The following is a 53555-nucleotide window of genomic DNA, read 5'->3' as shown; positions in this document are numbered from 1 at the left end:
CGTCCTTGAAGCAGGATTCTTCCGTCGGGAGGGAAGAAGCCTCCCTGGCGAGGTCACCATCGGTAGCGAAGTAGTTCTCGGCTCCCCGGGCCGTGTGAAAACTGGGAGAGGGGCCGGTCGACGACGACGAGGCGCCATCCAGGGCAGCGAGAACCTGTTTAACCGGGCGAGGCTTCCCGAATTCCACGCGGCGCCCCGCCCCGTGCTGGGCCCGGAAAGCATCGCCGTGCGAGCGCGCATGGGCGATGGTATCCTCGAATGAGGATCGCAGTCGATCCTCGCGAGCTTGTAACACCAGCGGCTTGATCGCGGGTGTGAGCCCCTCGATGAAGAGGGTCGTCCTCTCGTATGCCGAGTGCACGTCCCCGCACCTCCCTAGGGCGGTGGACATTCGAGTAGCGTACTCGGTTTCCAGTTCGCCTGTCTTCTGGCGTAGCTCCCTCAATGCCGTGAGGGCCCGCTCGATCTCAAGGTTCGTCGCATATGTGCGCAACAGCCAATTGACGGCGGCGGCCCAGCTCGCGATCCCCTGAGATTTGCCGTACAGTCCCCGCTGGGACTCATACGCTTCCTTCGCTGGCGGAGCCAGCAGATGGGGTAGGGCCATCAGGGCCATCGCCTCGGTCATATTGGCGTTGTCAAAATTTTCCTTGCGGCAAGCCAGGAAGCTGATGACCCTGATAGGATCTACCCCGCTGAATTTGTACTCCCCCATGACCACGAGGAGGTACTGCACACTCTTACGGGTGGTAGCGTAGACCCGGTCGTCCAGGGTGGGGTCGGTATCCACGAGGCGGTAGGCTCGGTAGTTGCACACACCTCTGAACCGGCGGTTCGTCGGCTTCCAGACAGAAACCTTTTTCTGTTTGGGGCCAAACGTCGGCATTGGGGCCGTAAGGGACTCTGACTCGGAATCGGTCTCCGAGTCAGAGGACGATGACGAGGACAGGCTTGAGTACCCGTCCGGAGGGTATCCATCCTTTTGTCATTTGCGACGGTTCGCCTTCCGCTCTTTCCGACTGGGTTTGGACTTTTTTCGTCGTCCACTCCCCTCGTCGTCTGAGCTTCCCCCTTGATCGGGGTCCTCTCCCCGTAAATTCTGGGAAGGTAAATCACCTTCAAGGTGGATAGGTCCGGCGGAGGCTCCCTCGCGGGAGGCTCCTGCCGCCGTTCGCGACGCCTGCAGATTGGCGGAGAATTGGGGTGCGGTCTCCATGGAGGGGACCCGTATCCCCGCGGCTTGCAGCGCCGGCGTTGTCACGTTGGAAAAGAGCAGGCTCTTATTCAACGGGGGCAACCCCTCAGCGGGAGGGAGAGTCGCTACTCCGACTGTAGTCGAAGGGATTCCAGCAGCGGAGGCTGATGTTTGTGTCTTCAAGATGGCAATTTCTCGACGGAGGGCCTTGATTTCCTCCGCCGTGGCGGTCTCCTCTTGCTTACGCAGGATGGCGGCCTCCTTGGCGCTGGCAGCTATGTCCGCCTGCCAGGCCTTGGTGAGCACGCCTTCCAGGGCGGTTAGGCGATTGCGCTCTCGCGCGGCTTGTACCTCGGCTTGGGCCGCGATAGTTTCCTCAATAAAAGTCTTGAGGTTTTCTCGCAGCGCCGACGGTTGCGCTGCGAGCTTCTCCGCTACAGTATTGAGCGTGAATCTTTCCGCTTCTCGGAGGGTCTCGCGACAACTCCGAGTGATCCACGCCGCAACTGGTGGAGGCACGTCTCGAGGACGGGTCTCACGGGACGAATCGGACCCGGATACCATAGCCTTGAGCTTGTCGGAACCTGTTGAAACAGAGATAGAACACCTAGGACCAAAAACGGTAAGGGATAAGGGACACTCCGTAGACATCTAGGTCGGGAGACCAAAATGTCGTGCACTGAGGGGGAAGGGTGGGATCCCCTTCTGGCAGAGCGCGCGCGTTCGGTGGCGCGTGTAGGGGGTTATCGGGAGACCACCCGTAAGGGACCGGTACGGGGCCGGGCGCGAAGCGCAGTAGAGAAAGTAAGGGAAAAAGTGGGAAAACAGAGCCCAGGAGGGGCGGAGCGGTAGGGACAGCTGTCGCGCGGAGGGTCGGGCGTGGCGGGACGACGCGCGCGGTAGAGGCAGGAGGGAATCGGGACGTAGATGGCTCGCAGGGTACCGTCGTGGGACGGGGACCAACGCGAGGCTACGACTCCGTTCCAGAAACCCGAGTTGTAGACCCAAAGCTTCGTGAGGATTTACTTAGGGTCGGACGTCGGCTATATACTAGCCGACGTCGGAGCTATAATTAATTAAACTAAAAGAAACTAAATTAAAACGACGGCGGCGACGACCGGAGAAACTCCCCTTGGGGAGGTATGACAACCACTACACGTGGGGGCGGTGACACCTGGACACAGGAGCCTTGACGCCTGGTTACACGTGGCGCGCGGTACACGTGTGTCCCGGAGAAGGAGTCGTGCTGGCCGGGGACAGGTGTCCCCTGGGAAAAGGAAAAGGTGGGTCAGTGCACTACACATATCACCTCGTGGACACGGACCAGACCTTGGACGACAGGGTATATGCAACCACCCGTAAGAGGGTGCAGTACCTCCTCCTGGTTATGGGGGAGAACAAATTCAGCGGGGTAGACCCGATCAGGGTTATCAGTTTCCTTGCCCGTCGCAAGGAAAATTTTGACAACGCCAATATGACCGAGGCGATGGCCCTGATGGCCCTACCCCACCTGATGGCACCGCCGGCCAAGGAGGCGTACGAATCCCAGCGGGGTCTCCACCGAAAATCTCAAGGGATGGCGAACTGGGCCGCCGCCGTCAATTGGCTGTTACGCACGTATGCGACAAAACTCGAGATCGAGCGGGCGCTCACTACGCTGAGGGAGCTACGCCAGAAGCCGGGCGAGTTAGAAACCGAGTACGCTACTCGAATGTCCACCGCCCTCGGAAGGTGCGGGGACGTACACTCTGCCTACGAGAGAACGACCCCCTTCATCGAGGGACTCACCCCCGCGATCAAGCCGCTGGTACTACAAACTCGCGAGGATCGACCGCGATCCTCGTTCGAGGATACGGTCGCCCATGCCCATTTGCATGGCGACGCCTTCCGGGCCCGGCACGCTCCCGGGCGCCGCGTGGACTTCAGGAAGTCCCGTCCTGTTAAACAGGTTGTCGCCGCCCTAGACGGCGCTCCGTCGACGTCGACCGGCTCCCCAGTTTTCAAACGGCCCGCGGAGCCGAGAACTACTTCGCTACAGAAGGTGACCTCGTCGGGGGGACTCTTTCCCTCCCGACGGAAGAATCCTGCTTCAACGACGGAGACTCGCTGTTTTACGGCGACCGGCGCAAGCCGTATCAACCCGCTCGAGAGCCCGCCGAGGGCTTGCGCGGACTTCCACCCGATAGAACGTCCCATAATTACCAGAAGGATCTGCGAGGAGCTCCGTCCCCGCAGATCATCTGCTTCACCTGTTATCGGATCGGGGACCACATTTCCGCCGACTGCGATGTGAAGGTGAAGGATGTATCCCTCGTACCCCACCAGTACGGGAAGTTGACCGCGGCCCAAAAGAGCCGAGTGCCTCCGGAGGCGTACCTCCGAGCCGTCGCCCTTCTCAGTTACGAGTCGAACCGGGTAATGAACCCTGAAGCCGTCGCCGGCCCGCCGCCGCGTGTGGGTACCGGGACGAGGGCCTTTCCGCCCCCCGGGGGAGCTTCTCCTCCTCCAAAAAACTAGGAGAACCCCAGCCCGCAGCAGCTGAGGTGGACACGGTCACATCCCCGGATCACTGGCCCAGGGTGGCCGAACCGTCCTCACCTCCCGAGACGGAGAAGCGGTACCGGATACTCGGCTGCAAACACACTGGGGTATCCCAGGGAGACCCCGACCCCGAACGGCTCGGTACCTTGCGCCGACCATGGCGAAGAAACACCCCCCCGCTTGCAAGGGGTGTTAGCCATCCCGAGACAGTGCTCGCGCTGTCTCGGCGGAATTACAAGGTCTACGCAGACCTTGGATTATCCCCGTCGATATTGGTGCGCCAGCTCACAATATTAGATACAGGGGCTGGCTCCAATTTCGTACGGGCCGACACGCTTCCCTCCGGATGGGAGGCGCTGATTATTCCGGGTGAAATCCCGACGATCGCGGACGCCAATGGGAGACCATTGCGTATGAGCGGCCAAATCCCCCTCGTGGTGCGGTTACGTGACCGTATCATGAGGTGTACCTTCATCGTCTGTGAACGATTAGCCGCCCCCGTGATACTGGGGTGCAACTTTGACGACAAGTTCGTCGAAGCCATCTACCCCCGGCGGAAGGAGGTGGAACTGGACGATGGTACTAAGATCCGCATCGTCCGGAAGCTGGCGTCTCGGGCCGCGAACGTCCCTCCCCTCCCGACGGAGCAAGAGTATGCCCCCGCCGCTGGGCGGACTTCCCCAAACCTCAAGGTGTCTCGCGCCGTGGAAATCCCGGCGGGCACCCAGACCTGGGTATACGTCACAAGTGGACGGGCAGGACTCTCAGTCCTCGAGGCGAACCCGCATTTATACGCGAAGCATCGGGTCTCCCTCTCCAACGGGGTGGTGCACATCACCCCGTTGAAAGAGTTCAAGGTCCTCGTGGCGAACTTCTCGTCCGCCAACAAGAGGTTGTCGAAGAACCAAGTCGTTGGCTCCATCACTCCCCATCCGCGGGCAATGGTGCCACGGCGATGCCGTTGGACGCCGTCCTAGCCGCGGAATTCTCCGAGTGGAGCGCCCTCTACAGGGCGAGAGGCCCCCTCGCGGAGCCCTCTCCCCAGCAGAGCCATCCACTCCGCAGGAGACGGTTCCCCTCAACCACCTGCCGGCGCACGTGCAAGGGCAGGTTCGCACCATGCTTGCGCCGTACGCCGGAATGTGGGATGGAAACTTGGGCGCAGTTCGAGCGACCGAGCATCGCATCGAACTCACCCCCGGCGCCAAGCCGTTTCGTTGTCAGCCATATCGCGCTGGTTCCCGCGCCCGTGAGGCGGAACAAGCCTCGGTGGAAGAGATGTTAGCCAACGGGGTGGTCTCTCGGTCCAAGTCCGAATGGACGTCCCCCGTTGTGCTCATACCCAATTCAGATGGGAGCCTCCGCTTCTGCGTCGATTATTGACGGCTCAACGCGCTGACCGTGCGGGACACGTATCCAATCCCTCGCATGGACGAGTGCCTTGATTCCCTCGGTGAGGCCAAGCGGTTTTCCACCCTCGATTTTAACTTCGGGTACTGGCAAATACCAGTCGCCGAGGAGAATCGCCCGAAAACCACGTTCACGTGTCACTCCGGTACTTATCAGTTCAACCGTATGCCGTTCGGGTTGATGAACGCCCCGGCCACTTCTCAACGTATGTTGGATATCCTCCTCTCAGGCTATCGCTGGAAGAGCTGTCTCATCTACCGGGATGATATCATAATGTTCTCCAAGGATTATGACACGCACCTCAAGGATGTGGACGTCATATTCCGTGCTCTGCAGCAGGTATTATCACTTAAACTTAACAAGTGCAAGTTTTTTCAGGACTCTGTCGAGTACCTGGGTCATATCATTCGACCGGGCGAACTCGACGTCCACCCGAAGAATGTGAAAGCGCTCCCAGAAGCGACTCAACCACGGACCCAGACCGAGCTGCGCTCGTTCTTGGGAATGTGCAATGTCTCCTGACGTTTCGTCGATCATTTCGCCAAGATAGCGGCGCCCCTTACGGCTATGCTCCGAAAAGGAGGGCCGGATGTCCTTCCCGATCTAGATGAAGAGCAAACCACGGCCTTCAATACAATGAAGGAGTGCTTAATTTCGCCACCAGTCTTAAAACTCCCAAGACTGGGGCGCCCCTACTCACTGGACACGGATGCGTCAGACGCTCAGTTGGGCCGCACACTACTGCAGACGCACGAGGATGGACACCGATACCCTGTCGGGTATTGGTCACGCACGCTCTCGTCAGCGGAATGCAACTACTCGACAACCGAGAAGGAATGCCTCGCTATCGAATGGACAGTACAGACGCTCCGCCCATACCTGCAAATGGAGCGGTTCACGGTCAACTCCGACCACCACTCCCTGCGGTGGCTGATGAACCTCGCCGATGCCAGTGGCCGACTTGTCCGGTGGCGCTTGCGCCTTGCCGAATATGACTTCGACGTAACTTACGCGAAGGGCATCAAGAACTGCCTCGCCGATGCGCTGAGTCGTATCCCATCTACGAGGGGTACGACTGTCCCGATCGACGAAGAAATTCCTTGCTACTCCGTCATGAATTTCGACGATGAGCCTCAGCATCAAGAGGAGACCTACGACCCCACCGACGTCGAAATTTCCGCGGGCTGCTATTAGCTGGACCCCCCGGCCTCGATGGCCGCGATAACCCACGAAGAATTCTCTCGTGAACAGCACTCCGATCCATTTTGTAAGGAGGTGACTTCCCGTCTTGAGAAGGGGGAGGGGTCCGCCGAATTGCGCCGGTCCCGATTTTTCGTGAATCGGGAAGGGCTGGTCTGCCGGAAAGCCCACCTCGACGGTGTGGAACAGATTGTAGTACCAACAACCCTCCGGGAAAGGTTGTTGTACTTGTCGCATTATCCCACCACCTCCGGCCATCCGGGAGGTAGGCGATTGATCTATACGCTAAGACAGCGGTTTTATTGGCCAAGCATGTCGGTGGATGCTTACTCCGCAGTGAGGATGTGCCCCGACCGCGCGAAGGCTCGCATGAAATTGCGGATGCACAACTCGGAGTTGAAGACCTTTCCTCCGTCAGGACCGTTGGAGTACATCGCCATTGATATCTTAGGCGAGCTCCCCCGCACACCGAGAGGGAACCGATACCTCTTGGTGATGACGGATAGATACTACAAGCTGACCAGGACGGTCCCGCTCAAGAGGATTACCGCCGAAACGGTTGCACAGGCGTTCATTACCCACTGGGTGTTCACGTACGGAGCACCCCTGAAACTCCTCTCCGATAATGAAGGGCAATTCACCTCGAGGGTTTTCCTCGCAATGTGCAAGATTCTCTCAATAGAGAGCGTGTTTAAAACGGCATATCACCCCCAAACCAATGGGCAGGTAGAAAAATTCAACGGTACGATGGTATCAACCCTCCGGCACTACCTTGCCAATAATCAACGTGACTGGGACCAGTACACGGATACACTCACGTACGGCTACAATTGTACGGTGAGAAGGGTGATCGGTATGCGACCGTTCGACCTGGTACTATCCCGGACCCCGAGTCCGTTGTCCCTCCAACAAACGCCGCTGTTGAACCCATCCGCCTCAAGGGCGCAGTTCAAGATCCGCTATCTAGCGTGGCTCCGCGGCCTGATGTCGACGGCCAGCCGCAACTTGCTGGCCGGACAGGAGCAGTATAAGAACGATTTCGATAATCGGATACGCCACCCCACCCCAGACTATTGGGTGGGGGATCAAGTACTCGTGAACCACGAGGCCGCGCTACGGTCCGACGAGAAACGGACAAGGACCGGGTTAATAATAAGCTCGCACCGCGGACCGAGGGACCCTTCTCTGTCGTACAGGTGAGCGACCACACCGTAACCATCTTAGGTGGGACGGGACTGAAGGACCGGCCCTCTCGCGACCGGGTCGTCAGGTCTCCTCCGCTGCGTAGCAACGTGGAGGATCCACCGCCGGGACAGGTGGCGTCAGACGGGGAAGATGAAAACCTCACCGACGCGACCCCTTCGGAAGGTACCCGCGCTACACCGGCGCTCGCCATGCCGCGCACGCCGGGGCTGATGGACGCCGTCATCGGCAGGGGAACCGAGGACGCCCTGGCGCGTCGCGCTGGGTTCCGCTCTCAAATCGGGGCGAACCGCACCGAAACAGCGGACCACCCCCCCCTTTCGGACGCAAGGACCCTAACGAAGGATACGCGTCCCGCCACGCGCTGGCGAACGGCGAAGGAGCCCCACGAACCAGCAGTGGACCCTACGGATCCACCCACGCCCCGCCGCGTCATGCCCTCCGCCCCCTGGAGATCGACCTCGCCCACCGCGCTTTCATCTCGTCTGGTGCGGCGCGCCTGGCCGCGAAGTGCACGTTCCGACGCAACGCCTTTCGCGTACCACCACCCGGACCATCGGCGCAGACCCTACCTCCTGCTTCCTCTGCGGGAGTCCCCACCGACGCCTACGTCGTGCAAGCGCTAACCAGGCACGGGCCGGGAGATGACGGACTCCCCCTGTTTCGCGTACGTTGGTATGGGTACAGCGACGCCGAGTCGACCTGGGAGCCCGCCCGTCACATCGACTACAACACGGTCACGCGATACTGCCAAAAAAGCGGATAACCATACCCGACCGCGCGCTATGGGGGCATCCCGACAGCGTGGGACTCAAAAATTAGACGGGCTGTATCCCAGCCCTGTTGCCCCCTCAATGAGATACGCAGTGTACCTACAGCAATGCCCGCTGGAAACACGTGCCACGATCCCTCGAACCGCCCCCGGACGCCTTGGCCCGACAATCTTGCCCATTTGATTGTGTTTCAATTTTTGTGTTTGATTTTTGGGCCATTTGCGGATCTTGGGGTGACAGGTGCGGCTTTTGATGCCCTTGGGGAGGTGAAGTTCTAGCCCTGGGGGTGTTTTGGGGGCGACTACCCCAATTGAGGTGGCATTGAAGGGTGACGTTCCTCATTCATCCAATTCCGAGGCTGACGTCGCCCTAAGAAAACGACATGTTGAAACATGCCAATCTTTGTCTGTGTCTATAGGGCGACATTGGATCGTTTTCTGAGATTGATGTGATTTCAGTTGGAAATATAGGGTGACATCATATGCGAAACACCGGCAACTTCTACCCACTCTATCTACATACAATTACATACAGTATTTTCCGTATTTTCCATACCACGGAAGCATGTTTACTTAGTGTTTTCATCCCCATAAAGCTGTCTCAGTGCACAATCAGTAACAGAATGCGTCTCAGAACGACAAAGAGAGCAAGTATACTTCCTCTTTGATGGCGCAGGTCCGTTCTCATACCAGCTCTTCTTACGTTTTCCCGCGTTTTTCACTGGCCTCCCACGAGGAGGAGGGATAGCTTTGGGAATTCTTAAGTTCTGACCAAAAGCTACTAACCGTTTCGCTTGTTTGATAACTTTGTCGACAGAGTATTGCGCCGGCATTGAGTAACACCAGCTGTAGTAATTCTCTTTCCATGCTTTCGTCAAATGTCGTCGCGCAACGTGCTTATACAAATTATTAGATCCGTACTTCTCACATATGACAGCCGTTCCGAGATAGCAAGGAAAACCGGAACCATCTCGTGAATGCATGCAGCATGAAGGGGGCGTGTTTGGCTCTGAACGCATGACTACATGCCTCAAACGCGTTCCGTCCACCACGCTTCGTACCGTCGCCTCCATTTGCCCCGTTCCCTCTACAAACCTAACAGACTCCTTATAAACTCTTGATCTCTGAATGAGTAGCGCAAGACGTTGTTCAATGTGAGGTGGTACGGGACTCTTGCAGTTCATTGCAGTTGCTTGCCGCTTCAAAAAGGCAGTTCGCTGTGTCGACACAACTTTCTCCAGCATCTTCAGAGGCTCCACTGTCCTGATGTGGTTTAGCAGGGCGGCGGACATACCACTTTCAGCTCCTTGAGATGTCGTGATTAGATCTTGCAACATCGAGCATGCTCTGTACAGCTCACTGTCATCAAACCTATTAAGGTAATCTGACATCTTCATCGGGAATTTTTTTTTGGCTTGAATAACCTCATCCCTGCTTGGGTTTCGAAGCGCTTTATCGTACATGCGCACACCAACAACCTTTCCCGCACCCAGTGCTGTAGCGAGTTTTTTTCGGACATGCAGTGGGTCCAGGAACAACTTCGCGTGCTGCATGCACCGCTTGTACGCTGAGTCGATAGATTTCTCCTGGTCGACAATTGTCGTCTTCGTAGGTACATCAAACCCTGGGATATCCGCGGCGGCAGCAAAAACTTTCTCCCACGTGTCCATTCCCTCAGCTCCCAAGAAATGGGCGAACACCAAGGGGCAGAGTTGATGGTTAGTGTCGTATCCGAACACTTCAAATGTGGTTCCGTAAGAACGGCGGCCCAAACCCTCGCAATGAGCGGCATCCGCTGCGCATGTCATCCTGCCCTTTCTACAGAAAGCTTCTGCAACCATCGGGACAAAGAGGAACCCGCCATAATATTTACCCTCATCCGCAATATCCGAGACGTCCACATCCTCTACATTAAACCCGGATTGTAGGGATCTTAGTTTTTCAGAGTATGAAAGTTTTTGCTGTTGTTTGTATATGAATCGTGCAGCCTTGATGCGCTGCGCCTTCATTTCCGTACCGGACAAGATGAAAATGTCCACCCTGTGTCCTAATTCCCTCAACAGATCAGAGTATCCTTCCAGGGCAGCCATGTCAACGGCTCGAGCAGCTGAGATGTATCTGTTCAGCTCGCGCCTCACAGCGCGAATGTGTGAGTTTGCTGGTTGTCGACGGTAAATTGACTTCGCCCTTAAAATGGACGCTAGGACGCTGGTGGGCATGTCAGGGTTCAAGGCGAACTCATCACGAAGCGCCCGTGCGGTCTGCTCAGCGGTATACGCCGGTCTAATTTGACAGGACTTTCTGTCGACTGACTGCCCATAGCACTGGTTTTCGTGCTCTTGGAACCGATTCAACTTCCACAATCGCGATTTCGGTTGCCGATTAAAAGTGAGAGTTGCGGCACAATGCTTTCGTCGACAGTCCATACGCACCATTTCGAAGTTTTTCACCACATTCACTCCCTACGGCACACCCAAATTCGCAGTATAGGCTCGAACGAGCTGCTCGCAGCGCCATCTTCCAGAAAGCTGAATCCCAACCTCAGGGGTATACGGGACGCATCGCCGGGGAACCCACGTCATCTCTGCTACTCTATCCGCCGCTATTTCCGTCATTGCCTTCCGCTGACTTCTCTTTTTTGAAGCTCTCTTTTGTTCCGCTCGCCGTTTTTTCTGTTCGTCTTCAGACAAAGTTCTGAGGTCAACTGGCAACACCCTTTCAGCCGCAGCTGCTGCATCACAAGCTTCTCCATTGCTGCTGGTGTCTTCAGGCGTGACGGCTATGTACGCTCCGAAATCAAAGTCATCGTCGTCAATACATTCCGGGCGAGGGGAACGAGAGGAATCTGCTTCATCTTCAATCGAACTTTCTTCTTCGGCATCAACATCCTCATCGTCCTCTTCCTCATCCGAGTTCACCCCGTCACCCCCCTCTCTATCCCAATCATCGTCAGGCGCCCCAACGAACTCCGCTTCCTCACCATCTGGGCCGTGACCCATTTTAGATTCAAACTCTCTACCCAGGACATCGGTCATAAAATCGGTTCCGTCAAACGAGGATGTATGGATCCTGGGGGAATTATTTCGAGCCCCTCCTTGGCTCCTTGATTCATGACGATCCCTTCGTTCCCTCCTCTGCCTCTCTTCTCGTTTCCGCGCCTCATTATCCATACGTGCTCGTTCCTGATAAGACATTCTCTTCTCTCTGCGCTCCCTAGCCATCCGTTCCCGCCTTTGCGTAATCGTCTCAGGCTTTTCCACCTGACATATGTCTTCGTCTTCCGTTTCCCATTCTTGTCTCATTTCCTTCTCCCTCCGCTGATGTCCCCATTCACTTTCCGCTGAGCCGTTTCTTTCCCTCTCTTCCTCCAATGCCTGCTCTTTTTCTCTCTCCGCTTCTTCCCTCTTCGCACGTGCTCTCTCCTCCTCTAGCCCCTGCTCCCTTTTACGTCTCCACTCCTGAGCTCTTTCTTCTTGCATCCTTTCTTCACGATTGCGACGCCCCTCCCTTTTTTCCCTTTCTTCACTTTTTTCCGTTTCTTTGCTCCTATCCTCGCCTTTTTCCGCTTGAGAAGACATTTCCTCCTCCTCAGCCATGATCTTTCTTCGAATATTCTCCCTTTCCTCCCTTAACATGAGTTCGAGTAGTTTCTCCTTCGAGGTTGGAATGAGTGTAAAAAGTAGTGTTGCGGGAACTAAATTTGAAGCATTTTCCCGTTTTCCATCTCATCAAAACGAATGTCTCTCTCAGCTTGTTCTTTTGCGCGAGTGAGCTTTTGCATAGCTTTATTCGCGGAGGAACGATCCGACACACATCTGTCCGGATGAACAAGAAAAGAGAGCTTCTTGAAACGCTTTTGTATATTGCGCAAAGTGGGCTCGTCACTTTCGTCCGCCGTATCTCCGGGATGAGCGCAACAAAAGACGTCAATTACGGGCGTTTCGTTGATGATGATGGTCCCAAAGTGATGCAAGGCCTTTCTGGCGTCTGGCGGAAAAGATCGCATTATCCCGCCAAAATATGGCAGAGAAAAAGGGGAAGGAACAGAGGGTGACAGTGAAAAGCGAGCTGCGGTGCGAGGGATACTTCCGGAGGATGGATTTTTGTGGGGTGACTCTCGGAGAAAGTGGTCGAGGTGCAGGCCGAGGCGCAGGATATTTGACAAGAATATCTGCGCTGCGGACGCCCTACAAATGAGACACTCATGCCGGCCAGAAACACTGTTTCTGGAGGACCAGTAGTTTCATACGAATTGCTCAATTTTTGCAGATAATGCGCCATACATGCCATTTGTGCAATGTCCGAGTGTTTACCAGAGCTTTGAGGCCTACATTTACGTCACATATCCGACACGCCCCGTGCCAGCGCCGCCGCCCATCGCCGCGCCCCCGCGCCTCCGCCCATCGCGCCCATCGCTTGCTTGCCGAGGCCCACCGCCACCTCGGCCGTGGCAACGGTTCAAACAGCACCAATCGAGCACGGTCATCGGCCGAAGAGAGAGGGCGTCCCCATATACTGTGATCCGAGGATGAGATCCTACGACCTGGTTCCAGGACGCTACTCCTTGAGTTTCCATCGGACGGAGACCGCCGTTTCGAAGCCTCGATGCTATGACTCGCAATGGCCTCTGTCGTAAAGCCGGCATTTGAGATCAAAATAGATTCAAGATTCCGCTTTTCATTGGCGCGACGTAAAATGTTCTCCTCAACGGTCTGCTCACTCACCAAGCGGTAAATGTTTACCGGCTTGGTCTGACCAATGCCATGTGCACGGTCTTGAGCTTGGTTGTCGACTGCGAGATTGTAGTCTGTGTCGTAAAAGACCACAGCATCTGCTCCTGTTAAGTTCAGACCAACTCCACCTGCACGGGTTGTCAGAATCATGCAAAAAATTCGTGAATCTGTGTTAAACCTCTCCACAACTTTCTGTCGATCGTCTGTTTTCGTTGTGCCGTCCAGCCGAAGATATTTTAGACCATGCAAGTTCAGAAACGACTCCAGAATGTCGAGCACCTTCGTCATCTGCGTAAAAATCAGTGCTCGTGAACCAGCAGCTTGAAGCTTTCGCAACAAACGATCAAGAATTTGCAGCTTGCCACAGTCCCACTGAATCAGACGGGTATCTGGTATTGTAACCTTGCTACGTACTTCAAAAGGTCTGAACAAGCACTGAAGTTGATGCGTCGCCCGGTTCAGCTGTGTAAAAAATTCTGTTGCAGATAGGTGGAAAAGATCGTCGTTTCGATAGCGAAGTTCGACAGTAGGCGCAGATGCTCTTGTTATACAGCAAACGAACCGATCCGCGAACGGTTTGCCGGTTCTGGCCACGCTCTCTAGAGTGCGCAATAGAAGAGAAGCATTGGCAGGGAGAAAGCGGATCGCCTTTGCATGACAAAATCGTAGACCATCTACAAGAGATGAGGGATTCATTGTGCATGCATCACGCAAATCTTGACCGAGCAATGCGTGTTGCCTGATACGCATTGCAGACAGTTTGGCTTGATATCAAAGCTGAGAGCGCCGAAAGGATACCACTCTATCGCTTGCAGCTCGACTGGGATTATATCCGAGCATTCGCCAATCGTCTGGAACGTCACATGATGATTTCTTCGTAAGAAGTTCATTCCGAATGCACGATTCTGCAGAAATCTTCAACGCTTCAGCAGCATGCCATTTACCTGGCCACTTCTGCTCAATGGAACAGAGATCCAAACAGAGAAGGTCGAGATTGATTGTCCTTTCTGGTGGTAAGTGCATGCCGACCGCGTGAAGTTTTACTCGGATTATCAGTTACATGTTTCGCCGTTTTAGGAAGGTACCATTTAGAGTTTTGAAGCTTGTCACTGTCCATTTAAGACTAGCTCCCGAGGTAAACAAGGGGGCAGAGAACTCGCACCTCTCAAGCACAGAAGTTGCAAACATATTGTATTGATATCTTCGAAACCAAAACGCCTCTTCAGAAAGACAACTGATTATTTAAAACCCAGTACATTATTAGTCAATCAGTATAGTTAAAACTGGTACTGCAATGTTCTGCACGATTTTATTACCGAGGACAAGTACGTTAAAGAATGTTTGTCTAAATAGTTGAGGAAAGGATTGATTGTCCTTTCTGGTGGTTTCGAAAGAGCTCTTGCCACTAGTGCGGGAACGGGATAGAAAACCGGACGCATGGAGAGAGGAGACAGAATCTGACGTCCAACGACGATGGCGACGACCCCCCCTACGACAGCGTCACCGGCGACGACGATGATGCCCGCGTCCTGCATGGCCTTCGGTGTCGTCGGAACGTGCGTGCCGACAGGCGAGTGCGCCGCGATGGGCTCGTTCTCCGAGGCAGGGCTGTGCCCTGGACCGGCAGATATCCAGTGCTGCGTGCCAAACTTCGGCGCTTGCTTCTCGGGAGAAACTGGGCGCACGGGGACGTTCACGAAATCGTGCGGTTCGGGGACTGTGGAACTTGGACTTTGCCCTGGCGATGCGTCTATCACATGTTGCCTTTTGTAGTGCTGTAGCTTGTAAAATGGGTTTGTTCCGTCTACGTAAGTGATTTGGTGAGTGCATTGGAGAGGAAGGTTGGCGGATTAAGGGAGGCGACGTCTCCCGGCCTTATTCAGTGGAATGAACCCGGATGACTTGACCAGTGGGCAGAGTGGGAGCCTGGAATGCAGACGAGAGCAACCCAGAGACAGTTCCAGTTCCAGTTCAGCTGGGGGTCTTTATGTATAGTATAGCTCTTCCAACGACCCTCCTCTTCGGTGATACAGCGCAGTGCTGTGCATATTGTACCACAGCGTGTACAATGCAGCTTGATTATGTATATGCATTTATGTATGGCGATCTTGACTTGTTCCAGCAGACAGTGCTTCCGTATAGCTACTCAGAACTGCCTGCTGAACTGTGAGGGCTTCTCATGATCTGAGAGCATTCCTGCCTTTGAAGCAATCAACAAGAAAGGCACTACATAAACGCTCGCCGCATGAAGAGCTGGTTAAATCCTCCACCTAAGGTTCGACGTTGCAATCCGGTCGCAGGACTCGGACCCACCAAAGAAAAGCGAGGCCAGAAAGGGAGACCTAACACGACGGCTGCCGCAGAGGGTACTTTACAGCTCTGGCGGCGTGGGACGGCCGCCTTACATGGCGCTTTGGCCGATGTCTCGCAAGCCGCGACCGCCAATGCCAGGGGCGCGGCGCTCGCTAATGCCAGGGATTAAAATGCAACCTCCCCCGAGTGCGCCACACGCGCCAAGGGTGCGGCGCTCGCTGATGCCAGGGGCGAAGATCAAACCTGCTCCGGGCGCGTCAGACGCGAAAGCAACGTCTCGTCCCAGGTCCACCACTCTCATGTCCCCTTCCATCTCTTCTGCAACTCCTCCTTCTTCGCCGTGAGCAGCTCCCTCCTCGCAACGGTAGCAACCCGTTCGGCAACGCCGTCCTTCCCCGCTTCCTCCGCCTGGTCGACCCTTCTCTCCCTCTCTTCCAACTTGCACACCCACGCATGTAGCCTCCCCTGCTCGACGCCCGAGTACTTCAAGCTGGCGAAGAAGGAGCGGGAGGGGCGGGGGATGAACACGAGCAGCGTGAGGGCTTCTTGGAATTGACAGGGACTTTAACCAGCTCCCTCACTTCAGCCACGCGCAAATTCTTTGCTTCATCTCCGCCAAGGAGACGAAGCACATCTTCGGTTAATGCGAACGGATAACTTGAAGCGCTATCATGGACAATACCACGGTTGCAGTCCAGCGCAACGCAATGATCTACAATTCCGTGTTCTACTATTCGGACTATCCACACGCCTTGATTATGGTGCGCAAGCCACTTGAAAGGATTTGCATCGAACGCCTTCTTCACAGCTTTAGGAACTCGGCGCACTGATAGTTGAGCGGGAATTTGGTGAACCAGAGAAAAGAGTTGCTTGAGTGTTTTGATCTTCATCGGATGCTTCCGAAGGTACTTGTCGACGCTTGTTCCTCCTGTGGTACCATATAGCGCACAAGTGCTGTTGGACAGCGCAGCCGACACGCATGAATCGTCGTTGCTGCGCACGAGGTTCGGGCCATACTGGTGCACCTCAAACCTTCTCGATTCAGTGATTTGTCCGCGTGCCCCAATACCACCGATGAGAATCGGTACACCGCGATGGGCCATCATCCACGCATACAGTCGACGGAACATCTCTTGCAAAAACTTTTTCTTGCGCGGCAAGTCGTTGGTACCATCATCTATCGCGTTTAGTAGAGCTTGCATCGTGTGAAGGGATAGTGTAATCGAATTGGCATCGATAGGCCAGAAACTTTCGTCACCGCCTGTCAATCCGGCGGCAGCGTACAAAACGCCGTCTTGCATTTTGTGGCCGCTTGCCCCTTGTCGGCCATCACCAATTATCACCCTGTCAATCGCCCAGCTCATGGTGTCCAAGAATACTAGGAATGTTGCACCTCCCCGGAGATCTGCACAAACTTCCGTTCTTAATGGACACACGTGAGATGGGCGCCGGGCTCTTTGGTGCGGGTTCCGGGTCACTTGGAGACGCGGCCGCGGTGCACCGTGCTAGAGGCAGGGTGAACAAGGCGATGAAGAAGACGGGTAAGGGCATTGCGACGAGATGTGCGGGGGGGGGAGCTAGGGAACGTAGACGCCGAAAAATGGCGGGTTCAGAAGGCAGAACGTACGCCGCCTGACCGCGTGTCACCGTATGCCACTGTGGTGGGCACTGGGCGGCCTCTATAGCCACACTATATTGTTTCAGTTTTGAGAGCGCTTTATCCAGCGCGAAACCGTGCGTTGGCGTGCTTTTATAGGGGTGACATTAAAACAATCATGCATTTCTAGGGCGACTTTTCTAACATTTAGGTCTCTGCCGAAATGCCACGATGGTATACGTTTTTATGGGGTGACATCCCCGAATATGAGTTTGTCGGAGGTGACTTTACGATCGTTTTTCTGTCACCCTAGAAAACGTGCATTGTCACCCCCTGAAAAGGACACCATGGACCAAAATCACCCTACTAGCAAAGCACTTTTTAGTAGTGTCGCCCTATAAAAACCCCCACCGCATTGAAATCGCCCCACGTAGATTTCACTTTGGCCGGGTGTCGCCCCAAAATCTACACTTTGACCCTTGATTTTTTCGCAGATGTTTAATTTCCGTTTATTTTTCAATTTCAATTTGGGCCATTTGCGGATCTTGGGGTGACAGGTGCGGCTTTTGATGCCCTTGGGGAGGTGAAGTTCTAGCCCTGGGGGTGTTTTGGGGGCGACTACCCCAATTGAGGTGGCATTGAAGGGGGACGTTCCTCATTTATCCAATTCCGAGGCTGACGTCGCCCTAAGAAAACGACATGTTGAAACATGCCAATCTTTGTCTGTGTCTATAGGGCGACATTGGATCGTTTTCTGAGATTGATGTGATTTCAGTTGGAAATATAGGGTGACATCATATGCGAAACACCGGCAACTTCTACCCACTCTATCTACATACAATTACATACAGTATTTTCCGTATTTTCCATACCACGGAAGCATGTTTACTTAGTGTTTTCATCCCCATAAAGCTGTCTCAGTGCACAATCAGTAACAGAATGCGTCTCAGAACGACAAAGAGAGCAAGTATACTTCCTCTTTGATGGCGCAGGTCCGTTCTCATACCAGCTCTTCTTACGTTTTCCCGCGTTTTTCACTGGCCTCCCACGAGGAGGAGGGATAGCTTTGGGAATTCTTAAGTTCTGACCAAAAGCTACTAACCGTTTCGCTTGTTTGATAACTTTGTCGACAGAGTATTGCGCCGGCATTGAGTAACACCAGCTGTAGTAATTCTCTTTCCATGCTTTCGTCAAATGTCGTCGCGCAACGTGCTTATACAAATTATTAGATCCGTACTTTTCACATATGACAGCCGTTCCGAGATAGCAAGGAAAACCGGAACCATCTCGTGAATGCATGCAGCATGAAGGGGGCGTGTTTGGCTCTGAACGCATGACTACATGCCTCAAACGCGTTCCGTCCACCACGCTTCGTACCGTCGCCTCCATTTGCCCCGTTCCCTCTACAAACCTAACAGACTCCTTATAAACTCTTGATCTCTGAATGAGTAGCGCAAGACGTTGTTCAATGTGAGGTGGTACGGGACTCTTGCAGTTCATTGCAGTTGCTTGCCGCTTCAAAAAGGCAGTTCGCTGTGTCGACACAACTTTCTCCAGCATCTTCAGAGGCTCCACTGTCCTGATGTGGTTTAGCAGGGCGGCGGACATACCACTTTCAGCTCCTTGAGATGTCGTGATTAGATCTTGCAACATCGAGCATGCTCTGTACAGCTCACTGTCATCAAACCTATTCAGGTAATCTGACATCTTCATCGGGAATTTTTTTTTGGCTTGAATAACCTCATCCCTGCTTGGGTTTCGAAGCGCTTTATCGTACATGCGCACACCAACAACCTTTCCCGCACCCAGTGCTGTAGCGAGTTTTTTTCGGACATGCAGTGGGTCCAGGAACAACTTCGCGTGCTGCATGCACCGCTTGTACGCTGAGTCGATAGATTTCTCCTGGTCGACAATTGTCGTCCTTGTAGGTACATCAAACCCTGGGATATCCGCGGCGGCAGCAAAAACTTTCTCCCACGTGTCCATTCCCTCAGCTCCCAAGAAATGGGCGAACACCAAGGGGCAGAGTTGATGGTTAGTGTCGTATCCGAACACTTCAAATGTGGTTCCGTAAGAACGGCGGCCCAAACCCTCGCAATGAGCGGCATCCGCTGCGCATGTCATCCTGCCCTTTCTACAGAAAGCTTCTGCAACCATCGGGACGAAGAGGAACCCGCCATAATATTTACCCTCATCCGCAATATCCGAGACGTCCACATCCTCTACATTAAACCCGGGTTGTAGGGATCTTAGTTTTTCAGAGTATGAAAGTTTTTGCTGTTGTTTGTATATGAATCGTGCAGCCTTGATGCGCTGCGCCTTCATTTCCGTACCGGACAAGATGAAAATGTCCACCCTGTGCCCCAATTCCCTCAACAAATCGGAGTATCCTTCCAGGGCGGCCATGTCAACGGCTCGAGCAGCTGAGATGTATCTGTTCAGCTCGCGCCTCACAGCGCGAATGTGTGAGTTTGCTGGTTGTCGACGGTTAATTGACTTCGCCCTTAAAATGGACGCTAGGACGCTGGTGGGCATGTCAGGGTTCAAGGCGAACTCATCACGAAGCGCCCGTGCGGTCTGCTCAGCGGTATACGCCGGTCTAATTTGACAGGACTTTCTGTCGACTGACTGCCCATAGCACTGGTTTTCGTGCTCTTGGAACCGATTCAACTTCCACAATCGCGATTTCGGTTGCCGATTAAAAGTGAGAGTTGCGGCACAATGCTTTCGTCGACAGTCCATACGCACCATTTCGAAGTTTTTCACCACATTCACTCCCTCCGGCACACCCAAATTCGCAGTATATGCTCGAATGAGCTGCTCGCAGCGCCATCTTCCGGAAAGCTGAATCCCAACCTCAGGGGTATACGGGACGCATCGCCGGGGAACCCACGTCATCTCTGCTACTCTATCCGCCGCTATTTCCGTCATTGCCTTCCGCTGACTTCTCTTTTTTGACGCTCTCTTTTGTTCCGCTCGCCGTTTCTTCTCTTCGTCTTCAGACAAAGTTCTGAGGTCAACTGGCAACACCCTTTCAGCCGCAGCTGCTGCATCACAAGCTTCTCCATTGCTGCTGGTGTCTTCAGGCGTGACGGCTATGTACGCTCCGAAATCAAAGTCATCGTCGTCAATACATTCCGGGCGAGGGGAACGAGAGGAATCTGCTTCATCTTCAATCGAACTTTCTTCTTCGGCATCAACATCCTCATCGTCCTCTTCCTCATCCGAGTTCACCCCGTCACCCCCCTCTCTATCCCAATCATCGTCAGGCGCCCCAACGAACTCCGCTTCCTCACCATCTGGGCCGTGACCCATTTTAGATTCAAACTCTCTACCCAGGACATCGGTCATAAAATCGGTTCCGTCAAACGAGGATGTATGGATCCTGGGGGAATTATTTCGAGCCCCTCCTTGGCTCCTTGATTCATGACGATCCCTTCGTTCCCTCCTCTGCCTCTCTTCTCGTTTCCGCGCCTCATTATCCATACGTGCTCGTTCCTGATAAGACATTCTCTTCTCTCTGCGCTCCCTAGCCATCCGTTCCCGCCTTTGCGTAATCGTCTCAGGCTTTTCCACCTGACATATGTCTTCGTCTTCCGTTTCCCATTCTTGTCTCATTTCCTTCTCCATCCGCTGATGTCCCCATTCACTTTCCGCTGAGCCGTTTCTTTCCCTCTCTTCCTCCAATGCCTGCTCTTTTTCTCTCTCCGCTTCTTCCCTCTTCGCACGTGCTCTCTCCTCCTCTAGCCCCTGCTCCCTTTTACGTCCCAACTCCTGAGCTCTTTCTTCTTGCATCCTTTCTTCACGATTGCGACGCCCCTCCCTTTTTTCCCTTTCTTCACTTTTTTCCGTTTCTTTGCTCCTATCCTCGCCTTTTTCCGCTTGAGAAGACATTTCCTCCTCCTCAGCCATGATCTTTCTTCGAATATTCTCCCTTTCCTCCCTTAACATGAGTTCGAGTAGTTTCTCCTTCGAGGTTGGAATGAGTGTAAAAAGTAGTGTTGCGGGAACTAAATTTGAAGCATTTTCCCCGTTTTCCATCTCATCAAAACGAATGTCTCTCTCAGCTTGTTCTTTTGCGCGAGTGAGCTTTTGCATAGCTTTATTCGCGGAGGAACGATCCGACACACATCTGTCCGGATGAACAAGAAAAGAGAGCTTCTTGAAACGCTTTTGTATATTGCGCAAAGTGGGCTCGTCACTTTCGTCCGCCGTATCTCCGGGATGAGCGCAACAAAAGACGTCAATTACGGGCGTTTCGTTGATGATGATGGTCCCAAAGTGATGCAAGGCCTTTCTGGCGTCTGGCGGAAAAGATCGCATTATCCCTCCAAAATATGGCAGAGAAAAAGGGGAAAGAACAGAGGGTGACAGTGAAAAGCGAGCTGCGGTGCGAGGGATACTTCCGGAGGATGGATTTTTGTGGGGTGACTCTCAGAGAAAGTGGTCGAGGCGCAGGCCGAGGCGCAGGGTACTTGACAAGAATATCTGCGCTGCGGACGTCCTACAAATGAGACACTCATGCCGGCCAGAAACACTGTTTCTGGAGGACCAGTAGTTTCATACGAATTGCTCAATTTTTGCAGATAATGCGCCATACATGCCATTTGTGCAATGTCCGAGTGTTTACCAGAGCTTTGAGACCCACATTTACGTCACATATCGTTGTTGTTGTACACTAGTTTTGAGAGCTGCTCCGTAGCACGCTGATTATTGAGAAAACCCAAAGTTTACAGGGATACATGTTTTGTCACCCGTCCTATCTACTCGTACAAGTAGTCTCAATTTCACCGAAGCTCTTTCAAATTTTGTACTGAAGCGGTGAAATGGAGGGTATGAGGGGAAGAAGGGGTAGCGGATGGGTTGTTTGGACCGAGAAGTGAAAGCTCAAAACCTCCAATGATTACTGCAATGTACGCATGAGACAAAAGTCGTTAATGGTTCATCTGCGCACCGGGTCTGCATCTGGTAATAAGTACATTTTCTTTGCTTGCATTTTCCGCACTTGAACATATCAGTACTTGCCTCTTGCTTGCTAAACGGCATCGCATCTCTGGTCATCTTAGCACGAACTTCCTCCCGATTCTTTCGTAGCTCATGATGAGGGCGCAGGCGTCCGTTTCGCCGAGAATTCGTTCAGAGAGGACAGGGGCGTTGGGGTGTTGGTCAATACAAATGCAACAGCGTTTGATCACATGAGCAATGTCCCAGTCGATGGGAGTGGTGGCCTACCAGTAGGTGACAGTACCGGGGTGTCGCCGTCCCAAGTATGTGTGGACAGATAGACTTTCTTCCTTTTCCAAATTGTTCACCATAGATTGTGTAAATGGGAGCCTGTACAAGTCTGATACCATGCAAGTTTAACAGCTCCGATGTCTTGTTAAGCATGTGCATCCAAGCGATGGAGGACGCCGTCTGAGCGGAAGCAAGCGAGGAAAAGTTCCTCAATAATGTAAAGTCTCTTCACAAAACCCGTATATACATGTCATACGGTCGAACCATATGAGCGATATCCACGGCGCATCATCGAACGACGTGGAATTATCAGTTTCGCTGCAAATACAGTACTTCGTAGGGACAGGATAATGACGAGGACAGCTTGCCGAGAGATACAATGGCCACCTTCGACACCTGTTGATTGGCGGAATGCGTTCTGACCATGACACTAGGCCAATATGAGTGATTCCCATATGGTGACCCTGCTGGACAATGAATGAGGATCCGGACTGCAGAGGGCAGGCTGTGATGTCCGCACAAGTATTTGGTTGTTCCAAGAACATTTTAATACGCAAACCAGGCAGCTACATTACTCATGAGTCCTGCACTGTCGTCGGAGTGAGCGCCACATCGCTAGATGAAAAAGGCTATGAAACAGTGAAAGAAAGAATCGCTCCGGCTGCATTTCAGCCGCACCAGAGACAAGAAAGGGAAACCTACACTATCAACAATACAGGTGCACCACCTCTCCCATGACCCGCACGCCCAGCAATACGCCCGCCACCCTGTCGTCTCCGCCCACTCCTTCCCGCCGCAGCCCATGCACCCGACGGACCGCCGCCCGCCGCGGCCCATCAACATCAAGCCGGTCCAGAAGCCCACCGCCACCTACGAGCTGGATGACTCCCCGCCCATCGAGTCGCACATCGTCATGCAGATGGGCGGCATCCCGTACGCAGACCTGTGCAAGGAAAAGGCCCGTGAGGCCTTCAAGGAGATGAAGAAGAACGAGCACATGGCCAAGGGCGAGTTTGACGGCATGAAGCGCCGAAAGAAGGGTGATACCTCGATGACGCCGCTTGAGAAGTACACACGCCGTCTGAAGATGAACCAGGACTCGGCCGCCGCCGCACGCTACGCGCAGAAGGTGTACGTGCACATGTTGGAAAAGCTCGTGAGGATGACTGAGGAGGAGAAGAAGGGCTTCATCCTTCAGGTGCAGCAATTGCAGCAGGAGAACGCAAAGCTCAAAGATAAGATGATGCAAATGTCGCAAATGAGACAAAGAACAAGGACGCTGAAAGCTTTGTCCAGGAACTCTGGTACACAAGTAGCATGACATGTACAGTGAAAATCACTACCGAGAATACGACTGTGCCGAATGCCCACATTCCCAGCATCTGCCCACCGGCCTGCGGAATGTCACCAAAGCCCCAGAAGCAAACAAAGAACACTACAGCTGATTGCCATATTGCTGAGAGAATCCAGCTCAAAAAGACGCGAAAGTTGTACGCCGTGTTGCTCTGCCCCTTTGAATACATTTCAGGGAAAGCAAGCGCATATTCGGCAGTCAATTCCTGATCGAATATACCGAAGACAATGAGAGGAAGCGATGCCAAAAGCAAATTGTAAAGACCCCCCATCCAGGGATCCAAGAGAGGCTGACCTGAAAATGCTGAAAAGAATGCCCAATAGGTCTCACAAAGAGTCAGCGCCGCATTTCGGTATATTGTGAACAAGACCATTTTTGAGAGCCGTTTGTAGCTCCATCTGCCATGGACTAGCATTAGACGCCCCAAGAAACGAAACTGACCAATACAGTAGTCTGAGGCCAGTTTGGCCTCTTGCCCTTCCAAGCTCACAATTCCCATCCCCACATGGGCCGCTTGAATCATACCGACATCATTAGCGCCGTCTCCAATAGCCAAAGTAACTTTGTCCTTGTCAAGCCGGCGGACCAGCTCGACAATCTCAGTCTTTTGCTTCGGACTCACACGGCAAGCGATGACTGATCGAGCCATGTTTGTCACTACCATTAACCGTTTCTGGAGTTCCTCTTCGAGAGCGTAATGCAATGTTTGTCCGTCAATGACCAGGTCAAGCTTTCGTTACATTGCTGGATCTGTACGCATGGTGCTCCACCTGCCAAGGGCCCGGTCAAGCTGCGCAGCTGTATCTTCGAGATTGTCCTCATTGATGATCACGAAATCCATGCCTTCGTCAATGGCGCCGCATGACAACCCAATATTAATGGCTGTCTCTTGTTTGTCCCCGGTTAGTACCTATACCTTGATGCTGGCTTGTTCCAGCTTCTTTAAAGTCTCTGGAACACCATCTTGGAGTTTGTCTTCGATAGCAGTCGCACCCAGCAAGGTAAGATCACGTTCGAATTCGTCAACAACTGCAGCAACTTTTTCTTCACGATCGATTAACTCGGAATTCGCGTGCCGATATCTTCGATGCCAATCTTGAAACCCATCGTCATCAAGATCTGCATAGGCAAGACAAAGAGTGCGCAATCCTTCCACTGCGAACTCATGAAGATGCTGCTCAGTGACATCGGGTGACTGCCCTTCAGACAGTCTCGCAAAAATGATGGCGTCTGCGCCCTTTGTGTAGATCCTTAGCTTGCCATCCAGATCTCGAGTTATCACGCTCATCCTCTTTCTCGTGGAATCAAACTCGATTGTTTCCACTAAATCATGTGTCTCACTTCGTCCGAATACATCAATAACTGTATCACGATTAGACCTTGATAAATAAGTGAAGCCTAGAATACGTGCTGCATTCACTAGTGCCGCCTCGTCAGGATATGACGCTTGATAACTGATCACTCCCGAATTGTTGTTCGACCCATTCAGAGAACTTAAATTTCGCTGATTCTCATCTGCTGCGCTAGCCCTTGCCATCGTTGAAACCGATACAAGAGAGAAGAACTGGCGCGCCCTGTTTCGATTCCCTCCTCGCGACAGTAGCAACTCGTTCGGCAACGCGGTCCTTCCCTGCTTCCTCCGCCTGGCCGACCCTTCTCTCCCTCTCTTCCAACTTGCGCACCCACGCATGTAGCCTCCCCTGCTCGACGCCCGAGTACTTCAAGCTGGCGAAGAAGGAGCGGGAGGGGCGGGGGATGAACAAGAGCAGCTTGAGGGCTTCTTGGAATTGACAGGGACTTTAACTAGCTCCCTCACTTCAGCCACGCGCAAATTCTTTGCTTCATCTCCGCCAAGGAGACGAAGCACATCTTCGCTTAATGCGAACGGATAACTTGAAGCGCTATCATGGACAATACCACGGTTGCAGTCCAGCGCAACGCAATGATCTACAATTCCGTGTTCTACTATTCGGACTATCCACACGCCTTGATTATGGTGCGCAAGCCACTTGAACGGATTTGCATCGAACGCCTTCTTCAAAGCTTTAGGAACTCGGCGCACTGATAGTTGAGCGGGAATTTGGTGAACCAGAGAAAAGAGTTGCTTGAGTGTTTTGATCTTCATCGGATGCTTCCGAAGGTACTTGTCGACGCTTGTTCCTCCTGTGGTACCATAAAGCGCACAAGTGCCGTTGGACAGCGCATCCGACACGCATGAATCGTCGTTGCTGCGCACGAGGTTCGGGCCATACTGGTGCACCTCAAACCTTCTTGATCCAGTGATTTGTCCGCGTGCCCCAATACCACCGATGAGTATCGGTACACCGCGATGGGCCATCATCCACGCATACAGTCGACGGAACATCTCTTGCAAAAACTTTTTCTTGCGCGGCAAGTCGTTGGTATTATCATCTATCGCGTTTCATAGAGCCTGCATCGTGTGAAGGGATAGTGTAATCGAATTGGCATCGATAGGCCAGAAACTTTCGTCACCGCCTGTCAATCCGGCGGCAGCGTACAAAACGCCGTCTTGCATTTTGTGGCCGCTTGCCCCTTGTCGGCCATCACCAATCATCACCCTGTCAATCGCCCAGCTCATGGTGTCCAAGAGTACTAGGAATGTTGCACCTCCCCGGAGATCTGCACAAACTTCCGTTCTTAATGGACACGCGTGAAATGGGCGCCGGGCTCTTTGGTGCGGGTTCCGGGTCACTTGGAGACGCGGCCGCGGTGCACCGTGCTAGAGGCAGGGTGAGCAAGGCGATGAAGAAGACGGGTGAGAGCATTGCGGCGAGATGTGCAGGGGGGGAGCTGGGGAACGTAGACGCCGAAAAATGGCTCGTTCAGAAGGCAGAACGTACGCCGCGTGACCGCGCGTCACCGTATGCCACTGTGGTGGGCACTGGGCGGCCTCTATAGCCACACTATATTGTTTCAGTTTTGAGAGCGCTTTATCCAGCGCGAAACCGTGCGTTGGCGTGCTTTTATAGGGGTGACATTAAAACAATCATGCATTTCTAGGGCGACTTTTCTAACATTTAGGTCTCTGCCGAAATGCCACGATGGTATACGTTTTTATGGGGTGACATCCCCGAATATGAGTTTGTCGGAGATGACTTTACGATTGTTTTTCTGTCACCCTAGAAAACGTGCATGGTCACCCCCTGAAAAGGACACCATGGACCAAAATCACCCTACTAGCAAAGCACTTTTTAGTAGTGTCGCCCTATAAAAAACCCCACCACATTGAAATCGCCCCACGTAGATTTCACTTTGGCCGGGTGTCGCCCCAAAATCTACACTTTGACCCTTTCAATTTTTGGTTTGATTTTTTTGGCGGGAGTTCATTTTGTGTTAATTTTTCAGGCGGGTGCCGCTGCCCCGGCCATACCAAAGGCGGGCGGTACAGTATGAAGGGCGCCCGCGCGTTCTCTTAGCGGCGCTACCGACCGCCAACGTAACCCCGGGAGGCAGACTCCCAAGACGCTATGGCTCGTTCGACGAGGGAGTTTTCGCCCTCGTGGCGGTTTCACGAGGAATACTTTTCCTAGTCGCTCGGCGAGGTAGCCCCTTACCCTCATGGCGTGCTCGTCCCTCCCCTGGAGGAGAACTCTATGTACTCGGTTCGCGTGGTTCTTTTTCGCCGGCTGGCGTGTCCACCCCCCCATCGGGGAGGGAAAAATTATCTCGCTCGTATGTCGAGGTCAGTGTCCGCCTCTTGGCGTGTATCCCCCACCACAAGAGTGGGATAATTTATTTCACTCGGTTATCGAGGTCATTCTCCGCCTCGCAGCGGATTCGTCCCCCTCGCGGGGGTAGGAGAAATTCTATACTCTGTAAAGGAGGGTACTCCCGCTCAAGAAACGTGTCGTTCCCTCAACTCGAGGGACAAATTATATACTCGGTTAACGAGGGTAATCTCGCTCAAGAAGCGTGTCGGTCTCTCATCTCGAGGGATAAATTCTATACTCTGCTGACGAGGATACTCGCGCTCAAGCAGCGTGTCGGTCCCTCCTCTCGAGGGTTGGGATAATTTGCATCGCTCGTTTATCGAGGTAATATACCGCCTCGTGGCGTGTCAATCCCCTCCTTCCTAGGGGTGGGATAATGTGTACCGCTCGTTTATCGAGGTCATGTACCGCCTCCTGGCGTGTCCATCCCCCCTTCCCAGGGGTGGGACAATTTATATCGCTCGTTTATCGAGGCCCTCCTCCGACTCGTGGCGTGTCAATCCCCCTTTACAGAGGCGAGATAATTTCTATCGCTCGTTTAACGAGATCACTTTCGCCTTCAGGCGTGGATATCCCCTCTAATAGGTGGGCGGAGAAACTTCCAGCTCGCATGACGAGGACTCCCCGCTCTTTACAACGCGGTCTGTGCCTTCCTTCGGTACTACGGGTATAGGTTCTCCTCGTTTAACGAGGTCGTCCCCGCTTTATAGCGTGTTCAGTACCCTCGCTTTGGCAGGGGAAACTTGTCGCTCGTCCAATGAGGACCTTCTTACAGACCCCAAGACGGGGTCACTTACTTCCCCCCGGTGGAGGGGAAGGCCTCTACTCGATGGGCGAGTTGTCCTTTGCCGTAAAGCGTGATAGCTCCCCTCACTTCAGAACGGGGGCCCTTTACAAGTTTGAAGAGGCGCCTTCGGCTCTTGGCAGGGCCGGCCTCCCACCACTTGCGGCTATTACCAGTGTCCGCTCCAGGCGAGGTCACGCTAGGCCTTCGATCCTTCGCAGTCCGACCCCCTCCGCCTCAGAAGTGGGACGTTGTCGCTTCATGGATTGACGAGCACGGTGTGCCAGGCGACGCCCCCGTCCCCTTTTTTGTTTCTTCGGCAAGAGGGTAGTGTAGAACTCTGTCCACCGTCCGACGAGGCGGGTCGCCACGCGACGGCGTTTTCGGGTCGCCTATTCTACGCAGGTCAAAAGGAGGAACCAAGGGTTCAGTTTATTCTTCATCTACCAAGTGAGGTAGATCAGTGGGCGACCCTACTGGGCGGCTGCGACCTCGTACTTAAAGGACCCCGTCCTCCTCCAAATCGGAGACATCCTCTTCCGGCACTGCGCCTTCCGCGCCGGCCGCCTTCTCTCCCGACACCTCCGTCGGTCCTTCCGCAGCTGTTACAGTGACCGTCCCTTCGCGCCCCGCGGGTCGAGCAGAACCCCCCGCTCCCGCCTCGCGTTCTCCCTCGAGCGGGGGGTTGCACAGAAGCAAGCGCAACTCAGCGTCCGACATCGCAGTCGGGTCGCGGCTCTCAACCCCCTTCACTGACGAGCCTCGGGGTTTTTCTCCCGCCGTCCATTCTCGCGTCTCCGCACGCGTACCACTCCGGGTTCTTCCCTCGAGACATACTTGCGTCTCCGAATGCTAACCCCGAATGTGCGGCAGGATGGCGGAACAGAGACGGCAACCACCCCGGTGACAAGATGCACGGGTATTATCGATCGCGGGGACGCTCTATTTTAAGAGGGGGGCTATGTAGTGCACTGACACACCTCATCTTTTGGTCGGTACACCTGTCCCCGGCCAGCGCGACTCCTTCTCCGGGGCACACGTGTACCTCACGCCACGTGTAACCGGGCATCAAGGCCCCTGTGTCCAGGTGTCATTCCCCACGTGTAATGGTTGTCATACCACCCCAAGAGGAGTTTCTCCGGCCGTCGCCGCCGTCGTTTTAATTTAGTATTTTGTAGTTTAATTAATTATAGCTCCGACGTCGGCTAGTATATAGCCGACGTCCGTCCCTAAGTAAATTCTCATGAAGCTTGGGGTCTACAACTCGGGTTTCTGGAACGGAGTCGTAGCCTCGCGTGGGTCCCCGTCCTACGACGGTACCCTGCGAGCCATCTGCGTCCCGATTGCCACCTATCTCTACCGCGCGCGTCGTCCCGCTACACTCGGCTCTCCGCGCGACAGCTGTCCCTACCGCTGTGCTGCTCCTGGGCTCTGCTTTTCTACTTTTGTCCTTACTTTCCCTACTGCGTTAGACGTCCGGACCCCGTGCCGGTTACCCCACGGGTGGTCTCTCAAATCATCCCCGGCGCCCCCGAACGCGCGGTGCTCTGAGTGAGGGGGATTCCCAATCCTCCCCCTCAGTGCACGACAAAATGCTTGAACGGAGAATAACCGACGGGGATGAGTTCTTTCCTGTTTCGGTCGAACATCTTTATAGCGTCAACCAATTCGTTGTACGTGGTTGGGCTGCGGAACATGACGAACTGAATCAACGCGGGATGACCTTGAATGGACTTGCGGAGAAGTCCCAGCTTAGCAGAATCGTTGAATTCGGCTGCAGAGTACAAACACTCCGCCCTCTTCACGAACAAAATCACATCATCATCTTGAAGCCTGAGGTCGATGGCCGACCGGATTGCCACCTCAGGATCTTCTTGTGGTTGAAACTTGTCGAAGAAGGCTTTCTTGACTGCGGAGTAGTTCATGGCCTCTGCTGTGAGGGTGTCATCAGCGGAGAATCGGCTGTGGAAGAAGTCGAAAGCCGGGCCATCAAGGAACGGAAGCAACTCCTCAGCCTTCTCCTTGTCGTCCTTTTCTTTCATTAAAACGTTGTCAAAGTAGAAGAAGAGCTTCTTGACGTCGAAGGAATCGTCAGAGGCTCCTGAGAACGAGAGAGAGAGACCGGCCCACGGCGGGCGGGGCCCCTCGACAGAAATACCTTGTAAAACGAGTTTTTGGTTGAGTTTTGCCCGGGATGGGCGGTCTGTTTATAGGGTGTGTTTGTGTGTGTGTGTGTCGCTACCTCGTCGGGTGAGTGTAGGTGCGGCTTTTATAGAGCTGCGCCGACATCGAACCTCTGACTCGGTTAGCCGTGTAACCCGAGTGTAATAATCAAACGGTATCCCTGGCCAATAGATGGCAGCGGAAAAGACACAAAAATACCTAAAAATCATTTGATAAAGTACTTACAGTAATGCATGCAGCAAGTAGCCAGGGCGAATGGGCGGTTGTTACGGTCAAACCGTAAAGTCCTGAAATCGAATCATTTCCAATTCGGTACTGCACTGTTAAGGATTTGCCATTGATGCTCATATTGGAGAGATTATGCAAACAGAATTCTGCAATACGTATTACACGTATCAAATCTATTGCAGAATTCTCTAATCGGTCGTGACGATAATTGCAGAAATGTGCCATTCTTGTCACAACCTTTTCTGCAATTGCCAAGCCGTGAGAAATACACGTGCACTGCGTGGGCAATACGTGTACCACTTTTGGCGGGAACTGTATATATGTGTTCTTCTCAATGGTTCGTCCCCTACGACCTTCCGCCGCATTGCGCATCCTCAGCGATTTGGTTTTCAGCACCATGGCGGAGGTCATCCATGATGTGGAGGAAGGGGAGGCTGTCGGTACTCAGTCTCCGGAGCTGACGGACTCGGAGGAGACAATCGACATTACAAGCGGGTCGAAGACGCGTGCGGCGGGGCGCAAAGCGAAGTACACGAGCGAGGACGATCTCGTCATCGTTAAGGAGGTGTGTGCAGCAGGCGCGCATGTAGCGCCGTACGGTGCCGCGCGCAAAAGCTTCGAAAAGGCGGCGTGCTGCGCCAACAAAACTGGCGCGCTGTCGTGTGTCGTGTCTGGCAAGAGCATACGAGACAGGTACCGGAAGCTCCAAGAAACATACGATAAAAAGGACAAACGCGAGCGGGCGGCGTCCGGACTTAGTGGAGGTCTGGACGAGCTTGATGGCATCCTTGCAAGTATGAATGAGGCGCGTGGCGACGCCCACGCGAAGAAGAGCGCCGAAAAGTTGGCGAAAGAGGGGAGCGAGGAGAAGAAGGAGGAATGTGGGAGAAGGCTGGTGCAGATGGCGATGAACCGCCGGGCTGCTCTCGATGAAGGCGGCGCAAGCGATGCCGACGCCGATGTCGACGTCGGCGCCGATGCGGAGGCCCCTGTCTCGACGAAAAGGCGCAAGATTGCACCTTCCGGAGGTGATGACCTATGCGCGTTTGCGGCGACGAAACGCAGTGCGGACATCGCACGCGTTGAGATTGAGCGCGAGCGCCTAGAGCTCGAGCGTGACCGCCTGAAGGAGGATAAGGTTGAGCGCGAGCGCGAGCGCGAAGACGGTCGTGAGGACCGCGAAGCACACAGCAGCCTTGAGCTCGAGAAGTTCAAGCTCATGATGGAGATGCTCTCCTCCAAGAAGTAGCCTTGTTGTATTATTTATGGCTTTAGGCTGTTGCTAAGCGCTAAAATAAAGTGCAACCCTAGAGAGAGAGGGAAACAATGAGGCACACTTGCCTCCCAATCTCACACACTTCACGCCTTTCTATTTGGAGCATTGGAGCATGGAGTACTATTTATCCTTTGTGCGAGACGTACTCTTCAAGGGACGGGGGCAGACAGTTGAAATACTGCGAAATCGGGTTCGGACGTACGCAGTTCCGAAAGTTCGTCAGAAGCATGCTCGCAAGATACATGGAGCCCACAGCCGCCTCACGAACCCTCAGCTTCCTTTTAAAGTCCACTGCGGTCCAGTACTGCTTGACCTCCTTGAACAGCCACTCCACCGAGACCCTTGACAGCGCCATAGCCTTATTGAAGGCCCTCTGGTTGTCGCTCAGATGCGAGCCCTGAAACGGCACCTCCATGATCGCCCGTTCGTTGTACCCGGCGTCGCCGTACAGGCAATACTGGTGCCCATCGACAGACAGAAGCTGCTCCAGTGACTCATCGAGGCCACTTCTACTGTACATCGTCCAATCGTGGCGACGCCCCTCCATGGGGCTATAGGCATGCAAAATAAGCCCACATGGGCTCGTAACCGCTTGAAATTTCAGCCCGTGTTTGCGCCTGTGCCCATTGTAGGCACCTTGTTGAAGAGAGACGTCGCCACTGGGTCGCGCGATCGCAATCACCGTCCCGTCGATGAAGCCCACAAAATTATCGAGCGCATGGCTCTTATCACTCACCGCTGCCGCCCAAGCTGGGGCTTTGGCTTCAATGAGCTTTGCGCTCATGTCCTCAGTAATGAGGTGCATACGGGCGTCTAGGAAGAACTGCAAGCCCTCCCAGAATATTTCCGAGAGCTGCAACGCGTGCTTTCCAAACAACAACTCCGCATCTGTCCAGCGAGCAGGGCTTGCCAGCCTACGAAAAACGACGCATGTCGCTAAAAGCGGGGAAACCGCATAACGGTTTCTTTTTGTCTTGGTCACCTGGATCGGCCACGGAAAAATAGACGTCAAGCGATGCACGGCCTCTTTCCGAACCCGAAAAAGGGATAGGCACGAGGCGCCCGGCAGAGAACCAAAAAGGACATGGAATTCAGTGAGCGAAATCGAGAGGGTGCGGCGTGCGTAGCGAGAGCGCTCCCTCTTGTGCTGCGCTTAGCGTTGCGCGATGTTGAGAAGCGCACTTGACGAGGCCAGAGCCGAGCCTCGATCTGTACTCCGCTTGTGCACGGCGGCAGTCAACACCGCACGCGACATAGTCGGGCGCCGCGCGGCCACGCGCGAAGTGTGATCTCGCAATCGACCGCTCATGGCTTGTGTCGCTGCCTAAAACCTGCGTCCCTTGACCGAGAAGGTGATCCTGTGCTCAGGAGTGCATACCGTTTCGCTTTGGCGGCTGCATACTGTTTCGAAATTGCCTCTATACTATTACTCATGGCTATTGCAGAATTCTAGATTGTTCGGTGTGGCGTAAACTACAATTCTGCAATTCAATTAAACAATTCTGCAATCGAGAATTCTGCAATGGGCTTACACTTCTTCGTCACTTCTTCGTCATAACTATTGCAGAATTCTCCTAGCGTAAACCTTAAATTGAGATCGTGTGGTGGTACGGGCGCTGGTCGACAAACACAGTGAATGAGTACAATGTACTCCCGAAGCACCGCTTCGGACTTATCCCTTTTTCCCCTCACTCACTAGCTTACCCCTCTCTACTCGTGAGGTACTACTTCTCTCTTATATAGTCAGCATCCCGCTACTCTCCAGCATCCTGCTGGTCGGTCTGACCGCACAGGACAGACTGTCATTAGAGAGGAGTATATACACCTAGAGACGACGACGAGTAAAGGAAGGGGCTATCGGACCCCGTGATCACACATGGTCCCCCAGCATCCCGCTGATTCTCCAGCGTCCCGCTAGTTGGTTCTCTCCCCGCGACCGTAGCATTCCGCACTCTACGCGTCTGCGCCCGTTTCCTTTCTGATATTCCCGTAGGTCGAGCTTACACTTATCTACGATTCAACCACTCGACCTTTCCCCTCTTTCCCAGAGGTCGCAATGTAAACGCAAACTGCTCAGGCAGATATACATGCCACTGCGTGTATTTAATTACCAGCACTCAACAGCCTGTCCTGATTTTGCCACAACTGTACCTCGCAGATTCACAATCTCCTTTGCATGCACCACCCATTGGCCTACAACTATATCTTCCAACTTCGCATCCAATCACCGCCTTCCAGATGCAAGCGCCGTGATAGTGCCTCAATACAATTGTAAAAAACAACTTGCAGATAGCGATTCCCGGGCCTGGATCCCGTGCTCCGGAAAGAGCTACTCGAGTAGGATTTACCTTTCCCACCCCTCCGTACGTGGCCTTGCTCCTTCCGGCATCCCCTCCAACCCCGATTTTCCGCTTCCCAGAGCCCCAGATGACGCCCCCCCTCACCAAAGGCACCACAATCTCCGTCCGCTTCTCCGCGGTAGTCGACGGCGACACAATTCGCGTCTACCTTCCCAGTAACCCCAAGGCCGAATCCATTCGCCTCCTCAACATCGACACTGAAGAGTCCGTCTCCTTCTCTTCCAAGCCCAAAACTCCCTGGGGTTTAAAGGCCAAATCCTTTGCCTACTCTTTCTTCAAAGGCACGGAAAACGTTGAGCTCGAGTTCCTTGGTACGGAATCCGTCGACGTCGCCCTCGAAAAGCATCGCGGTCTGTTCGGCCGCGTCCTTGCGTATGTTTACAAGGATGGCATCGATTTTCAGTACGTCATGACCCGCAAGGGATACACACCCTATTTTAATAAGTACGGAAACGCTACCTTTGCCTCTCATCACGCGCGTTATGTCGCTGCCGAGCACCAGGCCCAGATTGAAGCCATTGGCGTCTGAGATCAGGTCGGGGTCAATGGCTACGTAGCTCGTGATTATCCGTCTCTCAAGGCTTGGTGGGACCTCTGCGCTAGCCGCATCGACCAATACCGCCGCCTGAAAGCGACGGATAAGACCGTGTATAACACGCATCTGGATTACGAAAAGCTCTCCGAGCTCGCTCAGAAGGGCTCGACGGCTACCGTATTTACTGAAGCTTCATATGTTCGGAGATCTTCCGGCTCCGTCGGTCTCGTTGATATTGGCTCCAAGGAACGCCCATTTGGCCTCAAGATCCCCGACATGGATTGCGACGCAGGCAGAAGCGTACTCGTCTTGCTCAAGTCACGGTACGTCGGGTCTGCGTCCAGGCCCACTGCGGGCTATTGCTACGCGACAGGAAGGCTAGAAATGTTCTCCGGAAGCCCGCACATGGAGATTCTCAACCCTGCTGCCGTCACTGACTCACTCGGCACGCGCGCCGAAGTCACGGGGCCTCTACCGCCCATACCGCCGAGGGAAGAGAATACAGCTGAAGACGCCGTAATAACACCCGTGCCGGAGGAGGCATTGGCCCAGGGCGATGAGCCTGTGCAGGCGCAGGGGGTCGATCTGGTCATCGCAGCATGCTTACCAAACCCGAGCGGCACGGATAGGGGGAACGAAACTGTGACGCTGCGTAACCGGGGGATGAGCGAAGCCAACTTGGAAGGATGGATTTTGAGGGATCGGGTTGGACAGACGGAGCGATTGAGCGGAAGGATAAGTGCCAGCGCGGATTTGGCGGTGCATTAGAAGGCAGGTGGGGTGAGATTGAATAATCTTGGGGACGACGTGATGCTCTTTAATAGGGAAGGGTTTTTGGTGAATTCCGTATCATACGGGGAGAGTGATGCGGCAGAGGGACGGACCGTTGAGTTTGTGTAAATGTGAAAGGGACGAGAAGCCCAGCGGTGGGCCTATCCTGGGGGACGCGGAGATATCGGGCATTCGGAAATCTGCTTCATTCTTGGATGGTTGTGGGTTGTGTTTGTGTTGCAATTCCAACGAAGAAGGGTGGGAGGACAGGGAGTTGGTTCTCGTCACGAATTAATCTTACGAAGATATTTGTATTGGCACTGCCGGATAGCGGCAAAATCAATGTTGCGAGGCTTTGGAGATGGTGATTGTATCAAAAAGAGTACGTGAGCGGTACGAGGCCCGTTCCTTGGAGTGATGGACATCTGTTCTGATCTACATAGCATTTCATTTTCCTTGATGGCGGTTTTCATCGCTACTGTACACAGGGCCCCCCTCCCCATTCTGCTCCCCCTCCACGGCATTGAAGGTGGCCCCTTGGACAATTTTGTGACGAGTTGTATGCCCCATATGTTTTTTGAAGCACCGATAGCGGCAGCCGTTAAGTAGGGGGCGTCTTCAGGCCGATGGCGAGCAATTACAGGAAAGGCTATCCATGTTTGCGACTGATGCCTTTATGTTTTCGTGTGCAGAAATGGCATCTATCTTTGAAGACAACAGTGTTCGCAAAGATGCAGCTTTCGCGGATGAAGATGGAATTTCTTACGGTCATATTGCACCATAATCATATGCAATGCATCGACCTGAGACAAGTATCCAGCGATGTCGTTCATGAACTTTTGAGTACAGTTGAGAAGCTGCAGTACAAATTCGCTCAGCCCAGATAGCGAAAAGAGCCCCTACAAGAAGGTCGACAAATCCATACGGCTTTAACAACGTCCCGGCAAAACACATGACGCCACATACCTCTGACCCTCTATTGAGACGGTGTAGTGCACGGTACCGGTTGACGTTCGTCCTTGTCGACAAGCTCAATATGACACAGGGGCAGAGCAGTTACGGGTTGTCTTTCGGGAAATGTAGTAGCCAATGAGGACAGGCGAAATCGAAACAAAACGGGTTTACGCAAAAGCGAGAGTCATGATTAGGACAGAACACGGAATCACTCGTCATAGAAGACAGAACACGAGGTCATGATACATCCTTCTTCTGAGGGCAACTGCTTGCATCTCGGAATGAACTGCATCTCAGGGATGACAATGCAGTGCCTGCAGATTATACGAAGCAGAAAAGTCGCATGCGAAACCGTGACGGTTAAATGATAAATGGTATGACCTCAGAATGAACAAAAACCAGCGAAAAGTAGGTTAAAAAGTAGACAAAGTGTCTGCTGTTTGTTTCCGAGGGTGTGAGATGTGAGATACCATGAAGAGCAAGACACAATACAAAGACCTGCGTCCGAAAAGGACGTCGTCGAGCTTGAATTTGCCGTCAATGCAAGACTAGGATTTTGAGGTGGATGATAGAGACACCCACCGCCTGTCGATTGATTTTCACTGGGGTGAAAAATCAACGAAATTTCTCTGTATAAGTTTTCTAAACGTGCGCTTTCATCCGCAACTCGTTCGTACAAACACGTCATCCCGTGAGATCAGGTCAGGCAAAAAGACTGTCACACTTCTGCGGGGAGAGCCGGTAGGAGTTTCGATGAAGCAACTGAGCAGAACACAAACTCCCTTGGGCTTGCGGATACTTGAATGTTCTTTGCTTAATATCCGCTATTCGGCTTCATTCACTGAATGCATCGCGTTTCCAATATGGCTTTGGAAGAGTCTGCTTCCAAAGAGGTGAGTTGTTTAAAACAAAATTTCTATTGTCTGCAAGAATTTCAATGGAAGCGCTAAGATCTATAGGAGGTGATACTGCTGAAGTCTTCTTCAGACATGAAAATGCTACACTGCAGTAGTCAGGCATAGGGTGATCCAATATTCATGAGTGTCACTTATTTTAGATCAGAACAATATTATTCACATCCATGTAGATCTTTGCCTGATCAGATATAACATTGAACGTTTCCTGCATTTGCTTTGCACTCTTCTTTCGTTTAAATTTTCACTTTAAACATGGTGTAGCAGGGTGATAATTACTGGTACGGATGAAGAACCAAAATACTCCTTCTGAATGAAAATGTGTAGTTGCTCACAATGTCACTTTGATCCACAGGAAAACTGCACTTCTTTCTTCTGAATTTGGAACCATTTTCCGGACGTGCTTCAATGTTTGAAGCAGTATAGAGCCCATCATATTTTCTATGTCGCTCTCTCTGCGATGCAAGGAAGAGTTTACTCACTGATATCTGTTCGGCGAGCTAACAAAACATGGCGTGTTTATACAGTGGCACTTTTATGAAAGGATCAGCATGATCTGGATATTATCGAAGAAACCATCTACAAGTGATACGTGATTCTGCAATTGCAGCAGAGATGTTGACAGGGTCATTGACAACAACAGCCCAAATGGCAGAGAACTAAAATTGTAGTTTCGTTGTGAGCAAGTGTCTTTTCAAAGAATGAATCCGAACGGGTCAAGCGATTGAAACTCTGATGCATCGTAAGCTCATGGCAGGATACTTAGAGTCACTATCCTTTGGTTGCTCCTTTTTTTTATTTCGATAAAGCGTGACAGGTTGGGTTTCTTTCCACCGAAAAAAACCATCGAACTTCACAGAGCAGACCATCAACCTTAGATTATTTCCGCATGTGAACAATTCAGAGGGCTGATGAGAGCGGGGAGCAGTTGATGTCGCATTGGTGAGTTGTGACCTGTTATTCATCCCGGCTTCCATCGCCTTCTGTTGGAGCCCACTGGAACAATGGATGAATGAAACTGTAAGGTACGATGTAATCGTAACCTCATACGTATGAGGCAATTTTGCATTTCGATTCGCGAGACTCTGGCTAGGTACATGTACTTGCCTAGAATTATTATGCCAGATATGAATGTCAGCAGTAATCCGAAATGACAGCTCATTGCATCTTCTGCGACGCAGTAGAGGGGTCAGTATTCTGTTCTGTAATGGCGTTCGAGATAGACAGAACAGGCGAAGCTCTCATTTCAGGTACTCGTTTACATGCTGTAGCTTCGGAATGACGATGGCCTTTCTTTCTCACGAAGAGATGTTGAATTGTGTTCTGCTTTCTGCTTTTTGGTATTGCTCTGACGACCGCAGCTCTTATTCTTGGAAAGGGGCTTCCTCCCCGTCTTCCATCGCACGGCCTTGAGCCGCTGGATTGCCTTAGTAACGGCGAGGAGACAGTAGCAAACAGAAGAGCACACCCACCATCAGGCACATGATGAGCCAGGGAGCAGCCATAAAGAACGTTCTTTAGGAATGTATCCCGAGCGCAGTCGAATACCATCAGGCTGAGGACAGAAATGTGTCTATGCTTGCAACTGATGTACCGTAGCAAGAGATGGAAGGTTACGCGTTGTGTGATGTTCAGCGTTGGTTACATGACATATCCACTTGTTGCCGTGCTACATGTCACTCCGCACAGCAAAGTGAGCTCTGGTTACATGCAGAAAGGAAAAATAGGATTGCGCCATTTCTTTTGCAACACAGTTCTGTGATGTAAAGGTCAACATGCCTGGCTCTCGTGTTCGGTAACATGTTTGCGTTTGGTTTATCAAAAAGGCGTTCACCACGGAACAATTGCTGACGGAAACTAAACAGTTACTTGGGAACCGAGCAGGGGTTTCGGAAGTAACCTTCGACAAATTGTGGTGGAATAGCTCACAGACAATGTGCATATTTTTCATTTCCGATCCTTCCGTGCTCTGGTCATTGAGGTATCCCATCGTTGCCCCAGTTCATCTCGCATACAGTAACAGGTGCACTTTGGTATGTCACATGAGACATTGCACAGCACCCTACATCTCATCGAGGGGTAGAGTGTTTAGTCGGAGGGTTTTTTTGAAAAATTCAAGTATATCATGATATGTAGTACTGTAGTAGCTCTCACCCACCGTGACTGGTTGAGAGCAAGGGGTTCAATTGGACAGTGGTGGTCCCGACTTGGGGGGGAGGAGATCTTCTGAAGGTTTTGTGGTTGTGATACCCTGTTTAACTCTTCACGGGCCGTGCGCCATGAATTGACGAGTGGTTCGCCATTGGGATCGAGGCAAGTAGGATGGGGGAGTGTATTCCACCATGATAATCGTGAATGGCTGGGCTAGAAGGGATTTGGTGTGAGCGGCAGAAAGCGATCTTGGTCTGACACTGAGGTTAGTTCTGTAAGGGGATTGTTCTCTTCGTGCGAGTTTTTCGAGCATCGTTGATGAGCGAAGCGTGAAGCGCATTTATGATGATGATGCAGTACGATGTTCAGCATGGTTGAAGGGTTTTGATTGGGGGTACGTTGGGTGGAATACTGGGCAGATTGGATTTGCGACAATAAAATCTGACAACAGGGGCTGGTTGGTTGGAAACCGACTGCCAGAATGGACACATAGACCACCAAATTCATTTCGGTTACAGAGTGCCAGCACCCCTCTGAAACCCCCCCCCCCCCCCCCCCCCCCGTCCGACACACACCCCTGCAATAATTTACTGCAGAAACACAAAAGAATGGCCATCCCGCTTTTTCGAGACGCATCTTACAGGTATCTGTACAGCGACGCGATCTAAAAAGGCCACAGCCTACCCTGGGCCTAGGACTAGCATACGTACAAATTGTACGGTATAAACCTGTCTCCCCACTCGTTTTCCACCTTTCGAGAGCTGGGACTGCAATATTAGGGCTGCAACGGGTGGCGCGCCACTCGTATACCGAAACATAACCCGCCTGAATTCCGCTGACACGGGTTGCGTTCTGCTCGTAGATTACGCACGATTGCCTCATTCGTTCGCAGGCGTGACCGTGGGGGGAGGGGGTACTGTACGCATCTATCCCCCGTTCGCTCGTTGCTCAGAACGGTAGCAATAACCTACAGTACTTGTACTATCAAGACCCTTCGTCTTGAACGAGTCCGGGGCATGCCGCCGACTCTTGAAACGGCAAGCGGAGTGGAGCCAGCTACGGTGCAGTGAGCATTTGTTCTAGGCGTGACGGGGCAGTACGACCGCATTACAGGCGTAAAGGTCAAATCTAATCTAGTGACGCGCAGATAGTTGCTCGTATCATACGAGTCATGTCGAGTAGCCCAATCTTCACAGAGGTTGAATGGTACAAGTACAGTACCGTTACTGTACACAACGTGATTATTTGAGTTCATTTGGGTTCCGGTTGCAAAAGGGGAAGCTTCTTTTTCTTTTGAGCTACAGAGAGATTCTCATTATGTGTGTACATTCATTCTTCATGGAATTAACACCTTTGCACTACACACTATGACGCTTTCTTTTTGGAGGAGATGGCATGTGTTGCGTGACGGACAGATGAGGGCGCAGGGAATTTGGGCTTGCTGGAAAAACATCCTTGTGGAGGGACCGCATCTTCCGAGTGTACAGTACGCTAATCTTATGTCTCATCTCGCCGTTGCCCCCGACACGCAGGAAGGAAAACCATGGCCTCGAGGATGTGCGATGTATTAATGAAGACCTTCCTTTTCGAGACGCCCGGGGAGAAGAGGATGCTCCGATTTTCCCAAACCACACGAGACACGCCCAGTACAGCAAGTACTGTATGCCGGCGGCTCCGACTAACCTGAACCTCCCTGGCAGGTGTCGCCGTTTGCATGCCGTACTTGTAATCAACAAGCGCACTCTCAGACTCAGCTCAGACGACTCGTTCTCCACTCGTTCTCTGCTGTAAGACCCAATACAGGAAGAGTAACAGAATATTTTTTGAAGGTGCCAAGGTCTTGAGGCTGCTTTTAGTGTACCCGGTCATCTACACGTATAGAACAGCGCACTTCCCCTACAAAAGAGGCCTCATAGGAATGCCCCCTCATATCTTGATTTATTCATGTGTTTTTGATACAGCGCGCATCCTCTCTTTCCTCCCTGACTACCCTCAAGGGTCCGAAGGGTACCCCTCAAGACCGAATTTCATTGGCCTCCCTGCAAAACCTTGATTTTCGCACCGGCGTTTCGTCGTCAAGGACCTAATGTTTGACGACAGGATGTCGCATGATTCGCGTCGTTGCTCAAGGACATGGTGATCTAGCCTTGTACAACAAGCATCCTCCCTGCACGGTGCCTGGTGAAGGCCCGCTTCTTTTTTTTTCTTTTTCTGGATGTTACTTCATAAAAAAAAACCCGGAAGCAATATCGTTTTATCAAGGATATCCCTTGCATGATACATCGCCTCCCCATCCGAATAATGATACACAATTTTATTCCGAACGACGTATTCTGCACCCCTGCTGGAAAACATGCCTACTGTATTCAGGAACTGGATAGGTATGTTTCCCTAGGAGCAAGTTGCATCGAAGAGATGGCAACTTCAAATAGAACTCGAGGTCGTTGTCGTTCTTACTCTCTCGTTTTTTTTTTTGTACTGTGGCAACGAGTCATGCCGACGGTACACGCCCGAACACGCATGTACAGTACCCTTGGTACTGTATTCCTTCCTTGCAAAATTCGGAGAGCGATTGTATGTACAGGAGGGTGCACTAAGGCCGTTTTCGACGTATCTGGTCGCGTCCTGTACGAATGGCCCAATGAGCTCCTTGACGAATCCGTTGACGAATGGAAGGAGCCCGAGGCTCCTTCCATTCGTTCGCTTTTTCCTAAAAAAGCTGAAGAACGAGCGCCCCGTTGTCACATATGACAGGGACAACGTATCGGTCCTAAATGTTTCGGGAATTTTTCTAGGTTAACTGCGTCGTGTAGCTACCCTAAACATTGTAAAGGTGTACCTACCTTTGAAGCATCACCCTAAGCATTCAAAATTACAGTATCATTTTTATGCATTCACGTCGGAGCACAGCCTATTACCAAACAATGACGACTCTTCCTTAAACGTGAAGTCGACATAACCATCATGGTCGAGGTAAGATGCTATCATGCTGAGGCCGATGACCTTCATCCAATGAAACCATGCTAAACACAACTGGGCTTCTGTTCTACAGACACAGCACTCTGCAACGCCTACGGGAGGAAGGCTCTCCCTTCTCAAGGATATCCCCTCAAACTGCGAGCCATGCGTTTAAAGGCAGGTATGCAGAGATGAAGCTCGCACACAAAAACCCTTGTCGTGGGCCAACAGAAACCCTCTCTAGATCTGTTGGTGACGGGAATGCTGCTACAGTATTAATATTTTGAACCGCCAAAGTGTTTGCAATTGTTTACGGCAAATGGTGTGCATTTAGGAACGTATTGATGTTTCCCAAATACCAACTTAATGTCTATAGACCCTTCACTGAATTTGGGTTATCCCTCGTTGCCATGGTCTCGTCTCGTGCTTCATTCATTGAACTGTCTTCGCTTAGTAACAAACAGCATATTATAGTTGCTAAAACTTCCCTGCTTGAACTCTCATTTACTGTATTTTCGGTCTTCGTGTTGTGTGTGTGTGTGTGTGTTATGTCGACTTCACTGGACAACGAACTTCTTTCCCCGTGTATTCTCAGGTGACGATAAGAGGCATGCGAGAAAATTTTCAGTGCCTTCTGGAGAATGCATCCAGGATTTCTAGGCAAGGGGTAGGAAGCAAACGTCAGCCCAAATAGCATGGTACAGCAGGGAAATAAATTATATAATCCTCCGCAATCCGAAAAATACAGCATTTATCATGACTCAATATAGTACACAGCCATGGTGTAGTCCCACAGCCTCGAGGACACTGAATTTAGATATTACTCCTGGCTCTAACGCCCTGGGTTCTTTAAAAGCCTACCACACGAAGCATCTCCGCTACTCCCCACAACATCTAAAGAGAGCGTTCTGTCGAACCTTATCACCAGAAGACTTAGTTGTGACTCGACAAATGCGAATTACGGAGCACCGCAAGGTGTGGGCGAGCGATAGTATTATGATAAGTGTGAATCGGGAAATTGAAAAATCAGCACATGCCGTTGCATTGCTGCTGTTCAAATGCCAGCACTGCCTTTTTCTTGTACAGCACAGACTATGTAAAGCATAACCAAGGGTAGCTCCTACACAGGATTTTACCTCGTAGACTGGCATTTGTGGAAACTCCTGCATAGAATTTCAGAGACATTCCTTACAGTCGGTTGCGTCTTCCGCTCCCTCTCCACTTGAGAGAACAAATTATGCAAACAGAGGTTTGTAGGAGCCAAAAGACGGGCGTTATTTTAAAAGAAACAATTCGCTGCAACCGGGTGGGGGAACAGTGTTTTTCTGACAGCCAAGATAATTAGTCGTGCAGTGCTCCTTGAAAAGCGTCGACCATACCAAGCCTAGTTGGCCCCTATAGCTGCTCCAGATGTTTGGGTTTAACTTCGTCAGACATACGAAACATATGTAACTGGAGTGGAGCCCAGCCAACGACTCCCGCTCCCTACTGCTTAATCGGAGCGTGACATCGTCAATACCAAGCAACGAGATGTCTGCTTTTGTCCCACATTCCTCGGTCGTAGGCTGCACCTTGCTGTCCCCCGTCTGTGAATTTCATATTTCCCCCCACGGACAGCACGCAAGCGATTCAACAGGTGCTATATTGCACGGCTCGCAAGGACATTCTACATGCGTTTGGCGCAAAGGATTCGGCAGCTTTCCAACGGCGGCTCGTCTAGGCTGCTGCGGCATTCCTTTTCGTACTCTATAGACTTGTTATTTACACCGGTACCCAGACAGCATCCCCACACACCATTCCACGCGTACCGTCTACTCGGGGAGGAGCACCCGCGAAATGCCGAATTCGCATGACGTGCCGGACGAAAAAGGACAGGAGAGTGGAAAATTATGGAAGGCGGCGAATCGGAAGTTGGCCGATGTTTTGTTTGTGTCAAGCGTTACTGTACATTTTACAGTATATTTTTATTGAGATTGCTGCGGGAAGCATCCATTGGGTGAATTCCAAATTTGTTTGCGAACGTTCCTTTCCAATCACATCCGGGGGATGGAAAACGGTTGGTTGGCTGTCTTGTGTCCAACGCTATCTTCCCAAAATACGAACAGTGGAGAGACGGCCTGCATACGTAACCGATTTTCTCTCCATGTCATGCTAACCCACAAGACCAAAGCTGAGTCTGACGTATCTGAACTACGTGAAGCGTATACGTGAAGCGTATTTACAGTGTCTCAAGAAAGGACGATTTTCGTCCGCTTTCATTCTCAATTGCTTGTCGACATTGAAGAAGAAAGGGGAGTACAAAAGATAAGAGTAGGCAAAGAAAGAATTGCAATTGAATGTCGGAATAATTTACATCTCAATGTTGGTATATGTCTCATCTAAAATTATTATTTTCTTGTCAAAGTTGTTGTGTTTGCGGGACTCTCTATCAAGCTAGGGTGAGTGAGTTAGCCAAAATCTAAAGTGGGCTTCTCGGTGGTGTAGCACCTTAGCCGAAGTTTTCCTCCCGGAACACGAAGCGCACACTGCAACCGGTTCCCATCAGCATCTTAATAAGCCCTCGCTGAGGCAGACCGAGGTCCTTCATCAAGGTCTTCTCCTTAGTACTCCTCAAGTAGGCACCTCTCAAGTTGCTGTTAATCTCAGCCCTGCGCATCGCTGATTGCACAGAATCGCCCATCTTGTGAGGTCCGCAGAAGAACACGCCCACTACAGAGTTGGAGGGAGCTTCGGCGGCAATCTTGCCAAAGATCTCATCCCATTCGGGGCGACCAGTGTTGGAGCTGGTGATGAATTCAGAGCCGGCTTCCATGTCGACTTCCTTAGCGCGAGTGACGTAGCGGTGGAGCTTGAGCTCAGTACCGTCGGCGAGCGGTTCGAGTTCGGAGCGTAGCCACTCGTCGTCATTCTCGTGCGGGACAGTCCAAACAAAGTCGACGTTGGGGACGATATCGCGATGCGAGCAATGGCAGGGAGCGTCAGTGAGGAGCGTCCTCTTGCCAAGGGCGCGGTACATGCGAACAGCAAGGAGGACGAAAAGCGTCGGCAGGAAGACGATGTAGTGCAGGAAGAGCACGATTTGTTCGTCAGTGCGCTCGGTGACAAGAGCCTTGATGCCAAGGCTGGCACTAGTGATGGTGAGCGGGAGGAAGACGAAGAAGTCGAGTGTGCGACCGACGGTGCGGAAGAAACGGGAGCCCATGTAGCTCAGCTCGAGGAAGATGGTGAGCGGGAGCACAATGGCGAAGATGATGCTGAGTACAGTGTCGACAATCACAATCCAGAGGCCAGACTCGATAGCGTGCGGCTCGGCGTTGATCATGATGTAGTCAGCCTTGATGATGGAGGAGATGCAAATGAAGAAGATGCGGGCAATGAGCACAAAGAGGAGCAGCAGGTTGACGCGGGAGGTATGGAGGAACTCCAGCACCTTGGAGCGGCCTTCATACAAGTGGGAGAGACGTTCACGGTTTCCACGGCGTGCGTTGGCAGAATTCTTGATGTCATCGAGAATGTATTCCTCATCCTGTTCTTTACGGAGCATGTTCTTGACGTTGTAAGACTCCATCGAGGTGCTGCGGTCAGAGTCGGAAGAAGACTCGTCAGCTTGCTTGGAGGCATCGACCATCTCCACTTCGAGCTCGGTGGTTTCACCTGAGCTGGAGCCGGAGCCAGGAGCAGTCAAGTTGAGCATGTTGGCGAGGTAGACCCTCTTCTCCTCCTCTTCCTGATTGATGTCCTTGGCATTAGAAATGTCCACACCGTACAAAGTAGAGATAGCAGTACTGACGCGGGATTCAATGCGCTTGAGCAGAGTGGAGGTAGAGGGCTCGAAGCCGGTGGCGCTGGTAGCGTTCTCCTTGACCTTGTGGTGGTGCAAGTCCTTGCAGATAGAGGTGAATGGAGTAGAGCCAATACCACCGGAGATGAGAACGACTCGCTCGTAGAGGCCGACGTGCTGAGCGGGGGCGCCGTACGGGCCACGAATATTGACTTGGAGGGAATCGGTGACGGCACCGTCAACACGCGCTTGGAAGGCGCCGCGGAGCTCCTTGGTCCAGTCACCGAGGGCCTTGATGTAGAAGCACATAGTCTTGTCCTGAGGAGCCGAAGCAATGGTGAAGGGGTGCCACTCACGGTTAATGAAGGGGACCTGGACCTCTGCGTACTGACCGGCTTGGTAACTGAAAGCCTTGGGGACTCGGAGTTCGAGGATGTCACCGTCCTTGAGGACTGCGTTCTCAGCGGAGAGGAAGAGTTCGACAGCGGATACCTTCCTGCGGCGGAGGAACCTGTCGATGGCGTAGAGGATGAGCGGGGGAATGACCCACTTGTAGGTATACGGAACCTGCCGGAACATACCGTGGATGATGAGGAGGCCGAAGAAAAGAGTGGCGCCGATGATATGAACCGCATAGAAGAGGCGGAAGTTGTTCTTACGGACGGACGGGCGAGCAAGAACGAGCATGGTACCGAAGACGATGGCGAGCAAGAAGCCAGTGATGACGCTCATGTTGAAGCTCCAGAGGCCCCAAGTCCAGGCATCCCAGGTAATGAGCCAGACGAAATGGAAGGAACCATGGACGAGAACGGCAAAGAAGATGGTGTAGCCGACGACGATGTGGAGGGCCGGGAAAGCTGCATCGAACGGCAGGACGAGCTGAAGGGGTGAGTCGCGAAGCTTGGTGAAAAGCAGGCGCGAGGCGAGGAGGATCACGAAAGCGGTGTTGAGGTTAAGGGTGTAGCCCATGCCACGGGCAATGCCGATGAACCAACGGACGGTGTTGAAGTGGGGCATGTCGAAGTTGTCCTCGAAGGTGAACTCGGCCTTGAAACCCCAAGCGAACATGAGGGTGACGGCGGCGCCATAGAAAGCAAAGAAGAGGACTTTGAATGCGTGGGTGGAGAGGTATGCCTCGATGCGGGCGCTGAGACGGGCGACGTCGGGCTTGGATCTGGGAATCATTGTGAGTTGGGTGTGAGGATTGAGTGAGTGAGTGAGTGAGTGAGTGAGTGAGTGAATGAGTAGATGAGTGAGTGTGGAGAAGAAGTTGGAAGCGGACCGTGGTGGGGTGATATTTATACAGAGTGGGGGGGGAAGAGGGGAGATATGGGGTACCGACAGGGGTTAGTGAAATGAAATGGTGTGACGAGGACATGGCAGAGTAGTAAGAGAGGGGGGAGAAGATAGAAAGGGGTTGTAGAGTTTGGGAAGGGCATGGTCTGTTTCTCAAGACGGGGAGGTATCGAAATGACGAAGCGTGAAGAAAGTGAGTGGTGGGGGGTAGTATTATGTTAATCACGGGGTGTGTGACGGGCGACGTGGCACGGGGGCACTGCGGGGAGGAGACTGAGGTCTGGGGCAACGAACAGTCACGCGTGACACTGTAACTTTTAATATTAATGCGTCGGTAACCGCGGCAGTAGAATTCGTAGCCGTAGAATACTTGACGATTCTTCTCCGCGTTTCCCAGAGCCTTTTCCATTTCTTGCACTCTTCTCCCTCTCTCTCGACATCACCCCTCTGCATGTAACTAACAACAAAATTTCGAACGCACCTTTTATCACACCTCATTCAAAGGAAATCAATATCCAACAACTTCATCAAGCACACTGCGGGCATATGCCATAACCTCTTCCCAAACTTTTACCGCCCCCGAGACTACCCCCACTACAGAGTTTTTTTTCCAGGTTTCCGCCTTCATTGGGTGTTTCCCCCCTGTGCTCGACGAGCACCGTCTTCGGTCACAAACTTCCCACTTCTCGTACACGTCAGTGCTAAAACGATCCCCTTTTTTTTCTACGCAACCCGATTCTCCACACCATTTATCCTACTTCTGATCCACTTTACACACACACGTACCACCCCGTGTCCCGCCATAATTGTTCATTACCACGCCGCCATTTTCCTCGCCCTCTCCGCTCTCCAGCTCATTGCGTATCCGCACGCGATCAGCCCCATCACTTTCCATCCAACGTCAACCGAGCTCCCCATCCCCGGGGGAGCTCCATTTGCCTCCATGCTCGCTCCCCAAACAAACCGTCGGATACACCCGCTAAACAAGCCGACAGAGAAACCCCCGTCACCAGCATGACCAACGCGCGGGTCTACGTATACACCGACGGTCCATTTTTTTTCTTTTGTCCCGCCGCTTCCGTAGAAGATTCCCGGGGCTTCAGGGCCACGCCTTCAGGGCCAACGTAGCAACCGAGCTCTTTTTGCTACGCCAGGCTGCATTCGTGCTCCAACCCGGCGAAAGTGTTTCTATCTGCCCGAGATCAACAAGGGGGAGGAATATTAGTAAGCCTCAGATCCGCAGTACCTTGTTGCCTAACTACGTACTTTATCCCGTCTGTGTCGAGTCAGAGTAACGCTTTTACGCATTCTCCCCATGCCATCACCGGTAGCAGTACGTACCACCGTGCAATTCAACTCACTTTTGCACATTTGCACATTTACGAAAATTGTCCATAGCCTCTCATTTGGGCCCCTTCGGTCTGCGAACCGGCATGCATGCGAACCGGCATGCACACATTATTGAAATGTGTACATGCCGGTTCGCAGAATAGGGCTGCGGCAGTAGCGAGAGAATTCAATATTCAATATTCTCTCGCTACTGCCGCAGCCCTATTTGGGCGCCTCCGGTCTGTGGACCGGCGTGCACACATTTCAACATTCTCTCACTGCTGCCGCAGCCCCAGCCGCAAATCCGTCCCGTTTCTCCCACAACCCTCTCCACAACCTGCCCCGAAAAACGCCCAGCACCATGCTCCAAAACGCCGAGATTCTCCGCCACGAATCTTCCATCGATAGCAGCGTTTTGAGCTGACATGTTAGCTTTGGTTGTCTTCGGTTTGAAGAGGGCCTGGCGCTGTAAAAACACCAACCACAAGAAACGTGTGTATTCAGGCGCTACTAGCCGCAGATCCATTAATCAGCCACTGCTGTCTCTGAAAAAGCCATCAAGGACGACGTCGGGGCAGCGCGTGGTATGAATGCCAATTTCTTCCGCTGGTGATGTCACCGTGTGTTGACACACGGTGTTGATGTCAACACCGTCAACATACACGGTCATGCTGTTCTACGCGCTGATACAGAGGGGGGGGGGAAAGATATTTTCTCACTGGTCAATTTGTTGTGAGTCGCTCGGAACCGGGCCAGGTCGCCGGACGAATTTTGTAAAATTCATTTGATTTTCATGTTTTTTGCGCATTGCTTGCATGGTGGCTTCACTGCTGTCAACGAAGATGGGAAGAAAGGGAAGAATATTCTTCCATTTCTCATTTCTCGGGCGCTGAGAGAAACCGCCTCGTTTTTTTGAAGGATGTCTGGGTGTCAAACACGGGCATGAAAAGAGGCAGGCAGAGAAAGAACAAAACGAACATTCCTCGATTCCCTGGTCTCTGGATTTTTGCCTTCTATTGTTTGTATACAGTGCCCTTCGAAGGGTACAGTATACCGTAACGGTACCGTACAAGGGTACTGTACCCTTTTTTTGATCCAGCCGCTTCTGTACTTGTCACAACAGTATCGATCTTTTCCATTTCTCTCACTTGATGTACAAGTACCTGCCACACTGTGAATTCTACTGCAACATTCGGCACTGCTCTTCCAAGCTCAGATTTTTTCCATGCTTGGCGCACCTCATTGGTCACATCCATGTTTCATATATACATTTCTTTCTCCGATTTCCACAGTGAGTGATGGATATTACCCTCAATGCGCCCATTTCTTTGACTGTCCATGAAATATTGCACACCGCTTCACATTTCTGTGGACAAGGTCGTTCTGAAGCCTTCACGGAATGTCAAGAGGCACCACCCTTACATTGAAACGGTACAGTATTGTCTGAATCCCGGCATACAGCTTTTCGGCGAAAATCCTCCAAAACGCAGTAGTGCGTATGAGCTCTATCTCGATTTCATCGATTTCATCTTTTTCATCTTTTTCCTTCTTCTTCTTCCTCTCTTTATCTCCTTCTCTTCCCCCTCCTCCTCCTCTTTATTCTTTTTCTTCTGTCGGAACGTAACACAAGCTACAATGAACTGTGTTCGTCACGCATTAGGACATCGCCCTTTCTGTATGCTGTCCGCTTGATTCTAAACCACAAGCTGGCTCGAGTCGCACAATCTTGTGCCTATCCGAGCCATATCCGAGTCCGTTCACATTCTAGAACCCTCACAGCCATCCACTTTTCGTTTCCAACCTATGGATTAATGTTGATGAATTTCACTTTGGTCCAAGGCTTGTCTTTGCTTGTGCACTGCTTGGGTTGAAACTACTTACGTTATCTTCATCCCTGCCGTCCCATGTCGCAATATCGGAGGAGAAGAAATTCATTAGATTGCTGCGTGGACTTATGTTACGTTACCCTTCTTTTTGTTTGCAATTCTTGTACCATGTCTGACAATGATGAGACTATTACGTGGAGATGGTAACAGTTCGATTCGTGGTATTAGACATATAGGGAGAAACTCTCTCGAGAGGTCAAGTTGTGACCGACCAAGCTGCCAAGCCCTGTACTTGCTCGGTGCGGTATGTCTTTGTCTTTGAGTGTTTTTCGGTCGCATCTTTCATGCAAGACGTTCCATAATTTAAGTGGTAGCATAAACTGTTTGACATCATGTCAAGTAGGATCGAACTAGGTATCACGTCCGTATACCTGTTTTCCTTGCCCATACAAGAACGTGAGAGTATTATTGAAAAAGCGAACTGCAGCATGGAAGGCTGCAACTTTCACTGTCTATTGTCTATCCAGCCACTGTCCCCATATCAGGTCACTTTTCGACCTATTTTTCATGACTTGCGCTTTCTCGAAAAGAGGGAGAAGGATACCATCGCTACACCACTTGACTTCTGCATTTGAAAGAAAAGAGAATAGCGAGAAATACATGCCCTTCCGAGTGGTTTTTAGAAATTTCTGGAAAAGAAGCTTTTTAAAGCAACCTTGATAACGCAAAAAACGTGAGTTCAATAAAGGAATTGGGCACTTAATCTGTATTATAATCTTATTATTTTAGTTTCCTCAAAATCGCCATCTCGATGTTCTGCAAGATGTTATTGCCAGGGACATGTACGTTAAGGAAGTGGCGTTCAAAATAATTTTCTAAATTTAAAATCTATTGTATTTATTTTTGCGCAAAAAGTGCTGTCCTCATGTGAGGACGGGCCCCGGTCGGATAGACATTACAGACTATGCGAGGCCCTTTTTCTAGCTCCAGTTTAGTGTACTTAAAAGTCGTTGAGTAAGAGAAAGCCAAATTGCATTTGAGAACTTTGCCTAAACATAATATTTAGATAAATATACGATTCAAATAATCGCAAAATGAAGGAAAAATAGATTGTCGCATGTTAGATCGTCCCCTTCTTTAAACATCTGGATCTCATGAAGCGATTTTTCAGGAACAGTTGCAGTCATATGTTTTGCTTGGATCTTCCATTTCATTCACTTGAATGCTTTCTTTCATGTCGTTAACATGTCACACATTGAAAAAGTAGGACAGGCTCAATATGATCGATGCAATTTGTTCCAGCGCAGAAAAGGAAGATGTCACGACGAGTCTTGACATAAAAATGTTCGTGTGTGCTTGTCATTTTTTTATAATTGTAAATAATCAAGATTCACAGACGTTGTTTTGTGACGCAGCTGACAGAAGTGTATCCTATTTTCCCTTTGTAAAAGTAAAGATTGCGTCGTTTTTGTGAAGTTTATGCGAAGAAAAGAACAAACACATGCAGATCTGAAAACAAACCAAGCAGAGCAGCGCAGGTTTGATCTGTCTGCGACCTTTTCAAAATAAATACAGCAGTGGGAAGAAAGTATGAAAATCATTTGGATAAGTAAAAATCGAATCTTCTAGTGATGTGAAGGGCCAAGAACATACATGGTTAAAAGGCAATGACAGCAAGATCAAATCCTGCAGGTGAAGAAGAAGCGAAATTTGCATTGAAAGAATACATGATGAAGATCATTTAAACAGTAATTTGCAGGTGCAAATGCGTTGTTCGCCAGAATCAGCATAATGCCTGCACTTGAAATGCATATTGAGAAATAAGGGCTGGGAATGCAATGGTACGTACGGTAGAGGAGGAGGAGCAGACTGCGAGATGACGAAAGCTGACGAAAGGAGTCTAGAAATCTTCCAGTTGTGTGTGTGTGTCTGTGTGTGTGTGTGTGTGTGTGTGTCTGTGCTTATGTTTTTATGCGTGTGTGCAATAGGAGGGATACAGTGAAGTTTGATGTGAAGACTATTACAACACAGAGTAATTGATGGAATTTGTTCGTGTTACGTAGTGCAGGTAGAGTTATGTCATCTTTTCTGATTGTGTGTTTTAATGAAAGAAGAAGAAATGCGAAGACACTGGACGGTTTACAGCTGGAAAGCCGTGTAAAGAGGGAGCAGAATTGGCTTTATGCGAAGAAATACAGGGATTTGGGAGTTGCAGTTCGTTGTTGAGCAACATGCACGGAAAAAGGGAGTGTCGCTCCACAGTGGCTTAACTGTTTTCCCGATGTGAAGACACTGTAACTGAAACTGTAACACTCAAATAAAACAGGGGTTGGAGGGGGTGGAAGATTCCGTTGCTAGCGTGCAAAAAACGCGACAAAACAAGACCAAGAAGGCAGGGCGGCAAAAGCAACACGTGTAAAATTTTCTTTCTCTAGTCCCACATCAAAAAAAGGAGCACAAACCAGCAATGGAGGGGGCAGGTTGTGCTCTTTTGAAGACAATACGAAGGAACGGCGGATACCCGTTTGCGGGCCGTGCTCACGAGGGGCATGTGAGACTCTGTCATTTCTGTGAACGGGTTGCGAAGTAGGCGGAGGAGCGGCCGTTGTTATACTACTTTTGGGCGGGGGGCGGGAGAGGGAGGGGCGAGAGAGGGGAACGGTTTCCGTGTGTGCGTGACAGATGGCGCCGGAGTTGGAGGTTTGTTTACAATTGGGAGGATGTGTAAGGGGTATGCAGAATACGAGGTGAGTGTGCAAAAGCGGTGCGCCAGATTCTGTAGCGGGGAGAAAATGTTGCGCAAATTTCGGGCGGGGGCGGGCGAAGAGAGAGAGAGAGTTTATTGGAAATAAGGGGGGTTTAGCTACTTGGCGTCTGTGGGGTCTGGAACGGTGGGCTTCGGGTGTGAAGTGGGCCGCACTGGG

General features: G+C 51.9%; 9 protein-coding genes; 2 read left to right on the top strand and 7 right to left on the bottom strand.

Annotated features, from left to right (window-relative positions):
• Positions 1–12654: 12654 nt before the first annotated feature.
• On the bottom strand, positions 12655–13750 carry CHC_T00000229001 (hypothetical protein). The gene is made up of 2 exons (XM_005719138.1): positions 12937–13750; positions 12655–12740 (listed from the first exon to the last, which is right to left on the bottom strand). The coding sequence occupies exons 1-2, from the start codon at positions 13748–13750 to the stop codon at positions 12655–12657; spliced, it is 900 nt and encodes a 299-aa protein (XP_005719195.1).
• A 9064-nt stretch (positions 13751–22814) lies between these two features.
• CHC_T00000228001 (hypothetical protein) lies at positions 22815–23042 on the bottom strand. Its single transcript, XM_005719137.1, has one exon. It carries the CDS (start codon positions 23040–23042, stop codon positions 22815–22817), a length of 228 nt encoding a protein of 75 aa, XP_005719194.1.
• Positions 23043–23069: 27 nt separating this feature from the next.
• CHC_T00000227001 (hypothetical protein) lies at positions 23070–23222 on the bottom strand. The gene has a single exon (XM_005719136.1). The coding sequence runs from the start codon at positions 23220–23222 to the stop codon at positions 23070–23072; it is 153 nt and encodes a 50-aa protein (XP_005719193.1).
• Positions 23223–23428: 206 nt separating this feature from the next.
• On the bottom strand, positions 23429–24202 carry CHC_T00000226001 (hypothetical protein). Its single transcript, XM_005719135.1, has 2 exons — positions 23963–24202; positions 23429–23878 (listed from the first exon to the last, which is right to left on the bottom strand). Exons 1-2 carry the CDS (start codon positions 24200–24202, stop codon positions 23429–23431), a joined length of 690 nt encoding a protein of 229 aa, XP_005719192.1.
• A 261-nt stretch (positions 24203–24463) lies between these two features.
• Positions 24464–24841, bottom strand: CHC_T00000225001 (hypothetical protein). The gene has a single exon (XM_005719134.1). The coding sequence runs from the start codon at positions 24839–24841 to the stop codon at positions 24464–24466; it is 378 nt and encodes a 125-aa protein (XP_005719191.1).
• Positions 24842–34183: 9342 nt separating this feature from the next.
• On the top strand, positions 34184–35860 carry CHC_T00000224001 (hypothetical protein). XM_005719133.1 is given in 2 exon segments: positions 34184–34645; positions 34646–35860. The coding sequence occupies 1 exon segment, from the start codon at positions 34184–34186 to the stop codon at positions 34643–34645; it is 462 nt and encodes a 153-aa protein (XP_005719190.1). The 3' UTR covers positions 34646–35860.
• A 1350-nt stretch (positions 35861–37210) lies between these two features.
• CHC_T00000223001 (hypothetical protein) lies at positions 37211–37396 on the bottom strand. The gene has a single exon (XM_005719132.1). The coding sequence runs from the start codon at positions 37394–37396 to the stop codon at positions 37211–37213; it is 186 nt and encodes a 61-aa protein (XP_005719189.1).
• A 1025-nt stretch (positions 37397–38421) lies between these two features.
• Positions 38422–38703, top strand: CHC_T00000222001 (hypothetical protein). The gene has a single exon (XM_005719131.1). It carries the CDS (start codon positions 38422–38424, stop codon positions 38701–38703), a length of 282 nt encoding a protein of 93 aa, XP_005719188.1.
• Positions 38704–44725: 6022 nt separating this feature from the next.
• CHC_T00010210001 (NADPH oxidase, respiratory burst oxidase homologue) lies at positions 44726–47440 on the bottom strand. XM_005719130.1 is given in 3 exon segments: positions 44726–44887; positions 44888–47365; positions 47366–47440. The coding sequence occupies 1 exon segment, from the start codon at positions 47363–47365 to the stop codon at positions 44888–44890; it is 2478 nt and encodes an 825-aa protein (XP_005719187.1). The 5' UTR covers positions 47366–47440; the 3' UTR covers positions 44726–44887.
• Positions 47441–53555: the final 6115 nt, after the last annotated feature.

Source organism: Chondrus crispus, genomic scaffold (genome assembly GCF_000350225.1).
Source record: "Chondrus crispus Stackhouse genomic scaffold, scaffold_468, whole genome shotgun sequence".
NCBI classification, from domain to species: domain Eukaryota; phylum Rhodophyta; class Florideophyceae; order Gigartinales; family Gigartinaceae; genus Chondrus; species Chondrus crispus.
This window is presented reverse-complemented; position numbering and strand designations above follow the sequence as displayed.

What these genes read in the sequence shown, in the direction of transcription:
- CHC_T00000229001 (XM_005719138.1), bottom strand. Translation starts at nt 13,750, where the DNA reads ATGAATCCCTCATCTCTTGTAGATGGTCTACGATTTTGTCATGCAAAG. An exon ending in TACGACAGAGGCCATTGCGA is followed by an intron (nt 12,741 to 12,936) that starts GTCATAGCATCG and finishes GGCCTCGGCAAG; the next exon opens with CAAGCGATGGGCGCGATGGG.
- CHC_T00000228001 (XM_005719137.1), bottom strand. Translation starts at nt 23,042, where the DNA reads ATGTTGATGGGCCGCGGCGGGCGGCGGTCCGTCGGGTGCATGGGCTGC.
- CHC_T00000227001 (XM_005719136.1), bottom strand. Translation starts at nt 23,222, where the DNA reads ATGCCGTCAAACTCGCCCTTGGCCATGTGCTCGTTCTTCTTCATCTCC.
- CHC_T00000226001 (XM_005719135.1), bottom strand. Translation starts at nt 24,202, where the DNA reads ATGGCTCGATCAGTCATCGCTTGCCGTGTGAGTCCGAAGCAAAAGACT. An exon ending in TCTTGGGGCGTCTAATGCTA is followed by an intron (nt 23,879 to 23,962) that starts GTCCATGGCAGA and finishes ACTCTTTGTGAG; the next exon opens with ACCTATTGGGCATTCTTTTC.
- CHC_T00000225001 (XM_005719134.1), bottom strand. Translation starts at nt 24,841, where the DNA reads ATGAGCGTGATAACTCGAGATCTGGATGGCAAGCTAAGGATCTACACA.
- CHC_T00000224001 (XM_005719133.1), top strand. Translation starts at nt 34,184, where the DNA reads ATGACGCCCCCCCTCACCAAAGGCACCACAATCTCCGTCCGCTTCTCC.
- CHC_T00000223001 (XM_005719132.1), bottom strand. Translation starts at nt 37,396, where the DNA reads ATGCCTGACTACTGCAGTGTAGCATTTTCATGTCTGAAGAAGACTTCA.
- CHC_T00000222001 (XM_005719131.1), top strand. Translation starts at nt 38,422, where the DNA reads ATGTCAGCAGTAATCCGAAATGACAGCTCATTGCATCTTCTGCGACGC.
- CHC_T00010210001 (XM_005719130.1), bottom strand. Translation starts at nt 47,365, where the DNA reads ATGATTCCCAGATCCAAGCCCGACGTCGCCCGTCTCAGCGCCCGCATC.